Raw genomic sequence first — 72,089 nt, forward strand, 5'->3', positions numbered from 1 at the left:
CCGGTCGAACTCTTGAAATATCCTCACCAGTTGAAGGTTTCATTAAGTGACTTTGTAAAACCAAGTACATTTTCTGATGATTGGGACTTTGAAAGCATGAATAATATGATGTCGGATTTAGTAATGTCAGCAAAATTTACAGAACATGATTATTTACAGGGTTCATCAAACTATGAACAAATGTATTGCTATAACCACTATGCACATCACTATTTGCACAAATCTGCACAACCTAGAAATGTTTTTAAATATAATCAATGGGAACATTGTGCAACTCCACCTAAAAGCAGTTCGAAAACATTTTATGGGAATTTCCCATACTTCTCAGGGTTTAACACAAGTGACGCAGAAACGTTTTATTATAAACTGTTAGATAAAACAGGGATAAAACTATGTTGACAAATACTAAATTAATTTATTCGGAAACATTTTATTAAAAAATGATTACATTTGGTTTTGATTTCTGGAAAAACAACATTGAAACAAAAACAATCTGGGGTACAAAAGAATGGCAGGTCCAAGGTTTAGAAGCATTATTTTGCGCCTGCATGATCACAGAACAAATAATGTTCTTGAATGACACCATTCAACAGACTACTTGACTTGGCCTAGCTAAGATTAAAGACTTAAACAAACCGTCTATTCCAAAGCCAATACCTGATAATACAACCACAGATATTGAGATAGACGTATCCCAAATTTTACACCAAAACAGAACACATCCTGATTGAAAAAAGTGGTTAATCTGGCCAATAGACACAAATAACTGTCAAGATAGATTCTTGAACAAAATACAGGGGTTAAAAATGACAAGACCAGACCCTAGATACTCCCAGAGACAACATCCAGGGATAGTAACAATATACAGTGTAGGAAAACTATGCCTTGAATGGCTACAGACATCCACACTGGCAGAAATTAAGCAACACTTGACTTTACAAAAAGACGGTGCTGACTTGCGCGATTTCATAATGGGACCACGCAAACAGCGTCAAAAATGTTTCATAGCGGCCAGTATATATACGCTGCGTACAACGAAGCTTGGAAAGTAACTCAAATTGAGACATGAGAGAAAATACGAGAAATTGATCGTATTAATTTGGAAAAATCGCTTTCTGTTGTGGACAATGGGTTAATGACTAACAGCCTGATTCATCAAGCTGAATAGCGCTCGCAAAGGGCCAGATTCTGAGAATCTGGCCCTTTGCGAGCGCGATTTTTGCCTTTGGGATTCATCATCCCAAATGCAAAAATCGGTAATAGCGATATCGCAAATTTGCGATGAATTACATTTAAGGAATCTCTATTTGAGATTCCTTAAATGCAATTCATCATCCATTTTCAAATTGCGAAATCGCAATTTCGGGCCGCTATTTACCGCGAGGTCAAACCTCGTGGTAAATAGCGAAAACTCAGAAAAATGCTTTTAAAAGCATTTTTCTGAGTTGCATGTTGCACACACACATGTCCTTTGGACATGTGTGTGCGCAACCCCTGTTTATATTAGCATTTAAGGGATGCTACAGGGTGTCCTCTGGACACCCCTGGCACCCTTTAAATCGCTATCTTATTTGCGATTAGCTAATTGCTAATCGCAAATAAGGAATACTCCCCATTCATTCCTATTGGCCTTTTGGCCCATAGGAATGAATGGGGAGTTATTCCTTATTTGCGATTAGCAATTTGCTAATCGCAAATAAGGAATAAGTAGGAATCACATTTTTTTTGGCTATTCCTACATGAATCCCGTTTTGCGAGCCTGTAATAGCGATTCCTTATGAATCGCTATTAGAGACTCGCAAAACGGGTCTTTCATGAATCAGGCTGTATGTCCTCCAGAATATATTCACTAGACAGTATTGTATCATCTGCTATCGATATAATAGATCAGGACTTGCTAATGTTACAACACGGTCAGTCCCAATTACGTTCTATTGTACAGCTAGGCTGGACGTTGCAAAACCTGCGTTCAGGCTACGTGCCATGGCGTATGATAAACATAACGTCATTATTCTCTATCTTTAACCTTACTGATAAACAAATCAGTTTGGCACAAAAAGGAGCAGACTATACGATTCTGAGCATTGAAAATCTTGGGAGATTACCATTGACAATGTCAGAAAGACCTGTCATTGAATGGATAATACACGGAATAATCACAATTCCGATAACAACTTTCCAATTTAAAAATTGCCAAGAGTATATACCAGCAGGCCAGTATGAAAGGTTGGGTAAAGGGTACATTAAGTCATCATGGAAATTACCTTATACACACATGTGTTATAGTGAAAAGAACCAGAATGTATTTCTTAGTGGTAATAATTGTAAACGATCACTAAGCGGTATACTTCTGTGCCAAGGTATTAATTTGCATGGGGCCTGTGAGGGGAATTCAAATAACCTGTCATGCCACCAGCACGGCACATCTGCAACACAGATAGAGCCATTTTTTAGACAACTTTCTAACGGGAGTTACGTTCTAATAACGGACCACAGCTGTTGTGGCATGGTGCCAGGGAAAGCATATCTCGTAAGCGTTACTTCCATGGTCACTTGCTGTATGCAAGTATTGTATCCAAACGGCCCTCCTGATACAGAAGCGATGATTTGGCCTTCTTTGAATATCTCTTCTATAGGAATTGATACTTTAAGCAGAATGAAGTCTGTTCTTTTACAGACAACCGTGCCTTTAACGTCATCAACTAATTGCCCTGTGCATTTCGTAGAAATGCTAAGCCAAATTCTAAATATGTCAGATACCAGTGGCATCGCGCAAGTATTTAAGACTATTTTTTCGGAACTGTTAACACCCTTCGAAGCAGTCCTGGGCATCTTTCCCAATTTTGTCCATTCTGTCTTTGGCGGCCTACCACTACTTTTGGGACTCGTAGCAGGAATCTTATTTTTGACTCTTCTGCTCCGATATGGCAAGCCAAACCGCAGACAAGACTCCAGCAACGATGGAAGAAACAATCCTAGCTATACACTATCGGGATCACATAACTAAAGTCCTTAGAAGAGATCTGAATATGACCTGGTTTCTTTCATTCAGACCTATATGGCAGAACTGCATCTTACCTGTGCTTCGATGTATGCTATGCGGAGAAGAATGCGAGTTGGACACCTGCCTTACACCACAATCAGCAGTACCATTGGATATCGATACTTTGCTAAGTCCTGTAACGGTTCATGCATCGTTTTGTCCCCAGCGGTTACCAATCCTGATGACGGCATTCGTTGAAACCTCACCGCTACGATTAGGTGGCAGTGAAGTATGAGATGAGAGCAACATCACCCAGGTACGACCTTCTCCGAGTATTGCTGATCCTGACATCGATGATAGCAATCATTCTCACGACTGCACCGTTGCAGCATTTTAAAACTTGGTCGAACTTTCACCTGAAGCTGTAGACTGCTTTTTTGCACATCTGTCTGAAATGATGTTCTCCCCTGAACAGAAAGAGTAACTTTTTAAACAAACCGGCACACAGCGTTCCACTGAACTCTGAATTCGGCCTTCAGCTTTGATAAACAAAAGCTACTGAAAACATTTGGAACTATTTTTCCCCTGAAAACAAAATTATTTTTTTTCGAAAATTCCAAAACATTTACCTTTTTTTCTGGCACATGTACTCTGCTTAAAGTAGAACTATTCTTAAAGAACAGAGCTTCTATTTTTAGTAATTCTAGAGACAAAATATGACCTCAGCCTCTAGCACGAGGACAAGCAATTGCATTAATATGTGATGAAATAGTCTCAACCTTCTTTTCTGTATTAAGAGACATTTCATGTGTAATTTCGCAAATCGTTCAGTTAAATATATATGCATCCTTTCTTTACTGAATGATTACACTGCTTGCTAAACGTACAGTACCAATAATCTTTCGTGTATTTCACATGCACCATTTCAAATACAAAAATGTATTTTGGGGTGGGTTGGAATACACATGCACCTTTACATGTTTACTATTGCTTAGTTTTAGTAATGATTGACATTAGATCGTGGAGTGGGTATTGTGTTTTTATCTAGGAACCTGAATCAATATTGCTATTTTATGCCCTTGTACGGCTATAATCAATAATATCCCTATAATGGCATAAGAATCAGATCCATATTTCAGTAAATCGCCCTTGCAGTCCAAGGCACGGCAAAAGCTACTTCCTTGGATTCCTAGAAAGCACACCGAGTTCTTTCGACACACCAAACCTCCAGCAACCTGGGAAATCCCCACTTGCTTTGTTTTGATTTGTAATAGACTCCTGCAAGCACTGTAAGAACGGCCAGTTCTTAGTGACATCTTTATTGACGTCTTATGTCCAAACCTTACGTCAAACTCGGCACCTTTCAGGTATAAATATACCAACGTTGCCTTAAGCAAACCCACAGTGGTGGTTTTGGAGCAGAGCAGCTATCTACTTGCCGAGAGCCCAGCTGATGCGAAGAGCCCACGGACGCTGCCCCTCCTCTTTGACGCGCTGAGAAAGACGCTGTCTTTTCTCCTGCCGAGAAAATCCAGCTCCGGCGTTTCCAGCCTACCCTTGCGGGTGACTGGGATATCGAGTCCTGAAAGAGAGATACCAGACCTCCTACATTCTATTCCAAAGGTACATTGCTGACTAAACCCTTAGAGAGAATTCTTGAATCAGATTCTTGGCAAAACCAACTTAACTTAAACTGCTACTTACCTACTCCTTCCCACGCATTAGGCTTAGGTCAGGTACACCGGGGTAGGCGTATTTTAGAAGCATCAGTTGAGCACGTTAGTCAATGTGTATATGTATGTATATATTTTATCCATTTTAAAGTGTCTTATGGCTAAGAAACCATACCAATACTTTTACAGTATTATTTCATAATACTCCTTTTACTGTACGTACTTTATTTTATATTAAGTATTGCAATTGTGGCAATTCATTTCTCTTGCATGAGAAGGAAGACTGCTCAATAAATAATACCTTTTATTGAAAATGCCCGTCTCTCTCTTCTCTGCACTCTGGTGAAACTAAGAACGAACATTTGACTGAGTGAAATAGCTGTCTATTGTTGTCACACGACTCTAGAGATTTACTCTGGGGGAGCAAAGTTGTCATGTTATATGGTTGTCGGAAGCTGAATCCCTTCTTGTCTGAGCCAGGGAAGCTTATCCCTCCCTATTCATTCAAGAAAGTTTCCAGTGACCTCTGAGCTAGCTGGCGCAAACCTAAATTAAGTTTAACATAGTCAGTAGAGACCTAGAAGGCCTCAGTCCTACGTCTACACTGCTGTTTATGTTATTCCAGTGCGCAGAGCCTATTGGGAAAATAGGAGCTACACTACAGGATGTAAAACCAGTTGGATATAGAGGACCAAAAATTTAAATGTTTGGTTATTTTGAAGCCAACATAGGGATTAATGGAAAACATACTTGTGGCAAGATTTATGTGTAATGCCAAGGGGATAATTTGCTGGGGTGGGCTCATCAAAAAGAATTGTGTATGTCTACATCCTAACAAAATACCACAGTTCAGGTAGATGAAGTAGGTCTAAATCATAAAAAGTTTGCAAAGGAATTTGAAAGTTTGTTTTAAAACAGGCTTGGAAAGTTGAGAGGGTACAAACACAAAATAAGGTTGAGAATAAATGCAAGTCTGGTAGTGGCTAAAGTCAGAAGCATTCCGTTGAACATGCTAACTGTGGTCGCTATATTGGTTTGCCTCCATAGTGGTGGCACGCAAGGGAAATGTGGACCTTCATCCGTGTGTGGATATGTAGGCAATAGATCTGGGGGTCTCTAGTTGGCAATGGTTATCACCTTTGTCCAAATAGGGACCCTTACTTCTAAGTCAGGATAAAGGGATTACACTCCTTAATAACCCCTGTTCACCCCCTTGGTAGCTTGGCACGAGCAGACGGGATTATCTCAGAGGTAGTGTGTTAAGCATTTTTTGAATATACACAGTAATACAGTTATAACACTACAGATGGACATAACACAGGTTTTATAAAAATAAGTATTCTTTATATAGACTTAAACACAAGACCACAAATGACAAAAATCCACAATACAACACTTAAGATTACTTAAAAGATGCTTAAAGTCTCTTAATTCAAGTTGTTGGTAAATGCGACAAAGTTCTCAACAAAGTACCTGGATGCATAATGCAAAGTGAACAAAAGGCTTGCAAAAGGGGAGAGGCGTTGGTTCCGTGATCCGGTGGAACGGTTGCGTCCTTCCTCAATGCTTGCGCAGAGTAGGGGAATCGTCGTGAGCCTTCCCGGAGCGAAGGTGATGCGTAGATTCTCGGCTTGAGGGCCCGTTGCGGTGCGCAAGATGGCGCCTTGATGCGATGCGATGACGATGCGATGACGCCCTGGAAGCCTTGCGATGACTCTGTACTTTGAAGCCGCGACAGGCCCTGCGACACGCTTCTCCGTTGATGCGATGGAGACTCTCCAGATGCTGTCACCCTTCTCCAGTGATGCGACAGCAGGCAGCTTCGATGAACACACACTTCCAGGGAGATGCGTCGAAGGCTCACTTCTCTGGTGTTGCGATGATTTCAGCTGCGGCGGCGACACGCTTCTTCTCGATGCGTCGCGCTTCCAGCTCCCAGGGGCCAGCGGCCTGCAAGTGACTGAAGTCAGAATTCCCAGCAAGGAAATTCAGGGGGGTGCTGGAGGTGAAGTTTTTTTCCCTGAGACTTCAGCAGGAGGCAAGCACAGTTCAAGCCCTTGGAGAATATTCTGTAGATGAAAGTCCTTACAAAGTTCCTTCTCCTTTCCCTTGGCAATGAAGCAACCACTGCAGGCCAACCCAGCAAACAGCACACTGGCAGAGGGGCAGTCCAAACTGCTGCAGCTTCCTTGGTTCTTCTCCCTGGCAGAAAGGTTTCTTGTTCCAGAAGTGATCTAATTCCTTGGGAGCAGGGTCCCAATATTTATACCCCAAAATCCTTTGTTCTCTAAAGGCAGAGAGGCCTCTGCCTAGTCCAAACCAGTTCCTGAGCACTTTGTTAACATGACTCTCTTCTTCCTTTCACTGTGCAGGGCAGAGACATCAGACGCCCCACAGGAGGTGGAGCCAGCACAGGGGAGGGAAGATACAGCTCTGGAGCACTCTGTTAATATGATTTCTCCTCTCCTTTCACAGTGCAGGGCAGAGACAACAGACAAGTCACAGGGGGTGGAGCCAGCATTGTAGAGGGAAGGCCCAGCCCTATTCAGGTCCCAGGTGCACTCCTCCCTCCCATCTGGATGTAAATCTCTCTATTCACCACTGGGCTGTCCCAGCCTGTCGCCTGGAATTCCCCAGCCCTGTCACTCACAAACCCAGACAAGGAATACATAACCCAGCAGAGGCAGGCTCAGATTGTTAGGCAAGCAAATACCTGCTTTCTAAAAGTGGTATTTGCAAACAAAGAAAATTAAAATAAACTTTACTAAAAGATGTATTTTATTATTCTGAGCTCAGGCATACTAAATTCGAATTTCTACCAAGTTCCCTGAGTCAGTTAGGCATGTAATAATCTAGCTGCTCTTTTTGGCCTATGAGAACAGGTAGCTTTCAATAGTGAAAAACGAAAATGGCTGTAATTCACTATTAGAACATGCTACACACATCTGGCCTATGAGAACAGGTAGCTTTCAATAGTGAAAAATGAAAATGGCTGTAATTCACTATTAGAACATGCTACACACATCTGAGCATGTCCTACCTTGTACTTACAATGCACCCTGCCCTGGCCCTACCATAGGGGTGTCTAATATGAAGCAAAGGGAAGGTTTAGGAACTGGCAAGTGGGTGCACTTGGCCAAGTCGACATGGCATTGCTAGACTGCACACAGGCCTTGCAATGGCAGGCCTGAGACACACTTTATAAGCTGCTCCTGTGGGTGCACAACCAGTGCTACAAACCCACCAGCAACATTTGATTTACCAGCCCTGGGCAAAAATGGTGAACTGTACTAGGGGCTGACAGGTAAATCAAATAACCCAATCATGGAATACAATCAGTATATCAATTTAACATTAGCAGTGGCACAGTGCCCAAAGCATAAATCCAGCAAAAACATATCAGAACAGAGGAGGCAATCCGTCAAAATGGAAGGGAGACTCGCGCCAATGATGCCAGGTCTAACACGTGTATCCTCCAGCTGAAATGTGGGGGGAACTACCCTTCCCCTTGAGAGTTCTCTTTACTAAGGTGGAAAAATTTGGACAGACCATCAGTGTTGGCGTGTTCTGTACCAGGGCGGTGTTCCACCGTAAAGTCCATACCCTGTAGGGAGAAGGACCACCTCAACAACTTAGGGTTCTCACCCTCATCTGCATCAGCCATCTGAGGGGCCTGTGGTTGGTCTGAACCCGGAAGTGATTCCCAAACAAGTATGGTCTCAACTTCTTCAGTGCCCAGACCACAGCAAATGCCTTGCACTCAATTGCACTCCACCTCTGTTCCCATGGAAGTAACCTCCTACTGATGAAGGCTACAGGTTGGTCTAGGCCCTCTTCATTAATCTGTGATAGAACAGCCCCCACAGCATGCTCTGAAGCATCTGTCTGTACAATGATTTCTTTTGGGTATTTGGGCGCCTGAAGCATGGGTGCTGTGGACATGGCAGTCTTCAGGGCGTCAAAAGCCTTCTGACAGGTGTCAGTCCAGTTCACTTTCTTGGGCTGCTTCCTGGAAGTCAGCTCAGTCAAGGGTGTAACAATGTTGCCATAGCCCTTGACAAACCTCCTGTAGTACCGCGTGAGTCCTAAAAAGGCTCTCACTTGTGTATGAGTCTTTGGGGGTTCCCATGCCAGGATGATATCAATCTTGGGTTGTAGGGGCACCACCTGGCCGCTTCTTACCAGGTGACCCAAGTACACCACGGAGCCCTGCACGATCTGACACTTACTTGCCTTGATCGTGAGGCCTGCCTTGCGCAGTGCCATCAAAACTTCCCAGAGGTGCTGCAAGTGTTCTTCCCAACTGGCGCTGAGCACTGCAATGTCATCCAGGTAGGCGGCACTGAAATCCCCCAGTTTAGCCAACAACTGGTTGACCAACCTCTCAAAGGTGGCAGGTGCATTCTTCATCCCAAAGGGCATAACCCAGAATTGGCAGTGCCTATCTGGTGTGGAGAATGCTGAGCTCTCCTTAGTCCCATCAGTTAAGGTGATCTGCCAGTACCCAGACGTCAAATCAAACGTGCTGAGGTACCGGGCAGCCCCTAACCGATCAATGAGCTCATCAGCTCTGGGGATGGGGTGTGCATCAGTTCTGGTGATTGAATTGAGCTCTCTGTAGTCCACACAGAACCGGAGTTCGGGTGTGGCACCGGGCGAGGCAGCCTTCGGTACCAAGACCACTGGGCTGGCCCAAGGACTGTTTGAGGACTCAATGACCCCTAAAGCAAAAATCTGGGAGATTTCCTCCTTGATGTACTCTCTAACCTTGTCAGTCACTCTGTAAGCCTTGTGCTTCACAGGAGGACTGTCACCAGTGTCCACATCATGGATGCACCACTCTGTGACACCAGGAACCAAGGAAAATAGGTCAGAGAATTGCCCCAACAGCTGGCGACAATCTTGCTGCTGATCCGGGGTCAGTGCGGCAGAGAGGCTAACACCCTCCACTGACCCATCTTGCTCTGTTGTAGACAGGAGGTCAGGAAGAGGCTCTGTCTCCTCCTCCATTCCATCATCTGTCGCTAGGAGCATGCCCACTTCGGACCTTTCTAACTGGGGCTTTAGGCAGTTAACATGCAGGACCCGTAAGGGGTTCCTGGGAGACCGCAAGTTCACCAGATAAGTGACATCACTCTTGCGCTCCACAACCTCATATGGACCGGTCCACCTGTCCTGGAGCGCATAAGGCTCCACAGGGGCCATGACCCAAACTTTCTGTCCAGGCTGAAGCTCAATCAGAGTGGCATTCTTATCGTACCACCGCTTCATCTCTTCCTGGCTGGCTTCCAGATTCACCTGAGCGAGATCTCTGAAACACCGAGTCTGGTTCCTGAAGGCCAGCATGTAGCTATATACATCCTGAGGAGGTTTCCTGCGAGATTGCTCCCAGCCTTCCTTGAACAAACTCAAAGGTCCTCTTACCGGGTGACCCTACAAAAGCTCAAAGGGGCTGAATCCTAGTGACTTTTGTGGCACCTCATGGTAGGCAAAGAGAAGGCATGGCAAGAGGGCGTCCCACTTACGCCTCATTGGTTCTTCAAGACCCATGATCATGCCTTTAAGGGTCTGGTGAATCTTTCAGCCAGCCCATTTCCTTGTGGGTGGTAAGGACTGGAGAACTTGTAGGTAACACCATACTCCTTCCACAGAGACTTCATATAATTGGAAATGAAGTTTGTACCTCGGTTAGACACAACCTCTCTGGGGAACCCCACATGGGAGAAGATCCCCATCAGTGCACGTCCCACCACAGGGGCCGTCGCTGTCTGAGCAGAATGGCTTCTGGGTACCGGGTAGCATGGTCCACCAAGATCAGGATAAACCTGTTGTGCATGGCTGTCTTGGGGTCCAGTGGCCCCACAATGTCAATCCTCACCCGTTCAAAGGGGTAACAACTACAGGGAAAGGTTGGAGAGGGGCCTTGTGCCTCCTTCCACTTTTCCCACTTGCCTGGCAAGTTTGACAGGTCCTACAATGAGTATCTGAACTCTTCCGCATTTGGGGCCAATAAAAGTGGGGGACAAGCCTTTCAAATGTCTTGTTCTGCCCCAGATGACCAGATAAGGTAACATCATGAGCCAACCCCAGTAGGAAGGCTCTGAAGCGCTGGGGACCACCAGCACACGGGCTGACCCTTGCTCAGCAACCTTAGGCTCGCTATACAGGAGACCATTCTCACAGTAATTCCAATGTGATCCACACTGATCACCTGCTGCCTGGCTTGTGGCCTGTTGCCTCAAATCCACAAGAGAAGGGCACTTCTTCTGCTCTTCACAAAATTCCTCCCTGGATGGACCCCCTTCTTGCTGCCAATGGGTCAGCTCAGGTAGGTTCCCCAGTTCAGAAATCTGTTCCCCAGTGGGCTACAGGGCATCCCCTCAAGGTCTGCCTCCTCCTGGACCGTAGGAACAATGGGGACTGGTTTGCCGTGCTCCCTACCTCTTTGCTTTAAGGCAGGCCCCTGGGCAATACTTTCAGACTCCAGGGTCTCTTGAACACCCTTAGCTGCCGTAGACCGAGTGGTCACACATGCCCACTCAGGCAGACCCAACATCTCCAAATGAGCCTTCCACTCCACCTTAGCCCAAGCGGAGCTTTCTAAATCATTGCCTAACAGACAATCAACAAGCATGGATGGCCTCACAGCTGCTTGAAGAGTACCAGAGACACCCCCACACAAAGGGAACTTGAGCCACTTTGCATTGGCTCTCTGTGTTGTCAGCTGCAACAACTGGGAAGAATGCATTGGGGACTACCTGCTCTTCAGAGGCCAGGTGACACTTGACAGCTGTCACACTTGCTCCTGTGTCTCTGAGAGCCTCCACTCTATGGCCATTGATGGTAACCCACTGCCTGTATTATTTAGCGATCTCAGGTGGCTGATTTTTAGGGACCATCTCAAAGTCTCCTAATGAGACAAGGGACGTTTCTGCGGGACCCCACCCACCTTGGGCACCCATCTCCTCCCCACCCAGGGCTACACTGGCCATCTGACAGGGTGGTGCATGGGGTGGCACATACTGTCCTTTCTGAGGACATTGGGGATCATACCAACTGTGTCCTACGTGCTTACACTGAAAGCAGGCAACAGACCCCCTATGAACAGGTTTACCTGTCAGGGGGAGGCTGGGGACCCTTACCTTGGTTCCCTTGGGAATTACTTTGGTGACCTTTTTGGAGCTCCCTCTGTTTACCCTTGACCCCCCACTCTTCTGCGGGGGACCCTGCCCACCTTTGGCGGAGTCTCCCACAAGACCCTTGTGGACCCTGGTACTGACCCAGAGGTCCACCTCTTCAGCAAGATTTCTAATATTAGTCAACTTGCTATCAATAAGGTCCTGGCGTAGCTCTGGAAAACAATTAGCAGACAAGTACTCCCTAGCAATCAAATCATAGAGCCCTTGAAAATTATCAACATTGCTACCCCTCACCCAACCATCTATAGCTCTGCAGAAGAAATACACATATTCTACCCAAGTGGTTTTCTCCAGTTTCTTACAATTTCTAAACCTCTATCTATAGAGTTCTGGAGTTAAACCATACCTTGTCATCAGTGCTTCCTTCATGTGGTGATAAGACATCCTATGCTCACTGGGTAGGTCTAACAAAGTATCCCTACCTTCAGTTAAAAAGCGGCCCCACAACCCTGCTCCCCAATCCTTCTCAGGGACCCGGTGGGCCAACATTGCTATCTCATAGGCTGCAAACCACTGACCAATATCCTCACCTTTGTGAAAATATTTGATGACATCCTTGGGAATATGTACCCTGCCTTCTGAAGGCACAGATTGGACGCTGCCACTAGAGGGATTTATTTCTAAGCCCTTGGCCTTGATTTCTAATTCCCTCAACATTCTCTCATGCTCCATTCTCATTCTCTCTCTTTCCCAAAACAACCTGTTATTCTCTGTTTCCCTCTGACTCTCTATTTTAAGCTTAGCCATCTCCAGCTTGTGTGCCCTATTTCTCTCCCTGTCTTCCAACTCTCTGGGGACATGTCTTTGGAAGAGATGCGGCTGCCAGGTGGGGACGGCATCCCTCCCCTGGCTGGAAACTCTGGCCCATCAATTTGCCCATTTGCATCCCCAACACAAGATCAGGGGCATTTCTTGCTTCTACCCAGGCCCTCAGCGCCTTTTGGTAGTCTTCCATTTTAGAAATGCCTGGTGTAGCAACTTTCAATTTCCTGCAGAGGTACTTGAGCTGTTTCACAGTGTAGGTTTCCAACCTCTCTTCCTCAAAATTAAGATCCATAGATGCAACAGATGCTGGGCTACTCATGGTAGTAAAAATTTGAGTTTTCAGGAAAAACTAACAGTCCAAGGAAAGAGGATTCTAATTAAAAAAGCATGTGGTCGCGTTTGGTCTGCACTCACTAGTAGTGTACACCAATCACTGTATATGAAACACAAATGCAAAGTCCAAATCCTCACCGCTGACCACCAATGTTAGATCTGGGGGTCTCTAGTTGGCAATGGTTATCACCTTTGTCCAAATAGGGACCCTTACTTCTAAGTCAGGATAAGGGGATTACACTCCTTAATAACCCCTGCTCACCCCCTTGGTAGCTTGGCACGAGCAGAGAGGCTTATCTCAGAGGCAGTGTGTTAAGCATTTGTGAATATACACAGTAATACAGCGATAACACTATGGATGGACACAACACAGGTTTTATAAAAATAAGTATTCTTTATATATACTTAAACACAAGACCACAAATGACAAAAATCCACAATACTACACTTAAGATTACTTAAAAGATGATTAAAGTCTCTTAATTCAAGTTGTTGGTAAATGCTACAAAGTTCTCAATAAAGTACCTGGATGCGTAATGCAAAATGAACAAAAGGCTCGCAAAAGGGGAGATGCGCCGGTTCCGTGATCCGGGGGAACAGTTGCGTCCTTCCTCAATGCTTGCGCAGAGTAGAGGACTCGTCGTGAGCCTTACCAGAGCAAAGGTGATGCATAGATTCTCGGCTTGAGGGCCTGTTGCGGTGCGCAAGATGGCGCCTTGATGCGATGATCCAGTTGCGATGCGAGAAGATGGTGCCCTTGATGCGGCGATGCGATGACGATGTGATGACGCCCTGGCAGCCTTCCGACGAAACTGTACTTTGGAGCCGCATCAGGCCCCGCGACACGCTTCTCCGGTGATGCGATGGCGACTCTCCAGATGTTGTCACACTTCTCCAGTGAAGCGACAGCATGCAGCTTCGATGAACACACTCTTCCAGGGAGATGTGGCGAAGGATCGCTTCTCCGGCATTGCGATGATTTCAGCTCCCAGAGACATGCAAGTGACTGGAGTCAGAATTCCCAGCAAGGAAATTCAGGAGGGAGCGGGAGGTGAAGTCTTTTGTCCCTGAGACTTCAGCAGGAGGCAAGCACAGTTCAAGCCATTGGAGAATATTCTGTAGATGAAAGTCCTTACAAAGTTCCTTCTCCTTTCCCTTGGCAATGAAGCAACCACTGCAGGCCAACCCAGCAAACAGCACACTGGCAGAGGGGCAGTCCAAACTCCTGTAGCTTTATTGGTTCTCCTCCTTGGCAGAAAGGTTTCTTGTTCCAGAAGTGATCTAATTCCTTGGGAGCTGGGTCCCAATATTTATACCCCAAAATCCTTTGTTTCTCTGAAGGCAAAGAAGCCTCTGCCTAGTCCAAACCAGTTCCTGAGCACTTTGTTTACATGACTCTCTTCTTCCTTTCACTGTGCAGGGCAGAGACATCAGATGCTCCACAGGAGGTGGAGCCAGCACAGGGGAGGGAAGATTCTGCTCTGGAGAACTCTGTCGACATGATTTCTCCTCCCCTTTCACAGTGCAAGCCAGAGACATCAGACAAGCCACAGGGGGTGGAGCCAGCATTGTAGAGGGAAGGCCCAGCCCTATTCAGGTCCCAGGTGCAAACCTCCCTCCTTTCTGGTCAGGGTGGGGGGATGTAAAATACGGGATAAAGACCATTAGAGGTAAGTATCTAAAAAAAAAAAAACAATTTCGTTGCCCACTCTGCATCGCCAAATGTGATGCAGCGTGGGCAACGAAATTCGTTTTTTTTTTTTTTTTCGATACTTACCTCTAATGGTCCTTATCCCGTATTTTACATCCCCCCTCCCTGACCCTCCCCTGCCTGACGTCACCGCCCCAGTATAACGCCCGGTTCGGGCCGTGCCTGCTATATACCTTAGTAAGTTGCTCGGTGCTATATTAAACCTGTAACTGGTTGTATTAGTAGCTCTTTCGTTTTGCAGATAGGTATGTCAGTTGCTATGTGAGTGACAGACTGAATGAATAAGTGGGCATGTGAACCTGTGAGTGTAGTTCTCAGTGACTTAAACTTAAAACTATATGTGTTAGATTTGAACACATAGCTCATTGTCTTTGGCCTACCTATTGTCTATCTTAGGGTGAGTTATATGTAAGAGAAGAGGACTTTAAGACTTTTGAAACACTCCAGGAAGTCAATTTGACATTACGGTAAAGCTGTAGACACAGGTTCCGCAGAAGCAGGCAAATAAATCATACTAGAAGTGGCACTTGCCTACATGGATGACAAGTTAGTGTTAGTCCTTTAGACAATATCTGAATGAGTGTCTCAGTCCCTTGAGAGTTTTCAGTCTTGAGGCTACCTTGTCAGCAATCCAGAAACTAAAAACAGATAAAGCCCCGGGACCCGACCTGTATTTTAGCTGATGGTGATATTCCTGAAACTTGGAGGTAATAACCATCTTTAAAAAGGGTAACCCTTTTATCCCCTCTAATTATATACCCATCAGTTTGATTGACAACCTACAGAAGGTTTTTGCTGAACACGTTTTAGATAAGTTCCAGGACTGGATGGATGAAAAGATGATACTGTCCCCAGCCCAAGCTGGTTTTCGTGCCAAAATTAGCATGTGCGACCAAGCTTTTAGATTTTCTCTGTTAGCATTGAAGTACGGGCTACTTAGGAAACAGCAGCTGGCGAAACTGAAAAACATATTTTGTTTGTATGTCCCAAGTATAGGCAGGTACGTAGGAGATGGATTAGACTTATATGCCTTAACATGAGTATTAGGAAGTACCAGATTGCATTTCAAATTTTAAAAACAGACACTTCTAGACCAATTGTGTTTTCTTTTAGTCATTTTCTGTTAACTTTTTGGTTGATTCATAAAAAATGTCTTTGCTAATCATGACACAATTTTCGAACCTTTTTTACCTATGCTTCTATGATATATATGTATCTCACGGCTGACTCAATGGTTTAGTTTTCATATGCTTGGTGACTGCATTGTGCCCTTCCCCTAGCATGATTAGAGTGTTGGATGATTAGAGTGTTGGTAGATGCTTTACGTTCTTAAAATGATTCAAGATGTCATTTGTTTTTGGTATTGCAATGGTTTAATACTATTTTTAATTGTAGATATATTTATGTTTTATTCTTTGTGTACTATGATGGCTTTTATTTACAAATGAATGAATACAGATATTATGATGACGAGTGTCTCAGTCCCTATTAGGTTGTGTTTGTATATTTAGGGAAGTATATTGCTATTTAATTATCTCCATTACTGTGTGTATGGCTCTCGAAATTTGAATCCAAGAGACAGCATGCATTGCTTAGTGGGTGTGTAAGTGACTTTTGGGTTATGGAACTGTGCATGCAGAACTGTGTCCAGAAGGTCTAGCAACATATGATGGATGTTTATATTTGAGTGGATACTTTAGTGCTATTAAGAGTGTGTAACTGGGTATATTAGTGCCTCTATTCTTTTGCGGATAGGTATGTGAGGTGCAATGTGACTGAATATATAACTGAACATAGGGGCTTGTAAGTACAGATGTCATTTACTAAAACTTGGAAGGATATGTCTTAGATTTGAGCACAGAGCTCACTGCCTATGGCCTATCTACTGCCTACCTTATGAGTCAGTTATGTGTAGTAGAAGAACAGTATGAGGCTTAGAAAGCACTCTTAAAACTCAATTAGGCCTATCGGTAAACTTGTAGACACAGATTCTGCAAAAGCAGACCAGACGCGTGTTAGACTTGTAACTGCAGTTTTCAGCAGTGACTCAATTTTGAAAGTATGTGGCTTAGGTTTTTCTTTTTTTTATTTAAAGTCCTCATTGCCCAGGTATACAGGAGTTTACTCCTTGATCACTTCCATGATGGCGCTTCTAGTGATCTTATAGAGTCCTTGTATGGTACACTCTACACCTTGCCATCTGCACTCAACCATTTGAGCCTATTCCAACCTGTCATCCGTCGGCGACCGCCAGAGTATTTTAGCAATATGGTATAGAGGCCTAATCTTTGGACTCATTGATTGATGAATGTACCCATTTCTCATAGGGAAGCCAAAAAGCATTACGCTTGCATTTATGTAATCTATCCAACGTATTAGTATACTTTATTGAGGCCCACCTTTCTATTTTACTAGGGGGAGTAACTTTGACCCATTTTTCACAGATTTCCCTGCGAGCAAGTAGTATTAGGTAAAATATCATTTTTTTTGTATTTTTTAACAGAGACTCATAATTATTTGGGAGCCCAAAAAAAAACAATTTGCTTACCTGGGGCGCTTCACCAAGTATTGAAAAGATTGTAATATTCACATCCAGCCAAAAACCTTGAATCACCGGACAGTCTATAAACATCTGAGTATCATCACCTTTCCCCTTATCACATTTGGGACATCTTGGCACAGCTCCATTTCCCAGTGTAGATAATTTATATGGAGTCCAATATACCCTATGGAGAGAAAAGAGGTGGTTCCGCCTTAAATTTGCGGATCGTACTGTGGAGTATAACATGTCACAAGATACTTGCCATAAATCTTGAATCTGCTCTCCTGGCAAGCTCTTCTCCCACAGCACCGTTGGCAAGTTGAAATCCCCATCCGCCATCTCCATGAACAACCAATATCCGTTCGTCACCTCTTTTTTATGAGTTACGCCAGCTACCAAGCTTTCTTCCAGTTTATTAGGCAGTCCTGCTCCCAGGCCATCTGTGTGACTCCAACTCATCATTTGAAGGCACTTACATCTCGAAAGTTGGCTATTAAACAATATTTGGCTCTCTTACCAAGGTACTAAGGCTCCGTTCATTATCAATTGACTCCAGATAGAGAATTCCTGCGTCTTTTAATGGACACGCCAGACAGTTCTTTGACCATTCCGGAGATCCAGGAGAGTCAAAGATTGGCGCCATCCCACTATAGTAGTTCACTTTTAACTCTCTCCTGACTTTATACCATGTTATTGCTAAGCTCTGTAGAGATTTCAAATGTATTCTTTTTTTAAAACGCGGGTCTCCATATTTATGAATAAAACCATACTCTCCCCCTTTTACACCTTTTAGCATTGCTATACACATCTTTACTATTTCTGAATCATCTGGCCCGTTAAACAATCCTTTCTCTCCTTTTAATAGAAAGACCTAGGCATTATAGGATAGATCTGGCAGCCTTAGGCCCCCTTTCTCATTTTGTCGTCTCAATTTTTCCACAACATACGCATCCCTTTAGAGGCCCAAATAAAACAGGTCATTTTAGACTGGGTTTTTTTAAGCCACTCATCCTTAAATGCCATTGGAATATTTTGGAATAGGAAGTTAATTTCTGGGAGAATTGTCATTTTGATTATATTGACTCTCCCATAGATGTATAATGGCAAGTGAAACCACCCCAACAACAATTTCCCAATTCCCTTGTTGGTCTTCTGAAAATTGGTTTCAGGAATATGTTCTATTTTCTCAGTGATTTTGATGCCCAGGTACCTCATTTCCTTTTTAACTCAACTCTCTTGTGTAATAATATTCCAAACCATTATGACCATTTTACCTTGGTTTATTTCGTAACCTGAGATCTTCCCAAACCCTGCTCCAGCTCATAGACTATTGCTAGTGCTCGACTGAGATTTGATGTATATACCACCAAATCATCCGCATATAATCCTACTTTCTTTTGCCAACCCCTGGCTTGAAAAGGAAGTATCTCCTGATGTTTCCTAATTTCCTCTGCCAAGGGTTCAATGTAGAGATTGAAAAGCAGTGGGGACAGTGGGCACCCCTGTCTCGTCCCTCTAAAGATGTTAAACATTTTGAATAACCTCCCATTTATTAGTATTTTTGCAGTGGGGTTTTTATATATCTGCGTTATTGCCCTACAAAAATTTCCTCCCAAGTTTGATAGTCTCAAAAAATTGTGTAAATAAGACCAGTTTACTCAGTCAAACACTTTAGTCGCATCAACTGTGATGACGGCTAATGGCTCCTTGTCTACAGAGGCTGGGTCAATAGCACCAATAAGGCTATAGGTTAGATCCTTAATACTCCTTCCACGCAAAACCCTTTTTGATCTTCATGAAGGAGTGCTCCCACCACCCCGTTCAACCTGTCTGCTGATATCTTCAAATATATCTTATAATCCGAGTTTAGCAGGGAAATAGGTCTGTATGAATTGCAGCAGTCTGGTTGTTTATCGAGTTTAAGAATCAAGGTCACAATAAGTTCAATCCATGAGGAAGGGATCTCTTCTCCATTTTCGAAAATAGCTGTAAATAGCACACCGATAGCTGGCATTAAATATTTCCCTAACTTCTTATAAACCTCCATTGGAAGACCATCGGGCCTGCTGCTTTACAAGATTTCCTTGCTTTAATGGCATTTTCTATTTCTTGCTCAGTTATCGTACTATTAATGACAACCTTTTGGAGTTCAGATACTTTATGAGGTAATTCTTGCTCTAGCCAATCTAAGACCTTCCTTGTCGTACATAAGTCCTCTGTATATACTTCCTCGTAATATTTTAACAGAGTTTCCACTATGCTATCCCCCACTGTAGTTGGACATCCAGCATTACCATAGTTAAGTTATTTTATAAAGCTCCTGGCCTGATCACTCTTTATCTTCCATGCAAGTAACTTGCCGCAACCTTCCCGAAAGTTAAAGTGGGCCAGTTTGCTGGCTTGCCATCTTTCTTGCAACCGCCTTTGTACTCCCACCTCAGATCCGTTTTAAGAGTTTGAATAAATAATTCTCCCACCTCATACTCTACTTCATTGCATTGTATTTCATGTTCCAAACTCTGAATTTTATTTTCTATACTTAGAATTTCTGCCTTCCGCGGTTTCTTTTTATACAGCTGAAATGATCTAATTTTACCCTTCAAGAAGGCCTTGTAAGTGTCCCACACAATCCCTATCGAGGCACTACCCAGATTATTATGAAAAAATTCCTGAGACTCTAAGCCTAATTTGTTCATCACATCGCCATCAGACAATATGGAATGATCCATAGTCCATCTCCGTTGTGTTGCTGCAGTCAACGGGGCAAAGGTCAACGTTATCGCAGAGTGGTTGGACAAGTGTGCACCTACATGATTTACATCCTGAACCTGTTTTTTTATATTTTGGTCAACTAAGAACAGATCTATTCTGGATTGGTGCCCATATTTTTTATTATTAAAAGTAAAACTCTTTAGGGATCCCTTCTTTTCTCTCCAAATATCGCACCATCCTAGATTTTTTATCGATTTTTTAATCAATGATCATGACTTATTGTGTATTATAGTCCTACTTTTAGTAGTACGGTCAAGATTGCCGTCAAGAACCACATTGAAATCACCTGCCATTATGACATGATCAGGAAAATCCAGCAATTCAGAGAGCATATTACTGAATGGCTTGGGGTCATCAATATTAGGCCCATATTAGCCAACTACTGTGTATAATTGGTCATAATATTTCATTTTTACAATTATCCACCTTCCAGTCTTATCTACCCTACTTTCCATTACTACCAACTGAGGGTTGACTTTTATCAGAATTGCCACCCTCCTTATAGTGAGTTGCTGCTCTGTACATACCATGTTTTGTACCCATCTCCTACTTTTAAACAACTCTCTCATCTCATCACCGGTTAGGTGTGTCTCTTGAAGTAGAATGATATGGGCAGAAGTGTCTTTTAGGTATTGTAGGATCCTCTCACGCCTATGACACACCCTGAGTCCATTTAAATTCCATGACTGGAATTCTGTCAATGGGATCTGATTTGCTGTCATCTTTTTTTTCCCTTTTTTGTTTTTGTGGCTATACTATTGCCTGAGTTTCAATGTTTATAGAGGACTTATTTTTTTTTTCCCCATGCTCCCACACCCATGCAGCAAAAACTACCCATGATCCCCTCCCATCCCCACCCTTTGGGAAACCCTCCTCTTCCTTCTTGATGGCCTATGCCTGAGGAGGCCCTGATTCTGGAGAACGTAATAGTCTATATAACCCATCCAAAGTTAGTGATGTACCGCTAAGGACCCCTATCTCAGCATTGTCCATTCTATGTGCCTCATGGATTTAGTAAAATTCACACCTATCATACTCCAGCTCCTGATATTGATCTCAGAAATTCTTCCGCCTCCTCTACCCTACGGAAAGTCTGCATCTTATTGTTGTGCATTACTCGTAGGCTGGCCGGAAATGTTAACTGTGCTGTGGCTCCCAAAGTCTTGAAAGACTCGATCAAATTTCCTAGTACCGATTGCTTATTAGACGTTAGTTGTGAGATATCTGACCTGGTCTCAAAATAGATACCGTCCACTATCAGAGATCTTTGTTTTAATGCCTTGAGAAGGATTTCTTCTTTAAAACTGTAGGTATGAAAATTTACCAGCATTTTCCTAGGTTTTGTTTTATTGACGTTTCTTCTATGTGGATCTCTATGGACCCTCTGTTTATCTATACTTAGTTCTTCTTCTGACCATTTTACTTGTAACCCTTCCTTGATCAGATGTACCACAAACTTTTTTATGTCTTCTCCCTCGGCTCCTTCCGGGACCTTAAGAACCCGAAGATGACATCTTCTTTGGTTGTTTGCCAATGATTTTATCTTTCAATTGCTGTTCATTACCCCTGAGGTCGCTAATCTCCTTTGTGTTGACCGCCATCTGAGATACTAGATCTTTCATCTCGATCTCCAGATGTGTAGTTCTTGCAGCTACATCATCTAACTTTTTTCCCAGATTCTCGCAAACAGATCTGATTTCTTTCTGATTCAACTAAGATGTTTCAAACCTATTTCAAACCTCGGCTGTCAAAAGATGTATCAGCTCCGCAAACTGATTGCACCTGGGCTTGTGGTTGAGGCTGTACTTGAGGTAGGGATTCATTTTCAATTTGTGCTCTATCAATTGCGCATCGGTTTCCCCCCCTCTTTAAATGCTCCATTAGAAGATTCGATCGACACCTCTGAAGTCATTGCCTGTAGTTGAGTTTGTAAATGAATTTGTAGATATTGTACCTCCATTCTTCCAGAGATGGAATACTCCTTTGTTTCAACTTGCCCTCTTCTTTCTTGGCTTAGGTTTTGAATGCATAGCTTACTAAAAATGCTTTTTCATCATCTTGAAAAAGATTTTTTGTCAAAATCTTACTAGAATCCACAGCAAAGAGGAGCCACTTTGAGTGACCTGTAAACACATGGGAGTGCTGGGTGGGCACAGAGAGCCATTAAAAAGTGGTGGTGAAATATCAGTTATAAAACAATGCCAGTAGTGTATAACTGAGATTTTCATAAAAGTCATCATCATTTAGCCACTATTTTGTATTCACAAAAATGCATACTTTTTCACAAAATTGTTTTAATAAAACAGTAAATAAATCATGTCTATGGTTATAGAGAAACTTCTGGTAGGATGCACATGCAGCAAGGTGCAAGGCATGCCATGCCCTAAGGCCAAATCTCACTGTACACAGTCAAATTCCATGTGCATTGCAACTGGGTACATGCCTGGTAGATGCAGAACATCATAAAAAGCCATATAAATTCACTGAAAAAGAACAGTTAAAGTTTAAAGAGAGTTTACTGAACACAAACCCTGAAAGAGACCTGATATTCACCAATTATACAAGTTTGATAATGGCACAAGTAAAATGGCATTCTACTAAGACCAAATCATGGTGGGTAGCGTGAAATATGGTGTGTGTGTCGGGTATAAATATATATATATTGACTCTCCAATCCTCCAAAATATATCGAAGAAATTATCGCACTCATGGGGGGGGCTCATCCAAACTTTTTATTCGGCAGCCAAAGAAACACACGTTTCAGTGTAGAGCCTTCCTCTGTGTTCACAGCACACAAAAAGGGACATGTAAATAAACCTTTGTTCACATGCATTAAAACAAAGAAGGGACATATCTCCATGTGTTTACATGGACGCCATTTTGAAGTTGCATACAAATAATGAGTTCACATTGAAACCCACCATTTTTACGTGCAACTACACTTACTGCCAATGCATTTGATAAGCAAAATTCATTTGAAATCAAACTTTATGTTTAGATACTATTTATATTTGCAATATATTATAGGCACCTTGCTTAGTACTCCGCATTTTATGCAGTTTAATACCTCTATCTAGCTGTGGATCAGCTGTTGTCCCTTCTACTTATTCCTACTTCATGCACTCCTAATAGATTGCTTTATAATATCTTCTGAAAACATCAAACGGACATCAAAATTGTATAAACTTATATAAAATTATACAAAAAGAGAGATAGATGAAAAGTCATTACATCATACTTCATCATTCTCATAATTCTCAATTAATTCGGTTTATTTATACTTCACATTGCTGAAACCCAACAGACCTATTCACTGATATCCTGTAAAATTATTTACATTTAAGATCATAAATGTACTCCTAATTCCTCCCCACAGTTCATACCCCTGGGATACTTCATAAGAAGGTCTATGATATACCTTGACTCTAAGCGTCTTAATTTTCGCCGCCTGTCACCTAAACATAATCTAAGCCAAAATATTGTAATTTGTTCCTATTGCTCTGATGAATTTCAGCAAAGTGGCATGCCACTGGATACACAGGATCCACTTTGTCTATTGCTTTCTGGTGTTCAAGAATTCTTATTTTTAACTGATGAATAGTGCTGCCTATATATTTTAGCCCACAAGGGCATACTAGGAATATACTGCATGTGTGGTACTGCAAGTTATGAACTTAGTAATTTATTTTATCTTGCCTGTGTCTGGTAGTTTGTATGTTAAGACCCTCTTACTGTTAGCACACACCTTGCATCTGTTGCAAGGAAAGAAACCCTTCATTTCCTTCAGTGTGTTTGTGCATTGTTGTAGAACATCCAAATGACTTCTAACTAGCATATATTTTAAAGATCTAGCTTTACTGAATTTCACCAAAGGTTGAGCTGGCATGTCATCCTTGATGACATTGTCAGTTTTAAGAATATGCCAGTATTTTATGAGCATCTTCTAGAGGTGGTTAGCTTCAGAAGAGTAGGGTGTGATCATTCTAAATGTGCCTTTACTGTCCCCTGTTGTTTTCTCTTTTTGTTGTTCTAACAGAAGCTTCTCCCTAGGAATCTGTCTTCCTTTTTGCAGTGTTTTTGTCAGTAATGTAAAGTCATAGCCCCTTACACTGAACCTTGCAATACACTCTGAGGCAGCCGCCTCAAAGTCCTGATCTCTCGTGCTGGTCCTTTTCAACCTAAGGAGCTCCCCATAGGAAATGCTTTCAATGAGTGTGGGTGGGTGATTACTACTGGCAAACAAAAATGAGTTACCAGCAGTGGACTTACGGAATAGTGCTGTGTGTATCTTGTTGTTTTCCACGAACACCCTCAGGTCCAGATAATCCACTGCCACTGGACTAACTGTACCCGAGAAGCGTAAGTTCAAATTGTTGTTGTTTAGTATGTTGATGTATTCATGGGCTGATTCTTTTGTTCCCTGCCATACAATGAATAAATCATCATTATAAATTCATGAAGGTACCATTCTGCGATTAGCAAATTGCGAAAATTTGCGATTCGCAGTATGGAATTCATGTAGAAATGCAATGAAAAAAAGCAAATCGCAATAGATCGCAATTGCCGCTTGCGATCTTGCCGCAATCGCATATAAATCGCAGAATCGGCAATTTTCTATGTTGAACTTGCGATATCTCTAATTGCGATATCGCTATTTGCGATCTCGCTAACTGCGAGATGGCAAAAACGGGAAGTCGCATTTCGAGCCCACTGATGACATCACAACCAGGAAGTAGGCTCACCACACCCACAAACCGAACACAGAGCCAGGGAGTGGCAGCAGGATACTGAGGAGCACCAAAACCTAGACTGTGCAGCACCCAGCCAGAAAAAAAGTTTCCCAAGATGTTCCAGGATGCAGCAGGGAGCAGTGGGCAGGAGAGAAAGCGGAAAATTATGTTTTCTGAACTAGAACTGGAGCATCTAATTGAGGGGGTCTGCAAGGATCATGCCCGGCTCTTTGGAAAAGACTCCCGGAGGGTGCCAGAGGCAGACAAGCGCAGGATCTAGCAGCGCAGCCGCGCTAATGTAAATTCTGTTGGTGTGACCCAGCGCTCAATTGATGACCTAAAAAAGCGCTAGTACGACCTGAGAGGTCGTTCTAAGGAGCGGATTGCTGAGAGGCTTGGGGAGCGACTGGCCACCAGTGGAGGTGAACCTGTAGCCACACCAAACAACCCATTGGAGGGCCTGATAGAGAACACCATTGCGCCAGAAGCCTGCGTGGGGGTCCTTCAGCTGGATTCATCTCGGCCCAGCTAACAACCTGAAGGTAAAGGCCTTGCGACTGCGACCCTGTCCCCCAACAATGCCCTTAAGTCCTGAGCTAGCAATATGACATCCCCAACAATGCAGCCCATGCTCACCAAAAAAGCCCCATTTCATTGTGGAAGTTGTAGTGAAATCATGTAACCCCAGTTAGCCCAACACTGCCAGAGCAGTCAATGCAAAGTAAATCCAAAAGCCAGTCAGGGAAAGCAAGGCTGCATGCATGTATCAACATTGCTTACGCAAGATACATAACATTAATCATGCACCCTTTCACATTACAGGTCCAGGTGAGCAAGCCAGCACAGACAGCGAAGTCCTGCACATCGCCGAGAGCCAGGAGGACACTGAGGGTGAGGGCATGTCCTCCCAACGACCCGGCCCATCACAGCCACCAGCTGTGCTCCCACCACCACCACCACCACCCCGTGCGGACAGGGCCACCCCTGCTGCCACAGCCGTGCAGCCAACACCCCAGCAAACAGCCACAGCAGTGGTACAGCCTCCACCACCAGCGCCTAGGAGGCAGACGAGGCGCACAGCTGGTGCCGGGTCACACACCAGAGGACTGAGGCGCCAGCAGCGCCAGGGCCCAGCAGGCACCGGCAGGGCACTTGAAACACCAGATCCAGGCCTGGTCATCGAACGCCGCATGCTGGCGGTGCATCGCACACAGGCGCGTCACACGGCAGCAATGCTCACCCAGATGCAGGCGAATGGCCAAAACATAGCCCAGCTGACCACTGCAGTCCGTGAGAACAACTAGCTGCTGGTAGCCCACCGGACATGACCCGCCGACGCCACCGCCAACTACTGGCCCGCCTATCGGCCTACACTAGATCCAATCATGTAGTTGGGAATGCTACATCACAGCTGGCACGCAGGTCACACGCCATGCAGGCCCAGATGGTGCAGTGTTGCCAGGATGTGGCCAGGTCACTAGATCTACTCACCGCACCAGTGCTCGGCAGCCAGGCCACTGCCCATGGAGAAGCAGAGGGGGCTGACGACGCAAGTGAGGCTGCGTCAACCAACAGCAGTGCATCCTGGCCACCGATGCCTGCACGTCGCTGCAGCAGCAGGCCAACAGCAGCAACTAGGGCCAACACCGTCCCTCAGGATTCGGAGAGACGACTTGGGGCGTCTCGTCGTCACCGACCGTGAGGACTCAGACACTCTGAGGGAGGCCATGCAGTCAACCCCTGCAAACCCACTACCCCAGCATGGGAGGTATGGAGCAATACTCTCTCCATCAGACAGTTGATTAAGTAAAGGCCAATTTATTGTGCATAAACAATAAAGAGTAATGGTCAAACTTGATTCACACTCATGTCAATATTACATTTGTCATGCATGGGTGCAGTGTTGTGAGAAGGGAATGGGTGCACTAGAAACAGTTAATAGTGATGTTGTTGCGGCGCCTGTGTCCTTCAGCAGGATCTTCTCCGCGTGCATGATGTACATGTGGAGGCGGCCGGTTTTCACCTTGAGACTCACCGCCAGATATCTCCACTGGTATCCTGCGCTTGGTAGCAATGTTGTGGAGTATTGCACACACGGCCACGATGCGGCAGCAGACCTCAGGTGTGTATTTGATGGCCCCACCAGTCTTGTGCAGTATGCGGAAACGGCTCTTCAATAGGTAAAATGTCCTCTCTATGCAATTTCTTGTTCGTATGTGTGCAGCATTGTAGCGCCGTTGCTGTGGTGTGGCAGGGTTGAGGTATGGGGTGAGGAGGTACTCACGTAGACCGTAGGCGCTGTCACCTGCGGGTAATAAGCACAGGGTGAGTGCCTATTCTGCACAGATACATGCTCAAAGTGTAGTATTTGGGGACATGTGTACTTACCCAGTAGGTGTCCTTTGCCAAAGTCTCCCCTTGCCAGTCGTGTGTGAATGCCGCTGTGCTGGAAGATGAAGGAGTCATGTGTGCTGCCCGGATATTGTGCCACTATGTCCGTGATGTAATTCTTTGCGTTGCACACCATCTGGATATTGAGGGAGTGGTAGGACTTGCGGTTGCAGTTGCGGTACATGTATTCCGTTTGTGCTGGTGGGCAGATGTGGACATGGGTACAGTCAATGCATCCAATAACATGCGGAAAATGTGCAATGCTGTAGAATTTCAGCTTGGTGTCACTTAGGTCCTGTTGGGTGGTGGGGAATGAAATGTAGTGGTGTAGCCGGGTCAGCATTGCATCCAGGAAACTCCTTAGGCAGCGGGACATGGTGGGCTGGGATATAACCCCAGCGACAGCACCTATCCCTTGGACGCTTCGGGAGGCCAGTAGGTGCAGGCTGCACAATACCGGTACATGGGTGGGAACGGCATTGGTTCTCCTTGTTGGATGCTGCAGCAGGGGGTCTAGGTCCTGGATCAGCTTAATGATCATTGGGCCACTTAGGCGTTACTTAGCATAGATTTGCTCCCTGGTTTGGCCAAGAAGGTTGACCCGCTGACGGAATATCTGCTATTGGATCCTACGCCTGTTCTGTGCTGCTCGCTGCAACCTACGCCGCATGACCACCATGTAGAGTCCTGGCATTGTGAGAGTCCTCAGTCTCCAGCTGCATGTCCTTTAGTGTGTTTGGTCAGGCCAGCACCTTGCAGTTAACTTTAATCAACTTTTTTTTTTCTTTGCTGGTTACCACCTGGTTTGGGTTCTCCTTAAATACCACGTCGCAAATAGCGATTTTCGTGTTTTTTGCTATGTGCGATTTTTCATGAATGGCAATAGCGATTATTTAGCGATTTCGCTAATGATTTTGCAGAATCCGTGGTTTCTCGCTATTTCTAATTCGCAAATGGGCAGGTTTCAGGATTCTGCTAATTTATTTGCGAATTCGCTATTTTTATTTGGCCCTTCCGCACTTGTGCTACTTTCACTGTCATGAATTGCTTTTACTCAATTCGCGATCGCAATTGCTATTTTGCATCAATTGCGATCGCAATTTGGCTTCATGAATCGGGCTGCAAATCTGTGCCTCTGCACCATACTGCCCTTCTCTTTGTCCGCCACTGTTCTGTAAGTAAGTAAGTAAGTAATTTTTTTTATTATTTATAGTTAATTAAAACCAATACAAAACATTTGCATTTAAAAGGATTTCTTAAAATGTAATAAAAATATATATAGTCATTATGATCATCATTATTGCAGTAAAAGACCCAAAGTAGTTATCTAGCAGTCTCTCCCGGAGCCAGGGCGGCGTAGGCACTTGGGGCCCAATGGCCGTCTGCTAGGTGCCTGAGTCAGTGGTCGCCAATGATTGTAGGTTTGGCAGTCTTTGCTCTATCATTACCAAGAACTTGACGTATCTGCAGTTTAATTTGGTGTTAGCAGGGTTCAAGCAGGCAAGCACCGCTTGCCTTCGCGTGCTGGTCACTATCTGCTTGAACTGGTCATGTAAGAGCTGTCGGCAGGCTTGTCGAAGCTCTTCACAGAGAAACGTCATGTGGAGTATGTCTCCCTTTGGTAGATTGCAGAGTGGACAGGCTTCATGACTGTTGCTCCTGAGCCATGGTGGTAGATGCTCTCTGCTGGGCAAGATCCCTAATCTATATTTCAAGAACTTCAGTTTTATAGTTTTTGAGTAGCCCTGACCGAAGTAAGCTTGTGGTTTCAGGGATTTGTACATGTCATCCATGCATGATTTCTTTTTGCAAAGGTGGCCTTGTCCTCTAGTAGGGAAAGGGATTTGACATTTTTCCAAACTGCTTTTTTGAACGGGTTATGCCCTAGTGGCATGTCCCAGAACGCCGATGCTCTGACGGCCCACAATGCTGCCTTCAGGTAGCAGCGTGCCTGGGATGCATTCCTGCTTTGTATGTCTTGCCACAGCATCGAATTTAAAGTGTTGTTAGAGGCAGAATGGAGTTTGTGGCAGCAAATGATGTAAGCTCCCTGTCTGGCAAGGTCTTGTTTTTGCAAACCAAACTCCAGCCTTATTTGTGCGGGCGAGGTGTAAGGCGGAAGTGAAAACAGAGTTCTGTACGCTTTTACCTGGGTTGTTTCTAGGTTCCTTGAGTCTCTTCCTCATAGTGCCTCGCTGCCGTAGGAGATTGAGGGGAGCATCTTAGCATGAATAACTTTTAGATATGGTGTCAGAGTTGGCCCCGACAATTGGTTGGCTAAGTTTTTCAATGTAATGGCAATCAAAGCCCCGCTTCTTTTTGTTTCCTGCATCTGCTGGACAAATGAACCATCACTGTCAAAAATGACCCCCAGGTATTTGTATTCGTGTGATTGCTAGAGCGCGCAGTTTTCCCCAGGTCACCCGAGTTACCAATTCTTTTACACGCACTGGGCCCTTGGCGTGGGAAAAACCTTTTATTACCCCACTAGTTTGTTTGGGTGATCCGGGTGAGGATTTCTCCTCCTGCACGCTGCTAAGAGTAATCAAGTTTGGATTTACCTCTGCTTACCATGTACCCGACTTACCACAGGCACAATTCTTACGACGGACCTGGAGCTATTAGGGAAAATAGTAGACAGGCCTAATATCAAATACTCTTTATAATCAGAAAAATACTTTCCACAATTCTGTAAAATGACCACAGACACCTGATGAAGTCAAAGAAACTTTATATAAGAATTCAAAGAGAAGATGCCAAGACAATAAGCGATACACAGAGTAATATATCAAACATTAAAATCAACACCAATAGGTAACTTTCCATCAAAAGTATGACCATTAACATATATGGGGAGACTAAAGGTAGGAGTTTTAGAACAAAAACTAGTCACTGCAATTTTATACTAGAACGTAGGATTGGGGATGAGACCTAGAACATGTACTTAACCTAAGTATTTAAGCTATTCTTGCTAAGTTCACTGCAAACCACTAAAGGAAAGGAAAAAACGGGAACATGCTATGGTTTTATAAAATCAATGAGTTTCTAAAGGAGAGGGGGAGAGAAGGAACCAACTAAAATTCAGACACCTACAATTGCAATGGCAATAGAGCAATAACACAGGTAAGAATGCTTTTACCAGATCAGATAAACGAGAGAGAGAGAGAGAGAGAGAGAAAGAGAGATAGGGATACGCAAACCCACAATCAAATAATTACCTAGTTCAGATTGAAGACCAACCCTGGCCACGGGTCAGTTGGGAAGACGGGGACAGGGACCCTCAGAAAAGGAATGCCAGAATGCGAGCAGGTACAGCTCACGGACCGTAAGGACAGGATACCCCTCAGGTTCAGGTCAAGGACTGGGCCTCCCAGGGTACGACCAACACCCACAGCTTCGGACAGCAACGCCTGCGTTACCCCCTCCTGCAAGTAATCCGCCAGAAACCCCGATTGGATTTTCGAACTCCCCAGCAAAGTGCTTCGCCAGCACTTAGGATTTTCCACCCCTTAGGAGATTGTGGAAAGTATGGACAAAGTGCTCCGCAGCACTTTCAGAATGAGCACCTATTGAGATCGTAGGGTCAGTGACAGGTCTGCTACTCGGACAAGTCGGACAATTTTCCTAAGCTAAACTAGGGCAATTATACGGTTTTGGGGACCCTTAGACCACCCACTAATGTTGCAAGTGACAGTTTCCCACATTGTGATTGGTCAGGAGAGGTGGTGCGGTCATTACCACCTCCTAGAATTCAGTTTTCTCATGTTTAATATTCAATTTTGCACACCCGCCCCCCGGGTTCACGTTCCCATGCATGGAATACAGTAGTACAGGACAGTTCACAATAGGTAGCAACAGTATTGCTTTTTCCAAGGTAAGACTCCGTATTCCCAGCGATGTTCCCAGGCGCATTGTGCTTCAGGAGCCAGCTGGCTAGATTTAGCTTCTGCGCGGTTGGAACTTTCTCCGGTCATGTGACGGTGCCCAGCAGAGCTTCAAGTATGGCTCCGCTCATGATTGCCCCAGCCCACAAAGACGCGGTACATGAAAAGTAAGCGAAAACAAATTAAAATCATACATAAAAGTGATCGCACTGTATACCAAGATAAAACTTAACCAACCCTTACTTTATAATGACTATAGCATTAAGGATTAGTGCGAAAAGACAGATAGGCTAAAGCAGCTGCAGCAAGCAGAGAGCGTGGTGAGAGACAAGCGACCATATTTAGCATCAATGCGCATGAGCACAGAATCCCTCCAGAATGCGAGTGCGTCACATCACATGGGTATGACCGACGCATGCGCAGACTGAATTTCGGCAAAGCAGCCATTTTCAGTGCAAGCTTCGTTTTAGTACGAAAAGACAAACAAGCAAGCATCCTGGGGACACCCGCGTGTTGGGAAAACGCTTTATAAATGACGAACAATGAGGTTAATATTATTATGCAGTTTAGACAAGGGTTTTGCATACGAGCAAGGCGTTTTACGGGCAAATCCTTGCTCCATCATGATGACTCTATTTTTTGGCCGCCCAGAGTCCAGGAGTTCTGTTGTTTGTTCCTGGTGTTGATTGTCATCGTGCGTGTTTTGCTCAAATTGATTTTTAAGTTGTTTTCCGTTGCGTAGCTGTGCATTTCAATCAGCAGTTTCTGGAGGCCAGCATGTGTATGACTAAGAAGTACAACGTCATCCGCATTTAGTAAGTTGCTTAGCTTTTTTCCTCCCAGCCTCGGGGAATGAGAATTGCATGTGTTGAGCTTGCTTGATAGATCCGCCATAACAGGTTAAACAATGTCGGGGCAAGCACGCACCCTTGTTTTAGCCCTTTAGTGGTGCGGACTTTGGAAGACAGATGGGTGCCGCTTCCCAGCTTCACCTGCACTCATGTATCAGAGTGGAGTAGCATCAGCATATTTAAAATCGGTTGCGGTATGCCCCATTGTGCTAGTTTCCACCAAAGCCTGCCTCTCTCAATGTTGTCGAATGCTGTGCTAAAATCGATGTAACACAGGTGCAGTGGCAGTTTTTTTGTTTTTGCTGCGTCAATAATCAGAGAATTAGCCAGAATGTTGTTTGCTGTTCCAGAATTTTTTCGGAAACCAGTCTCGTTCAATGGTATAACCTGTTTTGAATCTGCCCAGACACAATCTCCTCTAAAATGGTTCCCGCAAAGCATTTAGGCTCGTTGTCGAGCAGGGCTACTAGGCGATAGTTATTGGGGACCATTTTATCGCCTTTTTTGTGTATGGGGACAATCGTCGACCCTCTCCAAGAATCTGGGATTCTGTTTAGGAGTCTGATATCCGTAAATAGCGGTTGCATTATGGTCGCCCATTCTGTATTTTTTTCCTTGAACAGGGCTGGCAGGATGCACTTAGGACCTGGAGCTCCTTCTTTCCTGCCCTTGCGGATCTGCTATATAATTAGGGCTATTTGCTGGGCCGCTGATGGTGCTGAGATTTCTTTGGGTTGGAATTGTTCTCCCATGATGGGTAACGCTGGCCTAGTCATTGCGGGTGCTTGCTCTGAGGTGATGCTTCTTTGTACTCCTGCCTGTCCCAAGGGATCATTGAAGTGGCTGCTGAGATAGTTGATCCATTGATCTTCCCCAATGTGAGATCCTAGGTCCTTGTGATCTGGGCGTAGGACCTTGTTCACTGTTTGCCAAAAACGTGCACTGTTATTGCTTTTAGAGTCATATAATAATTTTGCCCAAGCCTCGTTTTCTGTGTCTTTTTTTATTTTCCATTTTGTGTGTTTGAGTTCTGCCCTCTGATTTTTCAGTGTGGCTCGTAGTGGTTCGTTTTGGGGCGCTGATCTTAGCCTCCATAAGGTCAGGTTTACAACTCTTTTTTGTGACCTTAGTTGTGTTCTTTGTCCTTTCTGTAGTCTAGGTCTGCTGTTCTCTATGCAGTGGTTGCCTTTAGGGGCGGTCTTGGTTGCCAGTTTGTTTAGCAATGATTCTGTGTATTGCTCCCAGTAAAAGATGTGCCCAGCTGCATCTGGTTTTTGTGTGTTGTATATTTGGAGGGCAGTTTCGGCCAGAGTGGTTACATTGATTGGCCAACATTTAATTCTTCTTTGACTGATTGAATAAATCACCCCCAGTGTTTTGTCTGGCCTGATTGTTTTTTGGCATCATTGCTGTCATATGGCATTCCTGAGGGTGATGGTCGCTTCCCCCCTGGTCCCCCATTCTGAACCCCTGGATGTGTGGAAATAGTGCCAAACTGGCGAAAGTATAGTCCAGGATGGAGCTGGCTGTTTGTGAGTAGAATGTATCTACTGGCGGGGAATCAGTCCCAAATCCGTCGTTTAATGCCAGGAGATTTTGATGTTCTAGGTCTTGGAGGAAAGTGTGTTGAGGCTTTCGCCTGTTTGGAGGGAAATTTTGTGCTGGTATGCTGTATATTTTGTTAAGAGCCAGGGCCTCTTCTTCTGATGATGAGCCGAGTAAGTTTTGATTGAAGTCCCCTGACACGATAAGGAGTGGGTTCTCCATTTGAGTGACGTGCTCCGCCAGTTGGTTTGTGATGTTCTTCGAGACTTTGGCTCTGTGTTTGGGGTAAATATATGCATTGACAAAGCATACTTCTTCTTTAATACCCAGCTGAAATTTGATCTTTACTGAAATGGTTGAAGATGTGGATGAGTCCATTAGGACCGCCGAGGATATTGTTGTGGTAGATACATATGTCGCCAAACCTCCTGATTGATGTCCAAATCTGTTGATTCTGACCGCTGCTGTTGAGAAGCAGGTGAAGCCCGGGATGTGTTTTGTACCTGAGAGCCAGGTTTCTTGTAACATTACAATATCAAATAGGGAAATATACTTTAGAAAGTCTGGGTCGTCCATTTTTGAGGTAAGGCCATTTATATTCCAAGAGCAATGCCAATGGCTGGTGCCCTTCCTCTGATATCTTCTCCAGTTTGTTGATGGCGTCAGACCTCTTCGGGATATGTGAAGATCGTTAAGGACAAGTTTTCTCTTGTTAGTGCATGGTTTGAGTGCGATGCCTCCCTTGCGCTGGATTCTATCCGATCCCCGATACTGCATGTGTTCTTGTTTGGTGGGCTACCTCGCAGGGACTTAGTGATGGTGAATGTGCGGATCTGGTGATCCTTTGAGGCTGGGTTGCGCCTGCCTATTGTGGGCACTGGCTTGGAGCCAGTTGTCATCAGCGGCCTGTTCATTGATCGCTGCCAAGGGCTGTTCTCCCTTTTTTTTGGTGAGCTTCCCAGGGCGCCCCTGAGAACACTGGAGGTGTTAGGCTGTTGCGTCTCTGATTCTGGACTGACTCTCCTCAGGAGAGGCGAGGGATAGGCTGGTCTTTGTAAAGGGACCAGCTTAATGCCCCAGGTCTTAAATTACTCTGCTTCTGATGCAATTAGATCTGCAATGCTGCTAGAGGACCAAGTCATCCTAGTTGCCTCCTGGCTATTTGGAATTGAAGCGGGCAATAATTCAACAGAAATTAAGTCCTTGGAGCTTATGCCCCCCAAGATTGGGATGCATTCCATCTGTTTAAGAATATTTACTCGATTCAGCACGTCCTGCTGCCCTTGAGATGTGTATTCCGGGTAGAAAACCAGGCTCTCTGTTGATTGTTTTTTGCTTCCTTTCGCCTGCTGTTTTGTAGATGTATGATGAGCATGAACTGCTGAGCCGAGGTCAGGCAGAGCTTTGTGAGATACTAGGTTTCTGCCGACGCTTGGGGTGTTAGAGCTGTGGATTATTGCTTTAGTTGATGGTGGTTGCTTGAGTATTGTTTGCGTCTCGCGTGGCCAATTTGCCTTTGGGTGCTCTGTTTGTCTAGGGGCAGAATGAATAGTTGTGGTCGTAGTTCGTGTGACTCTAGTTTGTGCATCCTGAGATTGGCTTGACGTGAGGCCAGTGGTTCTTACCCTGGCCTCCTCCGTGGCATTTTGCGATTATTTGCGGCTATTTTTAGAACATCTTGGTTGATGGACCTGGCAGAAATGTCCCTTTGATGGGGGGCCTCCCTGTTTAGCGATGTTAGGACTGCCACTTAGCATTTTGGGACCAGCTCTTGGTTTGCTAAGGTCCTGATGGGCTGTGTGTGCTGGCTGATATTTATCCCCGCTATTCTGTGTGCGTCTAATTGACCAATTAAATTAGCGGCCGATAGAATTTGAGGCCTGTGTCCTTCTCGATACATCAGGCTGCCGTTTGACTTTTGCTGCTGGATGTGGCTGGTGGAAGCTTGAATTTCACCTTCTGTGGGATGGCATTGTTTGTGCTCTCCATGCGTTTTCCGGTAGTGCCAGAGAAAATGGGAAAGAATTTTGCTGTAGTTGTAAGAGATTTTTGCTTACGTCCTTTTCTTTTTTGTTGACGCCGTTGTTTTGCGCTGAGTTTTTTTGGGGACTCCAATCCCTTCTGGATAACTTCCTCGTTTGCGGAGGCATTCTGGACAGTTGAGTTTGTAGCGGGTGGTTTACTCCTAGTGTTTTCTTCTTCAAGCATAATGGGGCCAGTTTCTTTGATTGGTTTACCTCTGTGTAGGGTCTTTATGTCACCTATTAGATCGGTTAACATTGAAGGCAGTGTAGCTAATTTGTCTACTGCCTGGCTGCAGTTGCAACTTAGGTAAGTTTTTGATTGTGCTCTTAGTATCAAGTTATTCAGATTGCCCAGCTTGTCGTCGATGCCTGCTGTAAAGACTGCCAGTGTGTTAACTACATGGCTGCTAGGCGTTTTCCCATCCTGTGCTGAGATATGCAGGATGCCATTATTCATGACGAGCTGGCCTTGTCATCCGCGCACGGCAGGTAAGCGCCATGACGAGCCCAGCTCGTCATTAGCTTCGAAGGGGTTAAGGAGGTTGAGTTGAATCCACATTTTGTCTGATTGATATTGCAGGGCATCTACGGCTAGCTGGATTGTGTTTAAAACTGAGTTCCAAATTCCGGTATTGTGGTCCTTTCCCCGCTCTTTCTCGTTGGCGATGTGAGGGATTGAGGTATGGACAGTGTTGTTGTTGACTGACAAAGGTGAGTTGAGGGAAAGCGGGTCTATGTGATCTAGTTTGTCGGTAGCTAGCCTGTATTCCCATTCTTGTTTATTGGGGTAAGGCGGTGTAGCCCTGCCTTCGGCTTCCCGCTGGGGTTGTGTCGGCTGGATGCCTCCCTGCCCGAGAAGCTTGGTGTTGAGCTGCGGTTTCCCAGATCTATAAGTGGCAAGGCGCCTGTGCCTGCCGAATGAGATTTGATGGGAGTACTATGATTAAGACTCCTTGAGTGTATGCCCTGCACCAGTTGTGTTTCCTTGGGAATAGCCGATGATGGTATCTTTGTCGATCTCGGTGTCTGTGGGCCAGCCCTGGATTCCTCTATATTTAGACGGGTATCTAGGGGATCCAGTTTGTTTAGTTTGTCTGGTTTGTCTACTACTTTCGCTTCTGGAAAAATTTTTGGGTTGGCTATGGTCATGACCGGTGAGGGCCATGGGGTGCAGCCGGCTGAATGAGCGGGTGATGACTGCTGTATGCAGGTTGAGTCGAGGGGCTTTCCTATTGCAGGTGAGGTTTCCAGGGACTCGAGAGATGCATTTGCATTTGTGGTCCTGTGCTTTAAGGTGCCACATTGATGAAGGTCGACCATGACCGTGGAGGTTCCTGGGACCAGGGTGCTTATATTCGTTTCGCGCAGAGGTGGACATGTTGGCCCCAATGGCGAGTAGAGCAGTGGGGATTGCAGCCCTTGGAGATGTTTGTTGCTCGAGAATATGGCTGAGCCTGCATCCTTTAGGAATTATAACTTTGTGTAAATTTTGAGTTGATGAAGCTTTTTTACAGTGTGAAGCTCGCTGGCCGACGTCCCTCGGAGCAAGGCCGTTGGTGATCCCTGCTTTGTTTTGATGTTGATCAACCCCGATGCTGTATTGGTTGCGGAGAGAATCGGCTCCATACCGGTAGAAGAAATTGAATTGTCTATGTCCGTTGTCTTGTTTCCCTTTTTTGTCTTTGTTTTTGTTTTTTGCCTTGGCTTGTGCTCCAGTGACCCCCTAGTCCTTCCAGTCCTCATTCCGTATATGAGCCCTAAGTCTCTGGATGGACTCAGTACTTCTTCTGCATCTCCTATGTATAGAGTTCTTGTTCTTCTTCCGCACTCCTGCGCTACCCTGTTTCTCGGTTCTCTTGATCTCCCTGCGGCTCCCCACTCTTGGTTTAGTGGTGGTTGGAGCAATTGGGGAGTAGTCGGATACCTTTACCCTATTCCTTACACTCCCCCTGGTGCTACTATTGCTGCTGGTGAAAAGAGATAGAAGGGGTGGAGGGGGGTCGCAAAGGGGGAGCTAGCTGGTTAGCTGCGAGCGGAGCGTGCCGGGGGAGCCACTGGTTAGTCGAACCTAGTCGGACTGCCTGTCGGTCAGACCCCCGCGGCTCTTACTTCGCAGCAGCCTCTAGCGGCTGCCACGCTCGCGTCTTGCCCTCCCCCGATGCCTTGAGTCTTGTGAGAGTCTTGTGAGAGCGCGTTGGTGGTTTGCCAGATCCCGCCGCCTCACCTTTCCTCCTTTCCTCCTCCTCCTCCTCCTTTCTGCCAGGCAGGTGGGCGGGCGGGCAGTGCAGAGCGTGCTTCGGCAGCGTTCTCGGCAGTGGCGGCGTCTGGAGCTAGGGTCCCAAATTGCAGGTTGCAGAGAGGGAGCTTGATGTTCCGCCAGTGGGCTCCCGACTCCCGGTAGTCTCCCAGTGGCAGGCATCAGCGTCAGCTTTCCGCTGCAGCTCAACCCGCTTCACCTTCACCTTGCCCCGCGCTCACCTTCTCGCCGGCTCGCCTGCTCGCTCCTCGCCGATTGCTCCTTGCTGCTTGCTCCTCCTCTCAACTTGTCAACGCGCTAAAACGCCACTCACACACAACCCTCTTCTCACAAGCAACGGTCATAAAAGGTGATTACTGGCCAGGTGGAGTGAAAAGACTGAGATAGTATCTCTTTAGTCTCCGTTGCTAGCGCGCGCATCTCCCACCATCTTCCAGAAGCTTCCTCCACCACGGTTCTGGGCACCTTCTCCTCCCTCCAGCCAACAAACAAGTTCGCATAGCTGGGGGCAAAGCAGGTGCCCATCACCATCCCAGAGGTTTGCCTGTAGAACTGATCCTCAAACAGAAAAATGTTGTTTTTGAGACAAAATTCCACACACTCAAGAAGCATTAGGTTATGCATTGCATATCACAACTGGGGTTTCTCCAAAAAGGATTGCACAGCCTTTAAGCCTTGCTGATGATCTCTACATGTATAAAGGCTTGTGATATCTAGCACAATTAATACATAGCTTGAGTCCCAAGTCAATGTAGATACTTTGTTTAAAAAAACCTTGGTATCTTTGATGTACGATTCCAACTGTGCAACAAAAGGAAAAAGAAAATGATCTATGAAGATAGATAAATGTTCTGTTAGACTATTGACTGAGGATATTATAGGGCTTCCAGGTAGATATAAATTGTCCCTATGCAATTTCGGAATGTGGTAAAATGTGGGGCCCACCGGGTTGTTACTACAGAGAAATAGATGTTCTTCTGTGCCCAACATTGATTTTTCATACCGTTTGCCTATCAGTTCATCATAAAATTTGATGCTGGAATAGATTTCTCTAGTTGTTTTTTCAGAATATTGTATACCAGAGAGTTGACATTGTGCTTCTTTCCAATAATTTTCCCGAGTTTGGAGAACAACGTTCCCACCCTTATCTGAGGGTTTTATTATTATTGTCTTGTCCTTCATGAGATTCTACAATGCTGTTTTTTCAGTCATGGTGATGACTTCCTTTTTGATTAGAACTGAACTTGAGCGAATCACTCACCATGGCCTCTGTAAAAACATCAATGGCGTCAGCTGGCATTTGGGAATTAAAAATTGATATTGGTTTGAACTAACTTTTTTCTCTGTCATGTTCTACACCTACTCATGTTGCTCTTTCGGCTATGGTGTTGCCAACAGTTGATGTTTCTTCCCCTTCCAATCTTAAATTTTCCAAAAGTTCCACTGCTGGTAAATCCTTTACACAGAGAGCATCCGTAGCAGGTATTCAATTCGATGTTTTTTTTAATCCTTCAAATGTGATCTTAATTTAAAGTATTTATGCAACTTTAATTTTCGAGTAAATTTGAAGAGGTCAATTCTAGTCTGAGTATTTTCAAGATGACTAGTATAGAGGTATTACACTGCATAACATGCGGAGTATTAAGCAAGGTGCCTATAATATGGCAAATATAAATAGTATACAGACATTAAGTTTGATTTCAAATGAATTTTGCCTATGAAATGCATTGGCAGTAAGTGTAGTTTCACGTAAGAATGGTAGGTTTCAATGTGAAATCATTATTTGTATGCAACTTCAAAATGGCCTCCATGTAAACACATGGAGATGTGTCCCTTCTTTGTTTTAATGCACGTGAACAAAGCTTTATTTACATGTCCCTTTTTGTGTGGTGTGAACACAGAGAAAGGCTCTACACCGAAACATTTGTTTCTTTAGCTGCAGAATAAAAAGTTTGGATGAGCCCCCCCCCCCCGTGAGTGCGGTAATTTCTTCGATGTATTTTGGAGTATTGGAGCGTCAATAATTAGCGTTTTTCCACGACCGCAATCTGCACCCGCCTGCGAGTGCACCGTTTGGAACGTTGTGGAAACGGAGAATTTATATATATATATATATATGTGTGTGTGTGTGTGTGTGTGCAGGTATATACCTTTAGAAAAAAACTTCGAACAGTTACTCAACAGCGTGTTGTACTTTGTTTTTTGATGCAATAAAAGTTTCTGATTTATCTGACGGTGTTCATTGACTTTCCTGTTGAAAGTGGTTTTGCTTGCTTCAGATAGATTATAATCACTTTTCCTCTAACCGCAATGGAAACATATATATATATATTCAATAAAAAAACAAAGGTTACAGGGACATTATATTTGTGTTCAGATTTCGCTCACATAAAAGCATAGATTTTCAGCAGTTACATTTGTAGTTGTCTCAAGTAAATATAACTTGTGCCCTAAGGCAACTTTAACTCACACCCATGCCATGCACAGTTTTCACACCAATAATTTCACTGCAAATGTTCCAATAGCGTCATACAAGATGTCATGAATAATGTAATATGTGAGGCAATTAGCAGTGCTTGGCGTGTGCGTGAGTTATGAGTTATAGTTGCCTTAGAGCACCTTTGTTTTTTTAGTGCAAGTCTAAGGTTTTTAAAAAAAGATTTCCTAGCAATAACATCCTTGTAGCCTTGGTTATTTCAGTGAGTTTCTACAGTTCTTAAAATTGTATTTCCTAACTATAACGTACCTGTAACCTTAATTTTTTTGGGTGAATTTTTACAGCATTTTTAATGCTATTTCCTAACTATAACGTCCCTGTAACCTTTGTTTTTTTCAGTGCTCTAGACTTTTTTAATGTAAAGTAGTATTTAATTACTGTACGTTAATCAGACTGCTGCAGTGCATTGCCTTCGGCCTTTGCCAGGGGATTAGCCAACCCCCTGCATGCAACCAACACCACACTGGAAGCAGCAGACAAACTTTTAAGGGAACAAGTAACACATATATTAACTAGTGCAACACACATATTAACAGCCACTTCCATAAAACAGAAGTATGAAAAACTTGAAAGACTACATAAAAGAATTAACAAAATTCTGGGACGTAAAAATAGTTCTAAAAATATATTGTTTGTGGCAGAGTGTCTCCAGGGCTAAGGAAATTCACAGTTCACCTAGCCACCATGCTGTGTGGCAGTTGTCCGCGGTGCTGAGATACTGATAGCGGGTCTTATCTGCACAAGAGTGCCATTATATTTGTGAACTACTGTTCTAATTCTTGTGATCTACTTTGGATGCCTGTTTCACCTTATATAGAATTACGTGGACTGATTGAACTGAATAATGTGCATAAGTGTTTATACTCTAAACAAGTAGGGGGATGAGTGGGCTTATTAAAGAGGTCCAGGTCCCTTGCCCGTCTGGATCAATGTGGTTACAAGAATTGGGAGCTGTTCCTTTGGGGTTGGTGAATCACACCAGCTATTGAGTGGTAGTGGATATGGTCTGGCGGAGTGTTATAAAATGAAGGAGGAAGAGGGATGGGGGAATCCCCCTATTGCGGAACTAGGGTACTCACACACCCAGCAAGCTAGGTGTCATGCTTCATCATATGGACCTGCTCCTCATTGAGCCGGCGCTGCAATGCTCAACAGGCACCCGCGAATGGTCTCTTTGTCGGAGATCTTTTATTCCTTAGCCGTATGGTGGTGTAGATATGGTGCTGTGAGTGCGTGCTAAAGTTTAAAAGAGGTTGGATAGTCCAGTTCAAATAGGCTTTATTCTATTGGTAATCCACCTCATTAAAAAGTCAATAAAAGTGGAGAGGCACTACCCTGGATAGGGCTGTTCAATTTAAACTGTGCTCTACTCTCTTGGTCAACATGTTTCTTGCCCTAGTGGTTCATAAGGATATTGTGGCAATTTTCAGGACCAGTTAGTGTAAGTGCTGTGTAAAGTGTGTGTTATCTACACTGAGTGGTGCTACTGTTGATGTGCTACCTCTCAGGAGTGGCTACAGGTCAAGCATAGTGTAGTCACTGTATATAGAAAATGACCTAGGAAGACAGAAAATGCAAAGAAAAAGCAAAGAAAAATGGACATCAGCCACTGCACTGAGTGTAGCTCCATGATACTAACAATCTGTAATGGTTAGTGACCCTAGGTGAAGTCCCAGCATTAATAGCAATATCATAAAGAACTTTATAAAATCATACAAAATCTCTCTCTTTGGCTTGCATGAGAGAGATTTTGTATGACCATACCCACCACCACTCAATAGCTGGTGTGGGACACCAACCCCAGAGGAACTGCTCCCAATTCTTGTAACCACTAAGTGTTTATACACACCTCAAAGGGACTATTTTTGAAATAATTTGGTTTATCAGAAATTACCTGATGGCCCCTTTTGACCTTTTTGAGGGAACAATCTTACTATAACAACCATCATCAGTCTGGCTATAACCTGTGGGATTTTGGCTAAGTCAACCTCCGATGCGGTTGGGAGGGAGCCCCAAACTGCATAGTGTGGGTGCCAAAGCAGAAATAAGGACTTGCAATATTACAGATATTAAAAAATATTAAGGAAACAAGGATTCAGTAGACCAAATTAAGTCATTCCAATTGATTTGCTCACAGGAAACCTAGCATACGGGGGACTTGCTTCTAGATGGGTGTAAGAGCGTTTGTACTGCAGCCATCCCCTCCCTGCATGGACGAGCCACGGGGTGCCTAGCTTTTCAAATTTCCATCATCTCCCTGCTAACGGTGAAAATAAAATTCTTCAGTTCACCCTTTTTCCAGATATTTAATCTCCAGACCATCAAGGGAGCCAATTTTATTCTGAATAATTTTTACGATAATGTTTTTGATAACATGAGGAATAGGGCTATTGATGACCTGGGAAGAGAACTGGAACCTTTTTAGACATGTGTTTCGGATAACTGCATTCACATATGGGTTGAGGATTTCAATACAGAAATATGCAGTAAGCCCTCTAGTAAGATGTTTGGGTACACAAACATCCATGGGGGTAACCAAACACATTTTCCACAACCCATATGGTGAGACCCTTGATGAACTGATCTTCAGATATAATTTTGAGCTCATGGCATATATACGCTGGATAGTGAGGTAAAGTTGATATCATCCTTTCAGGGGAACCGTTCTGGTTCTACTATTGACCACATCCTGGTTTCTGCAGCTGGAATTGGATGAGTGGACTCCTTTAAAATCCTTCCAAGCTATTTTAGTGTTCGTCACCCATTGTTGATGTCACTTAATATTAGAACACAGTGGACTTAGGGAACACCACTGGCAGCACATATAAAACCCCATGGCACACATTGTATTAGCCTCCAGTAGACAAATGTCAATGGAGTTGTCCTGCTAGATAAAGTGTTTAATAACTACCCCATTGAATTGTCCACATAAACTAACATTCTTTGCCCAGTCAAATTATAGATGCTTTCAGCAAAATATTAACAGCTAATGCAGTTAACTTGAGATCTACTAGAAAGAAGCCTGATAATAAACCTAATAGGTGGTTTAACTGGGTGAGCATGCTAGAAGCAAAAGAAAGCCCTCCAGACTCACCATAGGTAAAGAAGGGCGGATCTACAGGAGGAAGCGTGGGCTACCCATTTCTGGAAAACTATAAACCAGCCCTTTTTAAAGGAGTCATCAGCTCACAGGGTAGAGGTGCTAGTCCAACAGGCAGACTGTCTGAGCGACCATGGAGGAATTTTGAATCCATAAAATCATGGCCTGGACGTTACCCCTGGAGCATTACGCTATGTGGGACAATCACATCTAAAACTCATTTCCTTAGAAGAGGTTACTACCATCTTGGAAAGGTTTGCAGCTGTGAAGGCACCCGGCCCTGATGGGTTCCAACTGACACATTTAAATCATGCATTAGTTAGCGGCCATTATACTGCCGCAGGTATGCAACGCGGTAGCCAGAGGATATCTGCCCTTTTCCTGGACAGAAAGTATTATTTAGACCGGATTTTTAGAAAGGGGCACGGGGGATGCAAGGTGTTATTGTCCAATATCCCTCCTGAATTTCTCTGCTAAACTAATGAGCAGAGTCCTTCTCAAATGTTGGAATCCTGACTGATAGATAATCAGATCAGACCAATAAGGTTTTTGAAGGGATGTGGGCAGTATGGAGCAAAGCATTAATCTTCATCTGCTCATCAGCAAATACACCCTGGCAAAATGGAGCCACATCCATTTATGCTTTGCTGATTTGAGCAGTGCATTTGATCTCATTATTCACGCCAAGCTGTGGCAGTGGATGGTTAAGATGGGGGCCCCTAGCTTACAATATTTAAGAGCGATAGATCAGACCAGTTTGATATATCATTTAGTTTTCATCAATATAAATTAATTTCTAATTTACAATAAAAGAGTGTTTTTTTAAATATATACATACATTTTGTGAGCGCAACATAGGTTCAGAACATATACAAAAAGAAGACAAAGAAAACACTACAACTTAGCGTATTGTTTTAAACAATCACACCCAATCATACTCTACAAAAACATACAAGTCAGACACTGAGATCAAAAAATATCACAATGTAGTAACAGTTGTTCCATTTTATCACTCAAGTACTAAAGTCCTTTTTTTCGTACATATTTGGATCTTTTTATGTCCTTTATCTTATTTGTGAGACAAAATATACAAGAACAGATTTGAGCAGATTCACGTTTCTGAAATTAAAGAACACTTGATGAGAATAGTGCAACCTCCATCAGGGCGCTGTCTTTACTCTATATATTGTGGCAACAGCCATCCATTTTGCACTTACTTAAAGGATCAGAGCGAGCTGACATCAGATCTCAAAACCTGGTTTGTATATGTCACAATCGGCTTCTCTCCCTAGAAAATATCATTCTATAAGAAAGATGTGCAAAATATGAACCTTCACTTCTGAGAGCCCCCCATAGGGCAACATGTTTTGGTTGTGTCTCATAGAAAATCCAGATAGAATGGGGCGCATAACCCAGTTTCAGGGCACATGAGTTAAACAGGAGTGTAAGTGTATGCTTGTGTTCAGAAGATTCAGTTCATGGTCCTTACGTGTCCAATCTGGGAGGGCCTTAAGAAACATGTGTGACTGCGCTCCATCTTCAAGAAAGATCGGGCTTGTTAATAAAATTGTAAGCTAGGTGCTTCTGTTCTGATCTAATTGGAGAAGTTAGTGTTTATTCCTCTTGTATGCTTCCTTCCCTGGTTCCTTCTCTGCATTTTCATTTCAGGTACCCACTTCTATCTTTGAGAAGATGGGGGCCTCCACTGACATTGTGAACCTTTTGTCACAGATATATGCACAGTTAACATCAAGAGTATGCTATGGGTCAAGGAGAGAAGTCACACCAAGTTTTATAATTTCCTGAGGAACTCAGCAAGGCTTTGGCCTTGCCCCCCCTTCTGTTTTCGTTATATATAATAATGGGGTAGATGGGTTTTGCAAAAGATTAAGGCAAACGTCCGAAAAGTCATTAAACTTACAACACCGGTACTCCTACATGCAGATGATGCCATCTTGATTTCTAGAATCTTTAATGGCCTCCAGCTCTTGATTGATGGTTTCACCTCATACATAGAGGATAAGAATATGAGAATTAATTTAAAAAAAACCTTTACCATGACAAGCAGGAAAAGGAGACCCACAAAGAAAACTCATCATATCAAGGGAGTAGCACTTGCTGCAATAGAAAGTTTTACATATTGAGGTGTGAGTTTTTCTAGCAATGGCCAATGGGGGACACACGTGAAAGCAGCAAAACTGAAATGTATTAGATCCATAAAAGCTCCTTTTAGGTTTGCATCAAAAATTGGAAATATGCCCACTAGAGATCTGTTGACCATATACAGAAGCAAATGTATTCATAGTGTCAATTACGGTGCCCTGCTGTAGGCCGGACAAACTGTAAATTGTTGCAGACACAGGATAATCTTTTTCTATGCAGATTATTATCTGTGCCCTGTTCAACTTCCTCTTATATAGCTCACAAGGAATTAGCAGTCCCCTATTTAGAGGACAGATTGCAGACGAGTTCCATCACACTCTGGCATAATATATGGTGCAAAGATGGCACTAAATTCACCAAAGAGATGATAACAGACTATCTTACTTTGGAATATAAAGCAATAATACCATGGTTGGCATATGTAAACAGTTAGTTTAAGGAAGTGGATGGGAAATTGAACATTGAGGAACTGGAGGGAGTGTTACAATTTTGTAAGAAAGATTTTAAAATTGTCTTGATTGGGAAAAAAGATGGCTGATAGGGAAAATGGAGAGTTTGTTAAATCAACTGTGTCAATGTACCTCTCAGGTCCCATATAACCAAGTGCCCAGATCTGCCTCAGCCTACTATCACACGTTCAACACAGATTTTATCTAACGAGACTGCATATAGGCACACTGCACTTTTTGGTTGCTTTTCCCAAGATAGGCTTTTGTTCCTAAAAGCTACCCACCCACATACCCATGTGATGGTACGTCCAGCCAGTCTACATTGCATGTTTTACTCTTTTTTAACTTTTATAGGGATCTGAGGAAACAAATACTCCGGCCATTGTTTGTAAAAGGAAAAAGTATTTAATATAAAGATGCTTTTCATTTTATCCGTAACCTTGATAATGTGACCCTATGCTTTTAAGTCTCTGTCCATGTTTATTATGCCATCCAAAGAAATAAACAGCTGCTAAACCTGGACATTTAAAGATATGAAAATGGATAGCTAAGGATATTATATCCTTAACAGCGCTAATATATGCTAATCAATTATCCCCATCTGATGCTTCTGATAATGTTTTTAACTCGTTGATTATTGAGATGATGCCTAGCTGGGTATCTGGTGTTCCGTGTTTGTATATTTATTTTGTAAATTTCTTGAGCCCTTTTTGTATGAATTTTAAATATTGATTTTTCATCAAGATCTTTACAAACGTGATATGTGTGACTACTTTATGGAAATTTTTATCCAAATAAATATTTATTTGATTGATTGATTGACCATGTACAGACTTTGCCTCAGTGCACAAGCCAGGCCACTGTGTCAATTTAGCTATCAAAAGATCACACTACCATTTTCATGTGCAGTCAAGTCACCTGGCATGGGTCATACCTACAGACTCTGCAGGTGGCATTGCCAGTCCAACTCTTCATACAATTACCGGGCTTACACAGAGGAAAGCAGAGCTGTCCCTAATCCTACAGGATGTGTTAATTTCTGCCTTTAACAGTAAACCTATTGGATATTTTGCAGATTTTTCAATCACCCGTTACATGCCAACTTTCAGACATTTTAACCAATATTACAAACCATGTAAGCTTAAAATCTAGGCAGCAACGCTATCCTTTTTGAAACTCTCTTCATGGGACCAGGCACTGAGCAGCAAGGCTAACACCCTGGATACAGATTTCTTTAATCTTCATCATCCACAAGTTAACACAGATATCTATTAATCTTGTATAGTGCATACTGTGAATTGAGCTGCCTCCAATGCCCACATGCATCAAGGGTTTTTGCATTTGCAAACAGTGCGAATCGCAAAAATCAGCTGTTTGCGAATGCAAAACCCTTTTTTGGGATGCATTAAGGTTTAGGCTTTTTAGCAATTTAAGAAATCACAATTTATTTGCAATTTCTTAAATTGCGATAGCATTTAAGAAATCACAATTTTGCGATTTCTTAAATGCAATGCATGATTGTTTTGAAATTGCGAATTCGCACTTTGGAAGGGGTAAATTAGCATGAAGTTGAACTTCATGCTAATTTACCGAAAACTTTCAAACATGCACTAGTTGCATATTTGAAAGTTTTAATTTACACACACACATGTCCTTGGTTCATGTGTGTGTGTAAATTGCACTTAAAGTTACATTTCAGGGGTGCAGGGAGGGTTATTTGGACCCCCCCTGCACCCTTGAAATTGCATTCACATTTTGCGAATCGCAATTTGAAATTGGCAAAATGTGAATGCCTTCCCATTCATTCCTATAGGCCTTTTGGCCCTTTGGAATAAATGGAAAGGGTTTTCCTCATTTGCGATTCGCAAATTGTGAATCGCAATTAAGGAAAAATACTGAATCACAAAAAATATTGCGAATTATTAATGCATAGCATTTTGCGATTTCTTAATTGCGATTCCTTAATTTTCGCAATTAAGAAATCGCAAAACGTTACAATGATGCATGTGGGCCCAAGTGTCTATGCTAGCTCAGTTTGCGGGTGGGTATCACTGCCTGCAACTGAGAACTCTGAAGTTGAGGCTGAATTCACTGAGAGTGCCTGGTATTGGGTCATATTTATTGCCAGAATACATGCCCATACATTCCTTTCCCCCTTTGCAGAGTGCTCAAAGCAATGGTGAGATGTACCACTCTTGAATATATGAGAAAGTATGTGAGTAAGGAACAAAGCTAAATGAGTTTCGTGGATGTAAAAATGAAGGAGATGCAAGGAAGTACGTTCAGAAAGACAGAGTGCAGAGGAGAAAAGAGATGAGGTGTGAAATATGCAGATGGAGGATTTCAGGAAAACGTGGGGAGGTTAAGGGTGTAGGTGTCTCACAGGGAAGCTGCAGAGGAAAGTTGTGTGAAGGGGAGAACAAAAGTGAATGAGAGACTCTACAGAATACTTCCCATTCTACATGCCTCAGTGCTGTGTTATTCCAGGCCCAAATTATCAGAGCTGAACATATTTCTAATTTTTCACAATCATATTATTGTTATTTATTTATTTGATACTACTAACAAGCTAGGAGTGGCCCGTACAGGTAAGAGCGGTGAGGCCAGGTTGGGGGCGATTCAACAGACAACCATAAGGGAAAAATAATAAATAATTAATTTTCCCTCCTCGTCGTCTGTCAAAATCCCTCCCAAACGGCCCCACTGCTCTTACCTGCATGGGCCACGGCTGTAACAAGCACTAGCAAAGACAATGGGTCTGGATTGTTTTAGGCAGATGTCTGTTATTGTGTCATGGGCCTGGCTGCAGAAGGCTCAGAGAGAGCCACTCCGAAAGTGGTCAAGTGGAACACTCTGTAGCGCAGGATTTTAGTTTACATGTTTTAAGTCACGCCCTTAATTACACATCCATGCCTTTTGGAAGGGATTCATAGCCATGTTTCTTTGGCCATTCCCCATCTGAAGCCCATACAACTCGTTCATCAAACTGAAAGCCCTGATGGTAAACAGTCTTCTCTCCTGCCCTCAGCTTGGCAGTACAAATCAAACACGGCTATTGTTACTGCTTTCAACAGAATCGTGCTGTGTGTGACTTATTCTCTGCTCCAATCTGTGTTCTTCTCTTCATTTCCTCTCCTTCCAAAGTCTCAGGCAGCAACAGCAGTGCCAGCCCAGCTTTCCTCCTTAGCTGGGAGTTACCAAGGAAGTGCCGCTTTCATTTTAAAAACAATACATTTTGCCCTCCTCGCCTGATGCTAAAGCTGCGGTTGTCATTTGGCCTCCGTGTGGAAATGGTAAATAATAATAATAATGGCGTATTTTTACAATAAAGTCGCAAGGTTAGGACCAGCTTCCATCCGCATCCGGGGGGAGCTAGATTGTAGTATAGCATCTGAATGATAGAAAACGAATTCCTGCCTCACATACGATTTTTCACTTTAAACTCATGGTATTTTTATTGTTACTTTGAACTGAGTGGGTCAAAAGGAGGACTGTTAAAGGAAGAGAATAAATCAAACGAAATTGGCTGGTGGTGGAGTAATGACTCTGAGAAGAAGATTTGCGGGGGTGTAGCTGCTGACCAAAATATCAATGTTGCCTGTAGCATGAGCTCATAAAATGCATATTTATTTTGATAACTATGAGTGCCAAATGATATTTAGAAATTCGAACGATATACGAGTTGTAGTTTTTGCAGAGGATAAGCAACAAATGTATGTTTCATTTTTATATTATGTCCTCTATCAGTACTCAGAGGGGTTGTGATTGCTATTCACGGCCCATTTTACAGACAGGGCGACCTGTCCTTTTTTGGGCCACGGCGCACCTTTAAACAGGGACAGTACACCCTATTGCAATTTAAGTACTGCCCCTTAGGGCAGCCGCAAACCTGCACCTGCAACTGCACCTGCACTAGCCAGAAACCGGTCCTAGGATGCTTGATTCCGGTCCAGGAAAGACATGGCTTGGCAGTTCGGGCTGGACTGTTCCCATGAGGCACAGGGTCAAGGCTGATTTGCATATGGCCATGTCTGAACTGGGGTGGTGTGGAGTGCAAAAAAACGATGGATTCAGGCCCAGATCTCTGTACTGGGGTGAATGTATGACATTGTTCTGCATTGTGGAGAAGTGTGGCTCAGGGGTTAGAGGCGGCAGACCCGGAAGCTGAGATCGGCCCTGGACCAGGGTTCAATTCCCTGCCTCGGCGGGTCTTGGGCTCAAAAATTTCACGGACTCGATAATTCTCACTCCGGTGCCTTCTCAACTCACGGGTTCACACTCTGCGACTCTGGGCAATAGCTTGCTTAATCTCCACAACGGCCCCTCGCGGCGGGATGCCAAGCTTTCACCTTGTGGATACCCTGCCGGGGTTATCTCACAGGGGAATACCAGGACGTGTTCCCTAAGCAAGCACCGGGAAACCCTTTGTGGGTAGCTGTGCGCTATATAAGCTCAAATACATTTACATTTACAGACACAGGGTCAAGGCTGATTTGCATATGGCCATGTCTGAACTGGGGTGGTGTGGAGTACAAAACACAATGGATTTATGCTCAGATCTCTGTACTGGGGAGAATGTATGACATTGTTCTGCATTCTGTCCATCAACTGTTGTTTTTGCAAACCTGCACCTGCCCTGGGGTCAGCGCATTCGGTGAAATACAGAGCATCTGTTTCACAGTGCAGGCATCATAACGCTTACGCTTTAAACAACCTTTCTCTTGCAAATCATTGTTGTAGTTCAATCAAAGCAAAACAAGAGCAGAACACCTGGGATACATTACGTTATACCCAAAAGGCCAAGACTAGAGTACATTGCTACTTCTCACAGCGTAAAATCAGCTCACACAGTTGCCTCTAGTGGCATAAAAGGAAGAGGGACCTTACAATATAATGGTCTGCCTGCAAACATAGGAGGATATATTTACAAAGAAATGAAGCAACCCTGCCAGCCACGGTGGTACAGGTAAGAGCGGTGGGGCGGTGGGGTGCAGGTGGGGTGATTTCGCCAAATGAAGACAAGGGAAAATGTATGATTTGTTTAATTTCCCCCCTCGTTGTCTGTAAAAAAAAAACACACACAAGGGCCGCGGCTGGACACCACACTCACTCCAACTTTGTACTCTTCGACCCGCCACCCCCTTTTATTTAATGTGCTTTGTGGTACCACCTACGGGCCATATTCTTAACGCTTAAACTCAACCCTATGCCTGACAATGAAACGCAACACTCCCACCACCGTGTTGTCACTGTCTTATCTTATGACTCAAGGGAAAGGGCAAGGGCGAGGGGAGTCTTGCCCAGTAAGTGCATGCGCAGAAGGCCCATACCACCAGCCCCATAATCCCACCTAAAAAAACACAATCAGTCCTTTTGTCACCAAGCAGCGAGTGCAATCTGTTTCCGGCTGCTTGGCATTGCGCCCCATTCCCTTGTTTCCCTCTAGGGTGGTAGGCCAAGGCACCCTTAGTCCCACTAGTGGCTCGTGGTGGGAGTGCTTTAATTTGTTTTATTTATTTATGTACTCACCTACAGTTGACCGTATGCCAGAGTTTACTACCCCCACCCTGCCCCTCCCCAACCCCGCCCACCGCCCTGCAGCACTCCTACCATGAGCCTCTAATGAGCCCTGCCCCGCAAGCGATTTAGCAGGTCCACGCTGCTTCATTTAAAAAACATTGGAACCTGCTGTATTCACAAGAATACGGCACACCCCTGTGTTTTCTTTGTGCCAGAGCTGAAAAAGTTGCCTAGTGCCAAAGCAGACACCATTGCGTCTTGATGCAAGGGGGCCTGCATTGCAGGGATGATTGTTTATGTGCCAGAAGACACACCTTCCTACACATAAACAATCATTAAAGGCAATTTACTCCTTCTATGTATGTTGCAGAAGGCAGCACACATAGAAAGAGCAAAAAACAAGAAGAAATAAAAGTATTTCTTATGGTCGTGCCACTCTGACGCCTGCTTTTCAACTGCTTAGTTTTTGGCACAGTCTCAGATTTACAGATCCTTGTATATCTGGGGCAGAGTCAAAAAGCAACAGGTGTTATGGTGGCACGCCCACAGCAACACCCATTGGACACCCTTTTGATGCAGATACCTGCGCCAAAGAGTGCGATATTTAAACTGCGGCGTTAAGCCATGCAAAGTGTCTTAGCAAAGTTTTGTAAATATGGAGCAGGGCTACAAGCCACCACTAAGCCATGCAAAGTGTCTTAGCAAAGTTTTGTAAATATGGAGCAGGGCTACAAGCCACCAGAGCATCAGAAAAAGTGACACTTCTGTGGCTTAGTGCCTTTGTAAATATGCCCCATGATGTTCCAATAAAGATATTTTTTTACAAAGCCCTTGCACCGCTGGTACGTCACTTTTGCACCTTATGGTGCAGAGGCGGTGTAAGGGGCTTGTAAATAAGCCCCAAAGATTGGTTTATTTCTATCAAGGGCAATGTTGTATGCACAGTTTGTTGCACTAAAGGATTGCCTAATAGAATGAACACAGCTTGTCTTGGTGTTATTTCTGCATGGAATTGACATATCCTTTGTTAACATAATAATATAGGAACTGAGGAGTATAATAGCAGTCATTTCCAGACATGCTTGAATACTCAGCTGCAAACTTTCTTTGACTTAAGTTCATCACCAATGATGTCTGTTTTCATCAAGTATTGTGCCTAAATTATCAATGCAATGGTAGTGAAAGTGACTGTATGTCCACCCAAGAAAGAACATTTTTTTTAGACTATGGAGTTCAAGTATTTACTGTGGCCACGACAATGTTGTGCAATGTAATATATTATAAAACTTTGGGAAAAACAGTGAAGTATTGGTTGGTGGTTAGCATGGTGTCAGGGACTGAAGGCTCACAGAAACTAATTAAAATATCCATTGTATCAAAAAATCTTTCTGATAACTTGCAAAGTTCGTATTTGTACCATTCTTTTTTTACATATCTATATTGGTTTAGTAATACAAAAACACAGCAAAACTGCAATACCCTGACTATGATGGACATTAATAAACAATATACTATAAGGCAAAGTGACATAACACGTTGTGGGGGGTAGTATGTGGAAATAAGAAGCAGGGCTCACTAGTAGGAAAAGTCAATCCTCAATAATCCAAGAGGAAGGGGTGATGTGAACAATAGAGACTATTAGTATCATATGCCTGAATGACTACCTCAGAACTTGTTCAGTCAGATAAGTTATCTTTCCAACACTCTGGAGCAGTACGTATGGTCACTCAAGTAGAAGTAAGGGTGCATGGATCCTAATCGTGTTATGGCAGAGTAGAAACTGACATAGGTGGATGAATAGGGAGGCTTCTAAACTTAATATTGTAAACAGAGACCCCAAACTTGTGCACCTCCTGCAGTCTGGTCTGATAATCTATCCATAATACAATTTCTGTGCAGCAAGTCAGAGATGTTCTGCCAGCCATTCAGTATAAAATGGGTTTGCAGGCATTTGTCACTGGTAATGATACATGGACAGATGTACTATTTACTTGCCACAAAAAATACTGTTTGCGATCAATACTTTTTTACGACCAGTAAATATTTTCCGAACCTACCATTGTACAAGTTGGTCATTTCAGGAAATTCAGAGTGGGTCACTGTCCGACCTACCTTATCAATAATCATGAAGTACTTAATAAAGAAAAGATTTGCTTTAGAAGCAATCCATTTTCTTAAAGGAAACACAACTGCATTTGTTTTATAGTTGGCAGTGGCCAACAGCCTACTGCCCAACAAACGTTTATTAACATTCACAAACGGTAAGGTGTCCCAAGGGGACCCCTCATCATTTGCAAATGGATTACCAGATCACTTGGTGGATGGTAACTTTTCAAAGATTTAGAACCATTATTTCGATCCTAAACCATTTATACAAATTGCTATCTACAGGGATGCCTACAACATGCTTCTTCCAATAAGCAATTCCTAATCAATTTCTAAACCCGTATTTGGAGTCCGTGAAAAGTTCTCAACTCCTAAACTGAGTTTAGAAGCACTACAAAAGGGACTTTTACAATCAAAAATCTGAATCGTAGCATTTGAGCCTGGAGGAATGCTTTGTAAATCTTACCCACAGATTTATGATCCAGATGATTCTGCGGCCATCCATCTCTTCCAGTGGAACGAGATGGATGTTCAAGGTTACAGGAGTTGGGCAGTGTGGCTGAGCACTGAAACAGACAGTGTTTTGTGGTGCATAGCACATTCATACTTCCCACCAGAACTCAAATAACCAGTGAAAGGACGCCTTATACAGTTAAACTGAGACCAATATCAAGACCAATATCTATTGAAATATGTGTATGTGGGTTGCAAGTCCTTAGTTTCAAGGTTAACGATTGCAGAGTGTAAGGATGAACGTATCGAGTTATAGAGGCCTGACACCACACCCTTATCTGTACCCAACGTTTTAATGCAAGATAAAATAGAAGTAACCTGCCAGACCACATCCTTTATGTAATGTTTAGGCTGTCTGTAGTTACAACTCTGAAAAGGTGGCAGGTGGGATTAGATGACTAAGACATTTAAAGATTTTCAAGTATTACCATTGATCAGGGCCTTCCATATGGTAATGCCTTGATGTTGCCTGTGAAATGTGTATTCTCCTATTGCCTGTGAAAGGTGTATTCTCCGATTGCTAGGCCTTTGGTGATCCAGATCGGTGCCCCACTTTGTATGCACAATGCACTTTGAGTTGATTGTGTGCCAGAGCCTAAAAGCCTATCATCGCCTGTCAGTCGGTCTGAGATTTCGGTTACAGGATAAGGTGGGGTCAAATCCTACTCAAGTAACAACCACAATTCCCCTCAAAGCGAAGTCACAAGCAAACATTCAAAAGGACCGGTCCCATATGTTATGGACCTATTCTTGAAACACAATCTGATAGCTCTTTTTAGCAGCTTGGAAGAGTAGAGAGGAGAAAATGTATTATTCTTGCAAATCAATTAAAAAACAATTCCTTTGGGCACATAGTACCCACATTACAAAGCCAAAAATGACTGAACATAAAGACACCCCAAGACAAGAGTGTACATTACAACTGAACCAGCATAAAGACACATCTTGAATCTAATTAAGATTATGTTGAAAACAATTAATTCAAGAAGCAGGATGCAGAGGATCAGGAAGCATGAGTACAAGTTTCCCTGCATCAAGGATTGATGAATATAAAGAATTGATCAATCCCTACACCAACACTAAAACGACATCCCTACACAAGATTCTTCAGGGAAAGGAATTAGAGATGTCAGCATATGGAGTCTTCCTAAGAAGTCTCTCCACCATTGATGGATCAGACAGCATAACGCTATCAAGGCAGAGCTTACTCTAAGATGCTGTCTTTCCTAAGGCAAAGGAGGAAGTGGGCACTTTCCCTATCCCCAAAATCACAATATTAGGTTATCTTTCCCGAGATTACTTGTGGGTCATGCCACCTTCTCTGGGTACAGTACCAAAGGTAGTTTTCCATAGGACAAAGGTGTTCTTCCTTTGCAACAATTTGTCTTTGGCTCCCAGGCCTTCTCCCCTGTGATGCACAACAACCTTCCTTTATTGACCCAAGCTACCCGATTGTAACTACTTCTCTCCTTGCCTGACTAGTTAAACAAAGACATTATTCTAGCTAACAAGAATGCTTCATCCACCTACAACACAAAATGTGGGAAAGAATAAGTTCCAAAGCACACATGAAATTTAACTTGTTAAATCTAAAGCGAGAGTTTCCAGGGAACTACATTTCATGCTAACAAGAATCGGCTAACATAACAAAATGGCAAAATAACTATTATGAATTTGCATAGGAAAATAAGGCACATTTAATTAATACATTTACCTACATGTAAAATGACACAATTTTTAACTGATTAAGCCCATGATTAATTGTCAGTTTCACAGCCCAAGTTATTCACATTAATGTTTCCTGCTAGTTTCATTGACTGACTGGGTTATTTCTCCATAATACTTTTCAATGACCTAAGCATTTAATGTTTCGAGTTAATACATTTCTAATTCTAAAACCTCATGTTAATACGATAAAAGATTATATGTGGGTGCGCTCTACACGTGTGATTATAATGCACCTCTACAGATGAAATGTTATTTCCACTACATCAGTTCCCTCCTCTGATGACACTGAGTCATCAGTAAAGACATTTAAATCCCTGTAGAGTAGACCGATCTAAACCAATGTAGTAGCTAGTCTCCTCTGTCTGAACTTTTCCATCCTCTTCGGATTCTATAATGACTGTCCTGCAGTTTTTCCACCCTTCTCTCTCTTTCCATTAAGGAGTTCTCTATTTGCTTCACCTTATGCCATTTGCATGCCCTTAACATACCTAGCAAGATGAAAACGCAGATCACAACAATTACGATTGGCTTCAAGATATTTTCAAGAATTCCCTATCATAGATTGACAAACCAACTCCCAACTAAGCCCAATCCCTTTTCAAACGTATCCCAAACTCACTCAGCTGCTAGATCATATATCTCATCTAATGATATATCTCAGTGTTGTTGCTTATATATCCCCTCAGGTGTTACTTTTTATCAGGGATATAAGTGCATCAATGTTGGACCTTCAGCATCTGATAGATTCTGCCTTGCTTTGCTAGTAGGACGTCTAAAGCTGTTGTGTAGTTCCTAAAAATACGTAGGATCTGTACATTTGTGGGACAAATAAACCAAGGAATGGGTTTCTAGACTTATTCTGGACACCTCCCAAAATGTGTCAGCCAATAGACCAGCTAGCTCACAGTGACACTACAAGCCCCGAACCCTACCAAGGAGCGGTTACTTTTTGGCAACCATTGAATATGACAACGCTTGGCCATTCAGGTATCGCCATTCAGGTATCATGGTAACAGTACAGCATTATTTGCTCGTTCAATCATGCTCACTTTGTCTGAGAGAGATACACAGAATAACATTGGGGACGTTTTCAATAAGCATTTATTGAACAAGCATCATTCTAGTACAAAACATGTTTGCTGCAACAATCAGTAGACAGAAGCAAATGTAAGAGATTACAAGTACCAACAGAGTATACAGTAGATACATGTTTACCATGGTGCTAAGCAGTGAATAAAGTATATAAAAACAGTAATTTTTGCGTACTCCTACTAGGTGTAACCCACCTAAGTGTATCTCAATTTACCTTGCATGTATGAAGGTGTGAAGCCAAGATTTCCCTAGGAAAGAGCCAACCCTATTAGCTGATGGGAGAGAATGAAGGATGCAGTACTTTTAAAGATACCAGTCTATTAACACATGAACAAATATGATTATTACCAGCAAGAAGTGACAATGGGAAAGTTTTTTGTACCCATTGTAACAGTAGATACTGCTTACTGCCAACATATTGATTGTGGTAGAACCCCTCAAGTTACATTTTTGGTATGAAGGAACCGCACCTTCACTCAGTGTGCAGCGACCTCCGCATCAGTTACAGCATAGAAGCATCCCCTGCCTCGCTGAGTGAAGGTGCGGTTCCTTTATACAAAAAATGTAACTTGAGGGGTTCTACCACAAGCAATCTGATGTTAGTACGATTATGTAGATGAGCCTAAAAATTATAATTATGCAAAGAAGCCCTGTCGCTCAAGGATGAAGATAGCAATGACTTTTGTACAGAGTATGTTAATTCTTTTATGTACATCATGTGCAAGGGATTTAAGATATATTACTAACAATCCTCATGCATAATAAATGAGGCTAGTTTCAAGGAAATCAATCAACATTTATTCAGCACATAACTTGGTAAAAGGTCATTGCTAGATCCTTTGTGCAGAACAAGGTAGGACAAATGCAGGTAAATTGTCAAATTACTATTTAGGCGTAGGTTAGGAAACATAACAAAGCAAGATGGTTTTGCATCACCATCGCCCTTATTGCAACCATCTACCCATCAATGAGTTACAATGACTGAGCTGTGTTGATCAACACCTTATCCACAATGCAGACAACTTCCTAATCTTGATGTCATTCAGCACTACTCCTAAGCTAGGTTGCATCGCTCCAAATATATCTCCCACAACTTCACCAGCACCTCTTTCTTTATGGTTCGATTTTCATTCCAAATTCGCAAAATCTTCCACATGATATATCTTTAGCAACACAACTGTCACATAACAAGTACCATACTATTGTTCGGAATGTGAACATATGCATTCTTCCCACACACAAAATATACTCCTGGCACCACTTGACTGCCACTTGAAGAAACGTTTTCCAAGCACCATTGATTCGAAAAATATGGTCACACACTCTCTGTCCCACAAAAACAGTGTCATAACAGCTCTGAACTTGACAAATGTAAAACTTGCCTCGCTGTTCCCAATCTAGAGCTATGGGACCATAGCTCAGTTTTGTGAGGTAACTCCTCCTTGGTCCATTCAAAGGTTCCAGCCCTTTTTTAAAGCTTAACATCTAAACCCCTATGTCTATCTTCTACTTGGCCTACAAATTTATTTTCTTTGTCTCTTAATATGCTGGTTAGATTATGCCTAGGCGTATAAGCAGTGTCTAGTGTTACAATGGGTACACAATACTTACCCATCATCTTTTCTTGCTGGTAATAACATATTTGTTCATGTGTTAACAGCTGGTATCTCTAAGAGTACTGCATCATAACTCGAGTAGTAGTACTCGGAATGACCTTTCCATAAAACATACTAAGGAGCAAACTACAAGTAATGCCATATGTCAGGAGTTAGTGATGGTACCTAGTTCCCTCCTACACTGAAGCTGTCAATTACTTACTTACATAACAATCTATCACATCCATAGAACTTACATCTTCCTAAAGCAACATACCATACACATTCAGTATGTAATCACCTTTAGACAAATCTATATGAAGAAAGTGACTACTTTGCTCTATTAAGCCTTTATTAGATCCTAATGTATCCTCTTTTTAGGCAGCAGTGGTGTGTGTGTGTAGTGTTCTACTTTTCTCCTGGAATACAGTGTCTTGTATCCAGGTGATGATCCCTGGAATGTGGAATATGAGGGTTGCTTAGGAATATTGTCTGGCTTGTCAGTTGACAGTTGTAAGGTGAGGATGTTGGATGGGGTCTCTGTTAATGGAAACTTCAATAATGTCCTCTTCATACTCAACTTGGATTCCTGATTAATTACTAGTAGTGTGACTCACTGGTTAGAGGCGGCAGACCCGAGAGCAGAGGACGGCCCGGGACCAGGGTTCGATTCCCGGCGCGGCAGGTTTCTGGACCAGGGTCAGCGGACTCGATAATTCTCTCGCCTCCGTGCCCACTCTGATTAGCGATCACACTCGGCAACTCTGGGCATTAGCTTGCCTCATCTTCACTAACGGCCCCACCAGACCGCTGGGGATGCCTGGTCTCACCCTGGAGATACCCAATAGGGACCATCTCTCAGGGAAGCCAGGAAGGGTTTCGCAGCGGATCGAAGCGCCTTGAGACCCTACGGGTAAGTAGTGCGCTATATAAATGCCTATACATACATTATACATGGGAAGACCTAGATCCTCCAGTGTGGATATTCCATGTACCCCTACTCCCTTTTCCTTAATTTTGTGTGCACTTAACCCCTTCCATGCTGGGCCGATTCTGCTCGTGTGCTAGGCTTTCAAAGAATGAATGGCTTTATGACGGCCCCCAGCCATCATGAGCACACGAGCACCGTGATGCATGACGGATGGGGCCGTCATCAGCATGGAAGCGGTTAAAATGGACTCAGTGATGACTACAGTTTTTACTATGATTCCCTCTACAATGAGTGTACCCATAATATATTTGTGCCTACAATTCGAATATCAATTTTCAAAGTCACTCGGATTGTAGCTGTAAGAGGATCAACACAGTGAGTTTCTTTCTCAGCCTCTTGGTTAAATGCAACAAATGTCTTTGAGCTAATTTTTCTTGAATCTTGGAAAATTCGGTTAGAAGTCCTTTGCACAATATTTACACAGATTGGAGGACTTAGACTTCCCTAGCCCTCTTTTTTTTCTTCTAGATGGAAAGACCCTATTTTATTGTTTTTCCACTCGGGCCTAGGCAATCTTCTTTCGAGCAACGTTTTTACAGTTCAAAAGTTCTATTTACATTAGGAGATAACATCCTTAATGGCTTGCTGTAACAGTTCGGCTTTCAAAGCTGAAATCTCTACAGGAGACTGTGAAGCTCTGAGACTCAGAAATTGGATAGCCTACACAACCTTGGTGGATAAGGCACTGTCAATGACGGAATTGTCCATTCCAGGAACTCTCAGCAAGATCTTGACAATCGGTATCGAAAACTTGGACCTCGCTCTCCCCAGCATTTGTAACTAGATAAGCCCACTTGGGAGAGGAATATCTCCGACATGGCACTCTTGCCCTCCAGGACTTCCTTACACTTCCTGTGGCTTGCTCGGATTCACTCAGGTCAGACTCTGACATTTACCAATTGGTGCAACTTCTCTATTATATGCAAGTCTCCTTCTTTTCTGTCTCACAGGTCATGTTTCACCCGCAGGGCCAGACTGGCAATGCCGGGCACTGGGCAGTCCCCTGGTAGGCTGCCAGGGGTGGGGGCCGGTTTTTTGGCCTGGAGGCAGTTTTGTTGCTGGGGCTGATTTTTTGTACATTTAGTACAATAGTCACTGACTCACTACTGTACTCTGCTGCATCTGCGTCTTTCTCTCTCCTCGCTCTGTGTGAAAAAAAGCACAACTTAATCAATCTCTGCTCTGGAATGGATTCTCTTAATTTCAATCATCTGTTCTGTTACTGTCAGGATAAATAATGCATTTGAGCAGCAGTGCCATGTTAGGGGGTGGGTCGGCCTGCACGGCGCGACCCACCCCCTGCGGCGTGTCTGTGTGGTCACTTAGTCTTCAGTACACCCACCTTAGGGGGGTGGGGCGGGTGTGGGTGTTGGTGACACATGCGCATTGGGGCTTGAGCAATAAAAGGTGCATGTGACCCGCATTCCAGAACCCAGAGACTAAGACGATGAGAGGCCCTCTCTCAGCACCCCATAACTTAATTATTTCTAGCCCTGGCCCTGCCTGTCCCAGTGTCCCTGCTGCCGACTGTCTGCCACCCGCTGCCAGGTGAGTGTCGTTTGCATATTTGAAAATTACATTTGCAATCAGATAATACCAGTCCACAGCAGAAGGTGCAGTAGGAGCGCCTGGTCAATGGGTAGGACCGAAGCACATGTAGGCAACAGGGGGAGGGGCAGAGCTAAAGACGAGAGGGACACAGTCAGACAGGAAGCGTGCGTTTATCTTGGTATTAGCTCCATTGTCATTCATGGGGGGCAGCTTATTGGAGAGATAATTCACCATCATGTCTGCGCGTTTTTATTGTTTGCCATTGTAACATTCAGTTGACATTTCATCCAGAATGCAGTTTATGTGCGGTCTAGCAATAATCTTATACTGGGAGCTCAGCAATTTTTCCTACCTCCCAAACATCACAACTTTCTTTATTTCTATTGTCCATTTTTGATTTGTTTGCTTTTTGATGTTTATCTATAGCTTTTACTGTATATATTTTCATCAGTTGATGTATATTTAAGGTGTTGGGTTATTATAAAAAAAATCAACAATCTATCTGGATCTTCTCTGCAATACTCATGTTTCACAGTACCAAGACCGAACCCTACACCAGCAGGGCTAAACTGAGGACTTACTGTGCATCTATACCTATGTTATGTTATGTTATGTTATGTTATGTTACGTAACTCTTATATAGCGCATGGCTACCCCAGCAACGAGGCGTCCCAGCGCTTGCAGACAGGTCCAATCACATAACAGCCGGAGGAATGCGGCAGGATATCTATTCACCGCGGAACCCTAAATAGAAGAAAACAGCCATGTTTTTACTTGTTTTCGAAATTGTAGGTGATTTGTGATGGAACGTACACCTAGAGGAATAGAGTTCCAGAGTTTTGGGGCCCGAAACCTAAAAGAGCGGCCACCAGCTCTACACCTCCGAATCTTGATGGTACAGGCAAGGAAAAGGTCCGCAGACCGGAGTGCACGCTGTGGAACATAGAAGGAACAGATTCCTTGCAATATTTTAGGACCTAGACAATGTAGCATTCTATGCATAACACACAGGGTTTTAAATTGAATGCGTTGTTTTACGGGCAGCCAATGGAGCCCGCGCAAAACCTGAGAGGTATGGCAGCGTCTTGGTAAGCCGAACAGGGTCCGGGCTGCCGCGTTCTGAACTTTCTGTAGTCTATTGATGACTGTCAGATTGGACCCAAGCATTAGTACATTGCAATAGTCCAGATGGGATAAGACCATAGCCTGGACAATTGTCTGACGGGTGGAAGATTCAAAGAAGCCAAGAATAGGTTTCAGAGAGCGCAGGCGGCCATAGCAAGTACCAGCTATCCTCTTTGCATGGGAATCCAGGGTGAGAGCATCATCTAAGATCACACCTAGATTCTTAACTTCCTTCTTGGGCATAGGCGGTGAGCCCAATGTAGGGGGCCACCACCGCTCGTCCCACTTTTGAGTGTCCGGGCCAACCAGGAGGACTTCAGTCTTAGATGAATTTAACTGAAGACAGTTCTCCGTAAGCCAGCTGGAAATGGCCACGATATCCTCTTGGAATTTGGCTTGATCACCAACGATGTTATTAGAGAAGGTGAAGATCAGCTGTGTATCGTCCGCATAAGATATTAGTTCGATGTTACGTTCCCTGGCCAATGTGGCCAGGGGGCGGACATACACATTAAACAGCGTGGGGCTGAGGGCAGAGCCCTGAGGAACACCACAGCCCAATGGAAAACTGCCAGATGAGTACGGGGGAGCATGAACCTGGAAGGAACGGTCAGATAGAAATGACACGAACCAGTCCAGAGCATCCTCTCTGACACCTATCTCCCATAGCCTCCTAACTAGGATCCCATGGGAGACGGTGTCGAACGCCGCACTCAAATCTAGCAGCACCACAGCTGAGGTGTCACCCCTGTCTTGTGCCACCCTTAGATGTTCTGTGACGGCCAGTAAGGCTGACTCCGTGCTATGTTTGGCACGGAATCCGTTCTGAGACTCCTCCAAGATCCCATTAGTCTCCAGAAAATCCGTCAGAGTAGAGTTGACATGTGCCTCCATTACTTTGGCCAAGTAAGGAAGCAGCGAGATAGGCCGGAAACTTTCTGGCTTAGAGGGGTCCAGGGTGGGTTTTTTTAACAAGGGGACCACTTTGGCATGTTTCCACGATTTCGGGATGGTAGCTGATTGCAGAGATTTATTAATCAGTTTTTGCCCTTCTGTCAAGATAGATTCCGGAAACAATCTAAACATCTCGGGTTTGACAGGATCTTCCGGGGACCCCGACTTGATTCTTAAAGTTAGGGGTTCCATGTCTGTCTGAGAGATGAGTGGGAGCGTTAGGAGAGAATAGGGAAGGCTCAATGAGTCCGTAGTAGGTCTGTAGGTCATAGATGGTTCTCCAGAGTTAAATGTATTATAAATCCCTTGTACTTTATTAATGAAGAAGTGAGCCAGCTCTTCGCAGTGTGAATCAGATACTATGATGTTATTAGTCCCCACGGGAGATGTGGTAAGCTCCTTTACTAACGCAAAGATAGTTTTTGTGCGATTTGTGCTGGCATTGATCAGATCAGTATAATAACTAGCCTTGGTCTTTTTTATCAGCTTGTGGTAGGCTTTTGTAGCAATTCTGAAATTGGATTTGGCTACCAAATCATACGATCTTCTCCAGATACGTTCAAGTACCTTACACTCCTTTTTTTTTTGTACAAGCGCCTCACAGTACCATAACTGGGACTGCTTACGTTTAGGTCTTGACATTTTCCTGGGTATAAAATGATCCAGAGACTCATTGATCCATTCTCTATAGGCTAGATCCGCCTCATCCAGGTTAGTAGGCCAGGCAGGTCGGGACTTAGTTAATCTAATGAGAAAAGTGGCAGTGGGAAGAGAACTTTCCCTCACAGAATGAGTACCATGTGTGGGTTTACTATAGATGATCAGAGCTCTTATCTCTGATTGGTAGGCGTGCTATGGAGAGGGAAAATAAAATTATGCACAACTGTGTGTTATGGAATGTCATTATTTGGTAAATAGAAAATCTAAAAGATCTTGCTTTACTTTTTATATTTTTCCATGGTTAAAGAAGCATCAAAAATGTATTATAAGTGTTAAACTTGCAGGTTCTGCTGGCCTGATGTATCAATGGGTTTTAACCATGCTGTGTCTACACAGAACTGCGTTGATTCATTGGAGGTCACAAGGATTGTCCAAGATAACTATTCACCAGACAGACAGACAGGCCCGGACTGAGGGTACCAGGCTTTTGTCCGGGAGGCAGCAAGAGTGGGGGCCAGTTTTGAAGAGGTGGGGGCCTGTTTTATTACTTGGGGCCAGCTTTGTAGCAGTGCTACAATATCGGCTCTTTGTAACGAAAGAAGTAAGCAAGGACTTCCAAACCTCCTGGGGCCAGGCAGTGCTTCCCAGGGGCTCGTAGGAGAAGAAATGGTCTCCCAGTCCGGCCCTGGCAGCATCTTTATTCCTTGACTGCACACAACCGATTTCCACACCAGTCTCTTCTGATGAGTCGGATTCTAAACCACTCGCAAAGTTACTGTCTCCCTCAGAGTCTATACCAGGGTCTTGTGAAGCTTGAAACCCCCAGCCTGATCTGTTGGGTAGGCAGCCTTGTCAAGAAACTCCACTGCTTGGCTTGCACTCTACGGTGACCCCTCGATCACAGATGGAACTACTTCTGGGAGAGGAGCTGTTTCAACGGGGGACATGTGACTCATCGGGTATGGGATGCTTGGATCCAGTTCAATACTCCTCCACATTTCACAACAGTATTTTTCATCAGTATTACCTGATATCATCCACGCCACCAGAGTCAAGACAGTTTTTACATACATGCTTTTGGACAAGCACACAGTCACCTGGGTTCAGGTTGTGGGAGAGGTCTTTCGAGGTTGGTGCAGTTGTCCTGATGAGACACAGATTGAAGAACATCAGCAAATCCTTTTTAATAGTCAAGGATCAAGTCATCAGTGACATTAATCAATGCAGCTGCAGCCACAGCAGGCAAGTGCATTGCCCTGCCTCTCCAAATTTCATACAGTGATAACCTAGTCCTCCTGCCAAGAATGCTGCTCAAACTCATTAGACGTAAGGTCAACCCATCAGGCCATTTCAAAGATGTTGAAGCACACGCTTTAAACAGTCTCACCTTTAGGGTTTCATTAATTTGCTCCACTATTCCAAGTGCCTCCGGCATGTTACTACAATTCAGTTTTAGATCCACACTCAAGGCGAAACACAACAATTTCATGACTTCGTCATGGAAGTTTGTTCCTCTATCCGACTCCAATGTAGTTGGAAATCCAAATCTAGGAATGAGTTCCCTCAAAAACAACCTTTCTATTGTGAAACTGTCAGAGCTTCTAGTTGGATAAGCTTCTACACATCGAGAAAAGATGCACATATAAACCAAGATGTATCTCAATCCATTACACACGGACATCTCAACAAAATTCAATTGGATCCAATTGAAGGGACCCCCTGACATGCCAATGTTGCTCAAGGCGACAGCAGTCTTTTTCCCAGCATTCATTTTTTGGCATGTAAGACACCGATGACATACTGCTTCTGCAATCATGCGAAACCTTGGATTGAACCAAGTCTGCCTGAACAATCTCACCATTGCATCTCTTTCAATGTGAGCTGCCCCATGAATCTGCCTTGCCATTGGTTTTAACAGACAATCCGGTAACACTGCCCTACCATCAGCTAAAACCCATATGTCACTTTCACCGTTCTCACAACTTGCTCTGATCCAACCCGCTTGTTCCTTATCTGTTGCTTCAATTTGAAAACACCTGACTTCATCTCCTTAGTCTGCAACAGCTAGCATAATGCTGAGTTTGGTCTTCTCTGTACTCTAGCTAACATTTTCCATATTTAAAATGCAATCATGTGCAGCACAAAAACGAGCAAAGTCATCTCCCTTACCATGGGCTGCACACTTAACAACAGCCACTTCCTTTGGTAATTGCAATGCTTCCAACAATTGTCTCACATATTCTCTGTTCCTAATGGGAGAGCCTGGTGATGTTAAGAACCCCCTCTGTGACCATAGCTGTTCAAAGTCATTAATTACACTGAAACTGTATTGGCTATCATTATAGATGGTGACTTGGATCTGCTCAGTGACATGGCATGCATAGGTCAAAGCAAATATTTTGACTACTTGTGCGGAGTGTACTCCCCGTAACCAAGCAGCCTCCACCACTCCAGAAATGGTACAGAAAGCAAATGCTGATCTCAGATTACATTCATTCTCTCTTAGACATGAACCATCAACAAAGAGGACTTGATCAGAACCAGTCAAAGGCTCATCAACAATTTTGTCTCAGAATGGTGCAAAGCTCAGCAACATACAAACAGTCATGGTTTTCACAATCTTCCCATCAGCACTTGGAACAGGTAGCAAGGTAGTAGGATTTAACACAGAACAGCGCTACAGATTCACATTCTCTGCAGCAAGAAACACCTGCTCATATCTTGTTAGCCTGTTATTAGTCAAATGCTGTGTCTTGGTGCTTGTCATCAGGAGCTCAACTGAATGAGGTACATAAACAGTAAGTGGATGTCCCATCACAATGCTCCGACATCATTCAATACTGACACCTGTTACAGCAAAGTATTTGTGACATCCCGGCAACGCTGAAGCTACAGTATCTAATGTAATTGAGAAATAGGCCAGTGGTCTACCGGCACCTCAATGTGTCTGAGTGAGTACAGAAAGAGTACAATCTTCCAGTTCATTACAGAATATTTAGAATGCTTTGTTTTAATCTGTCCTTCCTAAAATTGGCACTCTCTCAACTCCAGGAAAGCAAGCAGTCATTATCCTAAGGTACCGGATCAAACACATCCTTATGGGTAAGCATCTGCAAAGGTTTAGCCATCAAAGAGAAATTAGGAATCCACTGTCGTCAGTAACCAACCATTCCCAAGAACATCCTGACCTCATTCTGGGCAGTAAGCGGATTCATTTTCATGATCGCCTACACTTGTTCTGGTGACACCTTTCTCTTGCCTTTTTCAAATTGATGACCCAAATATTGGACTTCGTTCAGACAGTACTGTCAGACGAATTGTTCAGTGACACAATAGTATCATCTTTACAGGCCTCATGTATTTAAGATGCAATGAGGATATCATCGATGTAATGGACTAACACTGAAATTCGGGGCAGAATGAAGCACTCAAGATTCTTCTCCAAGACTTGATTGAATATGGATGGAATTTCAGTATACCAAGCACAAGGAGATGATGGACGGAGGGCTGAAAGTTTTCAGACACTTACCCGGAGTCAGAGACCTGGGTTGAATCCATCACCGTTTTTTAGCTCACTTCACCAACTCAGTTCAGACCCAGCTATATGCAAATCAGTATTGACACTGTGCCTCATGGGAACAGTCCAGACTGACCTGTCATGCCAGGTCTTCCCTGAACCAGAAACAAGCATCACAGGACCGGTTTCGGGGTAACACCCTTCATCAGCCAGTCTATCTTGAATCCAGTGGCAAAGTGAGCAAAGGACCCACGTCTGGGAATACCCTGCCAACTTAGGGAGAACAAAACAAACACAAGGAGATGATGGACGGAGCTCTGAAACTTTTCAGACACTTACCCCCAGTCACAGATCTGGGTTGAATCCATCATGGTTCTTTAGCTCACTTTGCTACCTCAGTTCAGACCCAGCTATATACAAATCAGGCTTGACCCTGTGCCTCATGGGGACAGTGCAATAGCAAGATTCATGCCAGTACTTATTTTGATTCACACGCTCACTTCATGATAACACCACACTTTTACATTTGATGTGACCAAATATTTTATATTTATATTTATTTATACTTTGTGTCAACACTAGGAGAAGATGGACAGAGCGCTGAAACTTTTCAGAAACTTATCCCATGTCACGGGGAGCAAACAAACTATGGATTTAGGCCCAGGTCTCTGTACTGGGGTGAATGTATGACATTGTTCAACATTCTGTCCATCCATTGTTCTTTTTGCATTTGTCACCCCGAGTGGGATGGGTATGCCCAGACATCGGTCTCGTGCTCTCCATGCCACTAGAGTCAAGATATCCTGGCTGATGAGCGGTGAAACCCCAACAACCAGTCCCTGAATGCTTGTATCCAGTCTACGGAAGACCTGGCCTGTCAGTTCGAGCTGGATTGTTTGGCAAAGGGTCAAGACTAATTTGCATATGGCTGGGTTCAACCTGGAATGGCATGGGGAGCAAATCCATTATGGATTTAGTCCCAGATCTCTGTACTGGGTCAATATATGACATTGTTCTGCATTCTGTCCGTCAATGAGGGATATGACACCACATTAAAACACAATTCTCATGACGGAAACCAAATAAAACATAGCTTTCTTTTTGCAACGGAATGGAGAAAAGTGCCTGACAGAGATCAATCACAGTGAACCATGCAGCCTCACAAGGAATCTCAAACAGGATCACAGATGGATTTGGTACCACAGGACAACATGGAATCACATTGTTATTCACCTTTCTAAGGTCTTGTACAATGCAATATTTCATGCTCAGTTTCTGCAATCCCATGATAGGCGAATTGCACAGACTTCTTATGATCTCCTTCAGTATGCCTTTCGCAATCATGGACTCAATCACTGGTGTAGTCCCTGCCACCATTTCTAGGGTCAGGTTATACTGAGGTGTCCTTGGAAATTCTGCATTAGGATTAAGATGTATGCAGACTGGCTTGACTCCTCAAATCAGTCCGACTTCCTCTCCTGAAAAGTCCCATACCACTGGATAGATGATGGCTCTCAAATCCAGCAGCATATCTTTCACTATCAGTAAAGGAAACATGGCTACATAATGATTTTGATTAGCTAACTTGAAAGCAATGCCCCCATCATTAGTCTGCAATTCAATTCCCTTCAGTGTGCAATAAATGGTACAACTCAATTTACACAAGAGGTCACATCCTTATAAATAGACTGGACTTTAATCACACACCACAAACTGATTGTGATCTTGATTGTGAGCTTCCAATTTTCACCAGCACCTCTTCCGTCAAAGAGTTTGTCATTCTTTTGTTAGAAACTCAAACAACTTGGATTGAATTTCCGTGAGAGGGGCAGGTTTGGGAATACTGCAGATCTGACAGTAGAACGGGTAGCACCAGTATCAATCAAGAATGTAATGGGATGGCCATCTACATCTGCTTCTACTTGTGGCCATTCTGGTTTACCTCTAGGATTTAGCCAAATGTACAGTCTTCGTAACCCTCAGGCACATTCGTAAGGATGGGTCCTGATCAAATCCATCCAGCGATTCTAAGGGCATCTGGTGGTAAGTTTGATTGCCCTGCGAGATTCTCAGAGGTTCTGGCAACTGCACTAACTGGTTCTGATTCCCATTAAGAGATTTCTGCCTAGTCACTGTCAGCAACTGATTTGCCACATCTGTCAATTGCACAAGTTCTCATTCCTGCAGTTGATCAGCAGGATTTAAACGTCACTCGTGCTTTTAATGCTCAAACTTGTGACAAAAATGACAAGCAGTGGTCTTTTTCGAAGTCGCAACATCTATCCCTGTTTTGGAATCTATAGAGACGCCTCTTCTTTTTCCTTGTCCTGCCAGTCCTGCAACTGATATAACTTGGACACCTCCAGGGATATTTCCTTGACCACAAACTACTGTTCCCCCTGTTGCCTACACCTGCTCTCCTTTCTGTTCATTTTGCATTTGAACCAGCAACAGCTTCTCCTTTATTCTCCTATGTTTGGAACCCCCCTCATCAATACAATACCTGGCATACCGCAGAATTTCCTCCATGGACTTATTTCGCTAGTAGATTAAAATGTTGATGAATCATAAGGCTAACTTCTGGCCTCAACCCTGACACAAATTTTGTTACGGATTGTACGAACTAGTTAGGGTCGAGAGTGTTAAACCCACTGTGCTGCTTAAAGGCTTGTAATAGCCTCTCGTAATAAGCATGCCCTGTCTATTTAGGCTCATGGGTTGTTCGATCTGTCTTAACACAATCGATGCCTTGAGGGGCTATTTTGGACTGCAACCATGTGATCTTCTAATTGTACTTTTTTTTAACCAAAGGTGAAGGACCATGATTTAGAGGATATCTCTCTGGCTCAGCAGCAGGCCAATCAATAGCTATTTTACAAGCAGACCACAGATCACCAGAAACCACAATTTCAAACAGGGCATTTAAATCACTCTACAACACTTTCGAGATTGACTTGTTTATAGCATTCAGCAGGTTTCTCCCTCAACTTGGGAAAATCATTTGTAAATGCAAAAAGGTCACTTCTACTTCAACGAACATGTACATACCCTCCACTAGGCACCTCTCAAAATGGATATGCCTCCACTCCCTATGGTTGCCTTTCTAACACTCCTCTTCTTAGACCATCTTTCATCCCACTTATCCAACATACTCCGATCCCTTATTCCTATAACCATCTCTTGGATATGTCTTTTCAATCCTGTCACTCTCTTTTCCTCCAGCTCCTTGTCACTGTACTAAAGCCTATGATTTCCCCATAAAATTTTCATTCGATACTAGACTACTCCATACCTATGAGCTAACTCTGACAAGTTCTAATGTACTCTACTTACCCGCGGTTGACATCCTTCAGAACAAACAGCAGATCATCCGGCTCATATTTTTCTATCCTGTCCAAAGGCAAATTCCCACTGATTATCTCATCTACCTCAGCCTTCAAGCTCACCAATCTAATAGTTTTGCCTTTACTGCAGCTTTGATGGTACCCTGACTTTATGCACTACTCTGACCCTCCTTGCTGTTATTATGGTCTCTCAACCAGTATTATAATTCTGCCACATGCAATTCACGCTGACTTCCAGTGGCTCCTAGACTCATGCTTTCTTCCTAGGCCGCACCCACTAGTCCTCTCACTGGTGTTTCCCACAGCCATAGGTCTGAAATAGTGCTTGCCATAGGAAGGTTCGGCAGTAGCTGCTGAAGGGGTACTAGAGATGGACAATTTGAATGTATGCTTCCTCATCTTCCCAATCCCGTTCCTTTAACCTGTCTGGATTGTCACTGACTAAGGTTTCCCACTGAGCTTGGGTTATACACAGAAAAAATAAGACCAATAGTGACCGGTACTGTAAGATCTTCCGGTAATTGTGAAACAGTGATAGTTCTTTACTAAACCTCACAAGGAAGACACTCCAGTCCCCCCTATTCCTGTGGATATCCTTCCAACAGCTCCTGTACCAGGACCCACCTGAGCTGGAGCGCTTCCCTTGATTTCTGCACTTCCTGAGTCTTAACGGTCATCTCCTGATTGTGGACTGTAAGGTGGAGGATGCGCATATAGCAAACCATCCAACAAACTATATTCATTGTCACTGCTGTACCTTCCATTTGCCTTTCTGCTACTGTTCTAAGAATCTCCCTCTACTACCAGCACCGGGTACAACCTTTCTCCCTCAGTAGTATCCACTTGCCATCTCTTAAGCTGTGCATCCCACTGTGCGCCCTGATATGCCCTCACAGTATTCCTCATTATCCTCTGGTATTTATCCCTCTGTTCATCATGTGCTGCATGCATCCAGGCATCTAACACATCAAACTGTGTTGGTCTAGGCAAAGGTCGCAGCGCAAACATCGCTCCTGTTAACTGATGCAACACAGCAAGCCGTAATGACCCAATGTGTGGAAATGACAATTCACCTTCCTTTTCAGTAATCGTATAGCACTTTTGAAGCCAAATTATAGTTTGGAGCAAAATGTTTGTTCCCATATAAAGTGATTGAGTATCCTCGGGTGGCGCCTCTTCACCCACTCGAGTAGACACCCCTTCATCACCCACTAAACAGATCCTGTAACACCCTAAGACATTGAATGATTTCAATTGAAATTTGTTGTTCAAATGTTTACGATGAAACAATTTCTTCAACCACAACTTTAACAATGACTACCAACCAATGCCAGTGCGGTATTACACCAACCAACCTATTGCAGTGCAGCACTTTTACTCCTTGTAGCAGCTCACCCTCCTTTACAATTTCTCTGTATGCATTCACTCACACAATTGTCTTAAAATATGTAACTGTCTTCCATCTAAAAGATCAATAGAATGCAATCATCCATGAACATTCACACACAATGACAGTCGACCTGC

The sequence above is a fragment of the Lissotriton vulgaris genome, chromosome 11 (assembly GCF_964263255.1).
Source record: "Lissotriton vulgaris chromosome 11, aLisVul1.2, whole genome shotgun sequence".
In the NCBI taxonomy this organism is placed as follows: domain Eukaryota; kingdom Metazoa; phylum Chordata; class Amphibia; order Caudata; family Salamandridae; genus Lissotriton; species Lissotriton vulgaris.